At 40.2% G+C, this 72,089-nt stretch overlaps 1 long non-coding RNA gene across 1 annotated transcript; it reads right to left on the reverse strand.

The window, feature by feature from the left end:
- Positions 1-258: 258 nt before the first annotated feature.
- LOC308622639 lies at positions 259-55,342 on the reverse strand. The gene is made up of 4 exons (XR_014016668.1): positions 55,082-55,342; positions 29,868-30,040; positions 4,081-4,214; positions 259-277 (listed from the first exon to the last, which is right to left on the reverse strand). It is a non-coding gene; the product is annotated as an uncharacterized lncRNA (long non-coding RNA).
- Between the last annotated feature and the right edge of the window lie 16,747 nt (positions 55,343-72,089).

A 72,089-nucleotide genomic window follows, 5' to 3' on the forward strand; every position in this document is an offset into this window, starting at 1 on the left:
CAGTTTTCTTTTTCTTTTTTTTTTTTATTGCGGTACGCGGGCCTCTCACTGTTGTGGCCTCTCCCGTTGCGGAGCACAGGCCCCGGACGCGCAGGCTCAGCGGCCATGGCTCACGGGCCCAGCCGCTCCACGGCATGTGGGATCTTCCTGGACCGGGGCACGAACCCGTGTCCCCTGCATCGGCAGGCAGACTCTCAACCACTGCGCCACCAGGGAAGCCCAGAATGCAGTCTTCTGACTTCCAGTTCTGTATAATTTTCATTCCACAAAGCTGCCTCTGTGTGGAAGAGCAAACAGATTTGGATCTCAACAATGAGTTTAAGGTGATTTTAGGATTTTCAAAACTAAGTGTTTTGTAAGCGGGTATAGATATTTGGTTTGCTGTCTAGGGAAACTGTCAAAAGTGGAAGTGAGTCCTTCCCAGCCCAGGTACTTTTTACTCTTTCAAGGTAGAAGACACAGAGCCACAGCCAGATGCTCTCTTCCTTAATGAGAAGCATACTTTGTGAAGTGTGGTACTTTGCATAAACTCTGGAGGCAGACCTGGGATCCAATTCTCAGTTCTGTCACCTCCTAGCTAAGCGACCTTGGACAAGTGAATTCACTCTTCTAGAACTCAGTTTTCTCATCTGCAGAATGTGGATGAACAAAGTACCTATATGAAAATATTTTTTATGAAGGAAAAATGAAATAGTTTAAGTAAGGGACCCAACAAATCACATTAGGTATATTATTAACTACTATCTTAATGCCCCACGTTTGGGGGTTAAAATGCTCCCAAAGAAAATAAATTGAGTGCATGCAATATTTTGATAGTTTACCCATTAAGACATGATCTCAGCAAATTGAACAAGTCCAAGTCCAAATGTGGATGAGCATTGGTCGTGTGACTTCCAAATTTTCTGAGGATTCTAATTCAAATATTTTGTCCCATTATTCCCATAAGTCAACTTTTTTTTGACTCAGTGGATATGGTCACTATAAGTCTCTGAAAGGAAACTCTCCCCTGACACACAGACAAGAAGGTGAACACGTGGCTGGCTTCTGGCTGAAAAGGTGCAGAGAACAAAACATGTAAGTAGTTGGGGGCTGGTGTGAAATTTGAGCAACTTCCAATATTGAGTTTCTGGCCTTAAGCTGGGACTATTTTGAGTAACTTCTGATTTGCTCAAAGTATCATCAGGAGTTTCAGCAAGATTGAGGACAATGGGTTTGTTTTTACTGTGGTTAATTAGCTAAAACAAGTTTTAGTAACTGGATATTATTTGGAAAATGTTGCAATGGGTATTTTTTACTCATTGATTTGCATATATGTATCAATATATTATTTATTAATAGAAGCAATTTGCACTGTTGACTCCTTGGTGGCTTTATTTTTTTTTAGTGTGCTTATTATTTGAATCAAAAGACCCCCTTACAGTTATATCCCTAGATACTGGAGAATATGTGCTTCAGGACAATGAAATGTCCCCAAAAGAGCACTGAATCTCTAGCACTCATTGATCCATTTGGACACAGTTAACCCTGAGCTCAGGTCCTGGGATTCTGGGGTGGAGAGAGCAGCATTTGGAATTCCTGGGTTGATTTGTATTGCTATCATATTGATGAAATGTCTTGATTTTTCTTTTCCAAATAAACTCATTCTTTTGATTGGAGAACTGGCTAAACTGAAAAAGCCTTCCATAGATTGAAATGGTATGAAAGGCAGTTTTTCTTTTAGTTGTTCGGAGTGATTATTCTTTTTTTTTTTTTCCTTTTTTTTTCTTTTTTTTTTTTGCGATACGCGGACCTCTCACTGTTGTGGCCTCTCCCGTTGCGGAGCACAGGCTCCGGACGCGCAGGCTCAGCGGCCATGGCTCACGGGCCCAGCCGCTCCGTGGCATGTGGGATCTTCCTGGACTGGGGCACGAACCCGTGTCCCCTGCATTGGCAGGCATACTCTCAACCACTGTGCCACCAGGGAAGCCCCAGAGTGATTATTCTTTATTCTCTCATCTATAGATAAAATGTTTTCTGGGAAATGGACATATTTTGTATCTGCATACATCCCACTCACTGCTTTGTACTCATTGCTTGTCAGATTCATCTGAAATAACTTCACATTAGACACCACATTTTAGGATCTGGGTGGGATTGGAGGAAAACTATGACATATGGAAAATGGCTGAAAAATTGAGGGTGTTTAACTTGGAAAAGAGAACTGAAGTTATGATCGTTGTTCTTAAATAATTGCAGTGCAACCCTTTACACAAAAGTAGAAAACAAAACTAGAAACAATGAGAAGTTGTCTTTGGGCCCAATGTGTGATTTTATATGATGGGAATTCTCAGGCTGGAGTGGGTCCCTTTGAGGGGTGGAATCTGGACAGTTAGCATTCTGTCACTGCTTAAATGATGTCTTTTCAGAGGCGCTCCCGAACTGGCTTTCGCTTTGGGCAGGACGGATTGGTTTTAAGATGTGTTTTAACTTGTAGAATCTCTGATTTCACAATCTTTAAGAACTAATCTTGAAAAAAGATGCCCTGAGAACTCACTGTGTGACGTGGACAAGTCCTGACTCCTCGCTGGCCTCTAGATCCCTAATCTGAAAAATGAGATGGTTGGACACAGGATCAAGGTACATTCCGTGGCCCTGAAGCTGTGCCCAGCCTGAAATGTTAAGTAGAAAGATTAGAAGCTGCCACCATGTTTTACCCTTCACGTATATTCTCATGTTAATGTTTTACTGGTTCATAAAACAGTACCAATCTTCTCATTCACATGTAAAAAATGTATTAAAGTGGATAATCCAAGTTGTAGGAATGGTTTCCTCCCATAAGAAGTAATGATGTCATTATCATTTGGAAGGAAGACAAAAATGTAATCTCAAAAATCTTGATTTTTCTTGATTTGGTCCTTGTATAAAACCATTTGACGACCGTTGTACTAGATGATGTTTATGATCTCTGCATCTTGAATATTGTTTCTAATTCCCTCACTGCTCTTAGAATAATAGATTCTAAGACTAGAAATTTGAAATTGTTGACACAGGAAGCTTCTACCTCTAGGTCAGTCACTTCCTCTCAGAATCCAGCATTGGCTGGATCTCAGGGGAGGCTATCAAAAGAACGGAGGCAATTTCTCTTCTAGTTGCAGGAGGGAATACATCTCTCAGAGTACAGAGGAGAACAAAATCAAATTGAATATGTACTCCAAGTCTTTTCAAAGTACTTACTTTCTCAGCAACCAGAATCATTCCCTCCCCAAATGAATGTCCTAGTAATAAAAGCTTTTACATAGGAAACAGTGATTATTTCCAGTAGAGGTAGCTAAAAATTAGAAATCAGATTCTAAGTTCCCTGAGAACAAAGGCTTCCCTACTCTATTCCTGGAAAGTAACACAATTTGGCAGTTAGTAGGAGCTCAATGATATTTTGGTGAATGAGCAAATGAATGAATGAATGAACAACGGAGTGAATAATTTTAAATAACGTTTCCCATCTATACTTCTAATGATGAGAGAGCCCCCTGCTGGAAGAATAGATATTCTATACACTATCTATAGCTCTGTGCAGTGTACTAAAAATATTTCAGTTAATCAGTCCTGTTTCTAGACCAGGTCACAGAGAAAGGGTGGCACCTTATCAGACGGAATATTGTAAAAAAGCTCTGTGAAGAATCACTGGATAGAATAGGACTCAATTTGCACTAACTGGATATGTTGTAGGTCAAACAACGGATTTCAAAACTGAACCTCATATACCAAAACTTTTGATATGATGTTACAAACCTATAACCTGTAATATGCATAATACAAGGAACTGTAAGCATCATTGTCAAATGAAATTTATAATCTGATATATACACATATATTTATGCAGCACAAAATTATATATAATATATATAAAATATTCATGCTGCATAATGATTATGCAAATAATAAACAATTCATGAAAATCACTTGGTATTACTTTTTATGGAATCAAGACGAGATGTTACAGTTTTTCTTCCCATTAGTTATTCAAAATGAAAACTGCTAGTACTTTTTACACATGCAGTTTAAAACACACACACACGCACACACGCTCCATCTGGAACCAACCTCTCGATTCTTTTGGGGGCTTAGGCAGCTGTCTTCTTCCTGTGTTTCATTCCATGCCCTCACTTCCACCCTCTGAGTGTTTCTGGTGCTGCTCTGCTCTGGGCGTCTTGGATGTTGGAAGCCTAAAACAGAGACTGGGCCGAGGAAGTGGGAATGACCTTTCCAGAAAGCAAAGCACTGTCGCCACACTTTGGGAGGGGGCTAGGATGGGGTAGAAGAGATTTAGGCAGCAGCTTCTATCATGAAGCAGGGTGAGAGCTCAGTGAGATGGTGGACTGGATCCTGGTAGCTTGGAGGCTCGGGTCCAAAGGAGGACACAGAAGCCCTTGGAGACAGTGACGAGGACAGGGTGCCGTTCACCCGAGAATGGAGGAAAAGTATCTGGAAGTAGGTGGCAGCCAACTGGGAGAGCTGCAGATCCCTTAGCCTATTGGGAACACGTCTTTAATCAAAAACCCACAGGAAGAGGACTTCACTAATCACCGAGTACCTACACCATGGGTTTTCAAACTTGGCTGCATATTGGAGTCACCTGAGGAACATTAAAGAATCCTGATGTTTCCCATGTTCAGAGATTCTGATTTAATTGGCATAGGGTGTGAACTGGTTATTGGGAGGTTTTAAAACTTCTTAGGTGATTGTAATGTGTAGCTAAGTCTGAGAATCACTGGTTTGTCCTCTGGTGAAACAAGGAGTTTCTAACCTCAGATGCATGGAGTTAACAGACACATTGTTATCTCTATTGTTAATTTATCTTTCTCTTGCTCTATTTTATTCTTTCCCCCTTCATCACTATGGTAGGCAATCTAATCGCACCTTCCCAGCTCAAAGATGTCCATGCCCTAATCCTTGGAACCAGAGAATATGTTACCTTATATGGCAAAAGGGATTTTGCAGATGTGATTAAAGGTTTTGAGATGAAGAGGTTATCCTTGATTATCCAGGTAGCCCCAAGTGTAATCTCGAGGGTCCTTATAAATGAAAGGAGGAGGGAGGAGAGTCAGAATCAGAGAAGGGGATGTGATGACAGAAGCAGAGGTCAGGGGTAATGAAACTCCTGGCTTTGGAGATGGAAGGTGAACATGAGCCAAGGAACGCTGACGGATTCTAGAAGCAGGAAAAGACAATGAACGACTTCTCCCTAGAACCTCCAGAAAGAACACAGCCTGGCCAACACCTGGATTTCAGCCAAGAGACCCATTTTGGCCTTCTGACCTCCAGAACTAGAAGAAAATAAACTTGTGCTGTTTTAAGCTACTAAATTTTTGTTAATTTGTTGCAGCAGCAATAGGAAATGAATACAGTCACCAATCCCGTTTCTCTGTACTTACTTCTTCCACCACCTTAAGCAATCACTGTAAGGAATTTACGATATATGCTTGGATACGCATGTGTCCTTAAAGAACGTATACATTTTACCTAAAGGGAACGACCTAGTGTGACTATGGAGGGCTCCCCTAAGCTTCCCAAAGCCCTTACTAAGAAACAAAGACCTTCTCTTCTTTATTTTTATAAAAGTTTAAATGACAAATGCTTGCAATGAGCCTTGAATCATTTTTACTAGTACATACCAGACAGGTGTGAGTGAATGATGCTGAGTGACTTCTGGTTTGAGGCGGAGGGAGTGGGATGGAGGAAGCATGAAGGGCTGTGAGGCAGGGAGTAAGAAAAGGAATAAGAAAAGGGGGCCAGGGAACCCTCAAACAAACTTCCACTGCTTCACAGTTAACTATCTTCAGTTGGATGCTGAAGATAAAGATGCAGTTCCATAATCAGAAGTTGTGTCCAAAAGTCTTGCCCTGAGCACACTTGCACATGCACAGAATTTAGCAGGAATATTGGTTTGTACAGCATAATTACCCTCCTATTCAACATTTCACTTTTCTTTGGTCTGCCTGTTTCACTAAATATAAGATCATTTCAATAAAAATTTTTTGTGCACTTAATGGAGTGGGAAAGTGTTGACTATCTGTGGTAAAAGGGAGTTTAGATTTAGTGCAAAGGACAAGAATTGTTTAAATATAATACTAGTGGGCTTCCCTGGTGGTGCAGTGGTTGAGAGTCCATCTGCTAATGCAGGGGACACGGGTTCGTGCCCCGGTCTGGGAAGATCCCACGTGCCGCAGAGCGGCTGGGGCCGTGAGCCATGGCTGCTGAGCCTGCGCATCCGGAGCCTGTGCTCCACAACGGGAGAGGCCACAACAGTGAGAGGCCCATGTACCGCAAAAAAAAAAAAAAAAAAAATCATAAATATAATACTAGCTATAAATCAATAAGTGACAACAGATTGGGTAAAATAGAGGACTCCTTTAAAATGTCATTTTTTTACATTGAAAAAATTGTATATATAAACACCAGAATCAAAAGAAAATTACTGATTTAGAAATTAAAAGTTAGGGACTTCTCTGGTGGCGCAGTAGTTAAGAATCCGCTTGTGAAGGTGGGGACACAGGTTCGAGCCCTGGTCTGGGAAGATCACACATGCAGCAGAGCAACTAGGCCCGTGCGCCACAACTACTGAACCTGCACCCTAGAGTCTGTGAGCCACAACTACTGAGCCTACACACCACAACTACTGAAGCCCATGTGCCTAGAGCCCATGCTCCGCAACAAGAGAAGCCACCTCAATGAGAAGCCCACGTACTGCAACGAAGAGTAGCCCCTGCTCGCCACAACTAGAGCAAGCACACACACAGCAACAAAGACCAACACAGCCAAAACTAAAATAAATAAATAAAATTTTAAAAAACGAAATTAAAAGTTAATCAGATCCCTGTCCCTCTCTGCCCTTTCTTTTTTTTAATAAATGTAAATACAATAGCCATCTGAAAAAGTTTTGGTGTAAAGAGTTATATAATCTTGGAACCCTCTGTCATTGAAATTTTTATTGACATTACTGTAGATTCACAGGCAGTTGTAATAAATAATATAGACATTCCTTGCTCACTTCACGCATTTCCCCCCAATGGTAACATTTTGAAAGCCTACAGTATGACACTACAACCAGGATATTGATACTCATACAATCCATCAATCTTAATCAGATTTCTGCAGTTTTGCTTACATTTGTGTGTGTGTGTGCTTATTTTTAAATGACTAGTCAATTGACTCAACACCCTGGTTCTTCTTTTACTGAGGGATTTGCAATGTCTTTTCATCAGACAATAAATTCCTTTGTATATTTTGAACTCTGTTTTCCCTCCACTGACCTGTTTTTCCCAATATTTTGTGATACATTTTAATAGCTGGTATATTAGAACTCTGCTCATTACATTCTTCTTTAAGAAATTTACTGACTGTTTATTCTTCCGGATTAGCTTTAAAATAATTTTGTCAAGTTCCATTTTGAATGAGACTACTTAGAACTTAGAGGAAAAATTGGGAAGAATTTATATTTCTCCAGTGTTGTCTTCCTACCAAATATCTAAGTATGTCTCTTTATTTATTTAATGTTACATTTCTACATGTGTTGTTTTTATATGTTAATACTTAGAATCAATTTTTAAAATATAGATTCTTATGTTTATTTTCCATATTTATTTTGTAATTTTACTAAACCCTCATTTTAAAAAATAGACTTTACTTTTTAGAGCAGTTTTAGGTTCACAGCAAAATTGAGTGGAAGGTACAGATTTTCTGTTTACTTCCCTGCTCCCACCATAGTCTCCCCCATTATCAACATCCCCACCAGAATGGTACATTTGTTACAACTGATGAACCTACATTGACACATCACTGTCAGCCAAAGTTCATAATTTACATTAGGATTCACTCTTGGTGTTGTACATTCTATGAGTTTTGACAAATGTAAATAGTTTTACTGCCCTAAAATTCCCCCATGCTCTATTCATTATCCCCTCTCCCCTAACTCCCAGAAACCATGGAATTTTTATTCTCTCCATAGTTTCATCTTTTCTGGAATGTCATATAGTTGGGATCTTATAGTATGTAGCCTTTTCAAATTGGCTTTTCCCAGTTAGTAATATGCATTTAGGTTTCTTCCATGTCGTTTCATGGCTTAATCATCTCTTTTTAGCAGTGAATAATATTTCATTGTCTGGATGTGCTATAATTTATTTATCCATTCACCTACTGAAGGACATCTTGATTGCTTCCAAGGTTTGGCAATTATGAATAAAGCTGCTATAAACATCTATGTGCAGAGTTTTGCATGGACATAAATTTTCAACTCATTTGGATAAATACCAAGGAGTGCAATGGCTGGATTGTAAGGTAAGAGTATGTTTAGTTTTGTAAGGAAATGCCAAACTGTCTTCCAAAGTGGCTGCAGCATTTTGCATTCCCACCAGCAGTGAATGAGAGTTCCTGTTGCTCCACATCGTTGCCAGCATTTCGTGTTGTCTGTGTTCTGGATTTTGGCTGTTCTAATAGGTGTGTAGTGGTATCTCATTGTTGTTTCAATTTGCATTTCCCTAATGACCTGTGACGTAGAGCATCTTTTCATATGCTTATTTGTCATCAGTATATCTTCTTTAGTGAGGTGTCTGTTCAGGTCTCTGGCCCATTTTTAAATGGGGTTGTTCATTTTCTTATTGGAGAGTTTTGAGTTTGCTGTATATTTCGGATAACAGTCCTTTATCAGATGTGTCTTTTGCATATATTGTCTCCCAGTCTGTGGCTTGTCTTCTCATTCTCTTGACAGTGTCTTTTGCTGAGCAGTTTTAAATTTTAATGAAGTCTAGCTTATCAATTATTTCTTTCATACATCATGCTTTTGGAGTCATCACCAAACCCAATGTCATCTAAATTTTCTCCTATATTATTTTCTAGGAGTTTTACAGTTTTGTATTTTGCATTATGGTCTACAATCCATTTTGAGTTAATTTTTGTGAAGGGTGTAATGTCTGTATTTAAATTCTTTTTTTCCTCACATATGAATGTCCAGTTATTACAGTACCATTTGTTGAGAAAACTGTCTTTTCTCCATTGTATTGCCCTGGCTCCTTTGTCAAAGATCAGTTGACTATTTTGTATTCATCTATTTCCAGGCTCTTTATTCTGTTCCAATGATCTATTTACCTAATCATTCACTCTTACCACATTGTCATGTTTACTGTATCTTTATAGTAAGTCTTGAAGCTGGGTTTAGTGTCAGTTCTCCAACTAAATTCCCATTTCTAAAAAGCTTTTAATCTCATTTTTGGGGGCTCTGTAAGTATACAATCATATCATTTGCAAATATTTTTCCCTTACTTTTCTAAATTTATAGCTCTTATTTAATGTTTTTTGTTATTGTAGCTCTGTGATATGTTTTAACATCTAATAAAGCTGTTTTCTTTCAATTACTCTAGTTTCAAAATTATCTTAGCTGTTCTAACTCATTAGCACCCTTTCACACCCACCATTCCTTTGGGATTTCTACAGAAACTAGAGGTGAGTTATTATTATTATTTTCAGTATTCCACAGCAAGATAATTGTCTTGTATTTTTAAAAAATTTTACTGCTTGAAAATATTTTAAAGACCTTTTTATATATTAAGGTAATGAGACTTCTGTGTGTTCCAAATGGTTTTTTTCAGTTTCTTTTGACTTATAAAAATTTTTAGATTTTATATTGGACCATAGTTGATTTACAATGTTGTATAAGTTTCAGATGTACAGCAAAGTGATTTAGTTATACATATACATATATCTATTCTTTTTCAGATTCCTTTCCCATATAGGTTGTTACAGAGTATTGAGTAGAGTTCCCTGTGCTATACAGTAGGACCTTGTTGATTTTATAGCAGTTTTTTCATGTAAATGGGGGATGGAAAGGGGCAGGGAGGATATCTTAGTCCAAGGGAGCAACAAAGGCAAAGGCCTCAGGGCCAGAGGACTGGAAACCTGTGATGGAAAAAAGAGTCTGGTGTGAGTTGAGGTTTGATGAGTGAGTGGGAGTCCTACCAGGGAGGGATTTGTTGGCTGTGGTGAAGAGAAGGGCTTAGACTTTATGCTACTTTCAAAAGGAAGCCATTGGAGGACTTTAAGTAGAGGAGTGACAAGACATGGTTAATGCTTAAAATAATCATTCTGGCCGCTGAGTGGAGAATGGGCTGTGGGGTGGGGGATACAAGTAGAGTGAAAGCAGGGAGGCCTGCCAGGAGGCACCTACAATGGTCCAGGTTAGAAATGATGGTGGCTTGCACTAGGACAGTGGGAGTAGAGATAGGAAGGAACAAATTTCAAAGATATTTTGGGGGTACAATCAAAAGGACTATATGAGAGAAAGGGAAGAATCAAGAATAATTCAGCTTTTGACTTAAACAACTGAGTGGGTTGTTGTTGGTATTTACTGAGACAAAGAGTGTGAGCTGAGTAACAGGTTTGGGGGCAGAGAGAATAAAGAGTTCTATTTTGGACATGGTAGTTTTGAGATGCCTATTTGACAAGCAAGTGGAGATGTCATTAAGGTAGTTGGATATGAGGAAGGAGCTTGGGAAAGAGGACCAGGTGGGCTCTTTTAATTTAGGATTTTTTAGATGGACCAGATGAGTTTACATGAACAAGGGTTTAGATAAAGAGAAACCCTGAGGCATCGCCAATTTGTAGATGTCAGATTAAAGAGGTATAAACAGCAAAGGACCATAGTGAAGGAGAGGCAGGAGTGTATGGTAGTATTAGAAGCCCCGGGAAAAAAGTGGAAAGAGAGATAAACTGCATTGACTGCATTTAATAAGTTCAGTAAAATGAGAATATAGAAGTGTTAAGTTTATTTCATGTAACTAAAAAATTACAGTTTGTGTGTGTTGTATCAACCAATGCTGGCCTAACTCCTAATGATGAAAAGTATTTCAAGTAAAAATAAAAAAGGAGACAATGATGAAACCTCACCATTATTATTTAATTTTTTTCTGAAAGAATTAGCCGATAAAATTATACAAATGGAAAAAAATTGCAATTACACGAGGTTAAAAGCCTTTCCAGTATTTTTACTTGCATCTTACTAAATTTATAGACTAATCTAAATGGAATTGAAATCTTTACAAGTTTAAGCTTTTTATCCCAAGAACAAGGTATGTGATTTATTTAAATCTTCTTTTATGGATCTCAGTAGAGATATAACATTTTCTTCAGGAATGTTCTACTCATTTCTAGTTAAATTTATTCTGAGGTATTTTTAAAATTTTTATTTTGTATTGGAGTAGAGTTGTGTTAGTTTCAGGTGTACAGCAAAGTGATTCACTTATACATATGCATGTATCCGTTCTCTTTCAAATTCTTTTCCCATTTAGGTTAGTACAGAGTATTGAGCAGAGTTCCTGTGCTATACAGTAGGTCCTTGTTTGTTACCTATTTTAAATATAGCAGTGTGTACATGTACAAAGTATTTTTAAAAAACTTTCTGTTGCTACTGTTAACATATCTGTATCTATATATTTATCAATATCTATCTTGATATCAATATACAGATGATCTTTAAAATATATAATATATATTTAAAAGATTATGCACAAAAAGGCTAAACTAGAAATGAGCAGAATCTTCCTGAAGAAAGCACAGGCTCTCTCTCTCCACATGTATATATAAGGTATAATTATCCATATACATTATATAGATATATGGATTATGGTATATATATGCATATACATATACATACTATATATACATACTATATATACACACACACACACACACACACACCCTTTCTGGGCAATATTTAAACCTATCTCTGGGTGAGTTTTTTTTTCCTCTGTCTGGTACTAGAATCTTTGTCTTTTTCCCTTTTCTAACTGTAACATGTTATATCTTAATTTCTTGAGATGCCCACACTCTTAAAGAAGGGGTGAAGACAGTCCTCTCTCATAGTCTCTCCAAATGAAGGGCCTGAGCAGGAGGGAAGCTTGCGATAGGTTGCTGAGGGGAGAAGACTGTGGTCATCAGAATACTCCTATCATATTTTCAGTCATGACTGAAACTTGAGCTGAAGTCTTAAGAATCCTATGAACTGAGACATTAAATTACATTTTAATTTTAACTCAAAGTTCCTTTGAAATTCCATTTCTTCAGTAACATCTTGTTTTCTCCTCTCTCTTTAATAAAACATCATTTCCAGAACAACTAAACTACTATAGCCCTTCAAATGATTCCCTTCAAAAGCCTTGTAGGGAATATTTTTAATAAATACTAAAAAGTATTTTTCTATTTTTAAGCTTTTACCTCAGGTGTCTGAACAGTCACTATGAGCTTTCTACTGCTCTGTTTAGTCTAATTCAATACAAAACAGGAAATCAATTATATAAACCCTTTCCTAAAAAAGTATAAAACAGATGCTTGATTTAAAGTACAGGCAAACATTAACATATTTGATAATATTTGGATAATTTATTAAATAGTCAACATATTAAAATAGCATTTGACATATACATTTTGATAGTGTTATATATTAATATAGTTGGCTGCTTCTTTTCTGTACAAAACCAATTACTGCATGTATTTTGAGTTACAAACAGTGGTGGGATTAAATATTGTCCTCTTCTGGAAATTTGATGTAATAAGTTAATTCTCTGAAAGAATAAACACATAGATAGGAGGCAGGATGAACACAGTATACCAAAACAGGATCAATAGTGAGATTTGATGTCTTCAGAATATTGCTATAAGCGAGTTCGTTAAACTACAGGATTAAAATTATATTGAGAAACTCAATAGCAAATAAATTTATGAATTATGCTTGTTGGAAGACTTAAAAGTTCAAATGATTTATGGAATAACAAATGAGAGAAGAACCCAACTTAACTTGACTAGAGATGCAGTCATTAGGGCTTAATTTCCAAGTGATCACATGCTTGTCAAGAGTTCCCTAAAGGAAGAGGGAGAAGTAGAAATGGGACTAGAGGTTGTAGATTTGATAAACTTCAATGAGGGAGAGCAAAATGAATGTGTCCAGAGACTTTATCCTTCACCTTTGTACTACTTGGTTTGGTTCTTGTGTCTGATATAATTCTCATTAAGTTTCTTAGGCAAATTCAATGTTGGTGTCATAAAGGGGGACTGGGACTGCTTGATTCCATAAGGAAACTCAAGGGAATATTTTCAGTCCTCGAGTAAGGATGGAGTATTTTAGAATATTCCCTTCCTATATTCCAGGTGAATCTTAAATTTTGATAATGTCAGATTTTGCACAAGTAGTTTAAGGCTAAGAAAAATTCTATACCAAGGGATTCTCCCATCAACCTCTAGGAGAACCAAGTGAGAAAATGTGACTCAGTACAACTCATGACTGCAGAGGGAAAGTCATCCCAAAGTGCATTTTCTAATATTGATGAGTGAGTAACGTCCTCCTCATTCAGGCTTCCTCATACCCAAATGTTCGGGATGCTACTTAGGTAATAGTCACTGTAGTACTACAGAAACTTATTTTTACCAGGCTGCACCCTCTTAGGTAGTTCTTTCCATGGGAAAACAAAAATGTGCTAGTCACAGCTCATACAACTCAATAACAACAAAAAAACAACCCAATCAAAAAATGGGCAGAAGACCTAGATACGCATTTCTACAAAGAAGACATACAGATGGCCAACAGGCACACGAAAAGCTGCTCAGCATCGCTAATTATTAGAGAAATGCAAATCAAAACTACAATGAGGTACCACCTCACTCAGGTCAGAATGCTCATCATTTAAAAGTTCACAAATAACAAACACTGGAGAGGGTATGGAGAAAAGGGAACCCTCCTACACTGTTGGTGGGAATGTAGGTTGGTACAGCCACTATGGAAAACAGTAAGCAGGTTCCTCAAAAAACTAAACACAGTGTTGCCATATGATCCAGCAATCCCTCTCCTGGGCATATATTCAGACAAAACTCAAAAAGATACATGCACCCCTATGTTCGTAGCAGCACTATTCACAGTAGCCAAGACATGGAAGCAACCTAAATGTCCATTGACAGATGAATGAATAAAGAAGATGTGGTATATGTATATATATGTATATACACATATACATACAATGCAATACTACTCAGCCATAAAAAGGAATGAAATAATGCCATTTGTAGCAACATGGATGGGCCTAGAGATTACCATACTAAGTGAAGTAAGTCAGAGAAAGACAAATACCATACGATATCAGTTATATGTGGAATCTAAACTATGACACAAGTGAACTTATGAAACAGAAAGACACACAGACATAAAAGACACACAGACATAAAAAACAGCCTTGTGGTTGCCAAGGGGGAGGGGGTGTGGGGAGGGGTGTGTTGGGAAAGTGGGATTAGCAGATGCAAGCTAGTATATATAGAATGGATAAACAATGAGGTTGTTTGTATATATAGAATGGATATATACAGAATAGATAAACAACAAGGTCCTACTGTATAGCACAGGGAAGTATATTCAATAACCTGTGATAAACCATAATGGAAAAGAATACGAAAAATACGAAAATAAAAAATAAAAAATACGAAAAATAATATATATATGTATATATATGTATATATATGTATGTATAACATATATATATGTTATACATATATATATATGTATATATAACATATATATATGTTATACATATATATATGTATAACTGAATCACTTTGCTATACACCAGAAACTAACACAACATTGTAAATCAACTATACTTCAATAAAAAATACATTTAAAAAATGTGCTTGTCGGGCCTCCCTGGTGGCGCAGTGGTTGAGAGTCCGCCTGCCGATGCAGGGGATACGGGTTCGTGCCCCGGTCTGGGAAGATCCCACATGCCGCGGAGCGGCTGGGCCCGTGAGCCATGGCCGCTGGGCCTGCGCGTCCGGAGCCTGTGCTCCGCAACGAGAGAGGCCACAACAGTGAGAGGCCCGCATACCGCAAAAAGAAAAAAAAAAAAAAAAAAAAATGTGCTTGTCAAAGTCTTGGAGTTACTGACCTGAGCCTGAGCAGACCCCAGAACTCACAAACATAACAATGTCTTCCAACCTCAAGTGTGATTTAAATTATTTTGTTAAAATATTGATTAAATACAGGCATACCTCAGAGATATTTCAGGTTTGGTTCCAGACTACTGCAATAAAGCGAATATCACAATAAAGAGAGTCACATGAATTTGGGGGTTTCCCAGTGCATATAAAGGTTATGTTTACACTATACTGTAGTCTACTAAGTGTGCAATAGCATTACATCTAAAAAATGTATATACCTTATTAAAAAACACTTTATTACTATGTTATCATCTGAGACTTCAGTGAGTGTAACCTTTTTGCTGGTGGGGTCTCTTGCCTCCATGTTGATGGCTACTGACTGGTGAGGGCGGTGGTCGCTGAAGGTTGGGGTTAGCTGCAGCAATTTCTTAAAATTAGACATGTGTCACTTTGAAATTGACATCTCACCATCAAGATGGGAAAACTTTAGCAAGTTTGGCCAAAAAATTCCTCTAATTTTATCAGTCAAGTTTCTTGGGCCAACCTGCCTACTTATATGGGCACAATTTGCAATGACCCCAATCAATTACAATAGTAACATCAAAGATCACTGATCACAGATCACTGTAAGAAATACAGTAATGATGAAAATGTTGGAATTTTGAGAATTCCAAAATGTGACACAGAGACATGAAGTGAGCAAATGCTGTTGGGAAAATGGTGCTGATAGACTCTGTCGACCCAGGGTTGTCACAAACCTTTAATTTGTAAACAAAACAAAACAAAAACATGCAGTATCTGCTAAGTGCAATAAAATGAGGTATGCCCATATGAATAAATCTAGAACCAGATAGCAACACTTTATGCTTATAGCTCTTATATAACTATAATAAAAATCAAATTTACAAACTAGTTATATACAACCTATAAGACCAATAGAACCCAAATCTACAACACTGATTTAATGATGGTTTGTTAAATACTAAATTACCTTTCATTATGTGAATGGGTACTTTGCAGCTCTCACCTTTTATTGAAGATAGGTCATTTCATGATCACTATCTGTCTTGCGGTAGGGCTCAAAAATAATCTCACAATGCTAGCCAGAATGAACAGGGAATAGGTCTTATTAGGGGTAACTTCCAACGCAAGAGTGCTTGTCCATGGAGGAAAAGGTGTCAGAGTTAGCAAGCCTTGCTGGACACGCTGCGGATGTATGTTTGAGTGAAGGTTCTTTGCCCCCTACTGCTTTACCTTTTTATAAGTACAACAAAGTAGCCCATGTTAGAAGTGAGACAAATAGACTACTCAACCCCTTGGGATATCTGAATTTTGGATTCCAGTGTTAAAGAAGTTGTCTGGGAAAACCAGCTACTTAGAGGCATTAGGGTCCCATGTGGAGTTGGGTTTGGGTACAGACTTTCCTGCTGGGGGAAGGTAGCCACCTGTCTTGTAATTCAGGTGACCCAGAGTGAGTTCTTAGGACCATTTTCAGAAAATTCTGCTCATTGTGTCTTAGTGCTAGATGCTATGATACAGGCTCATCTGAATTCGGTATATTTAAATCATCATAAGTCAAGTGATGATTCAATTCTCCCACCATTTTTTCCATTTGAACTATTGTAAAATTTTATTTCCTATATTGTGTCATCACTTAATTGTGACACTTATTGTGTCATCACTTAATATTCACATGGAAAAAAGCCTCCTTTGTGTATTTGCTTAGATGGTATTAACTTCATGGCAAATCCGAAAGCAGGCCCTAAAATTTTGGAGCAGTATTCATTTATAAAGTGATAAGATGGCATGCTATATCATTCTGAACATGGTTTCTTTTAGATTATCAGAAAAACAGAACCACAGAACTAGAAAAACAAACTACTGTACAGAGGATTCCAACCCCCGTGAATTTGGGAAACACTGGAAAGATCACGGATGTTGGGACTTGGCAACATTGGACTTGAGTCTTAGCTCTAGTACTTTAGAATGTGGCCTTGGGGTGTCATCAGACCTCTCTGGACCTCAAGTTCTGTATTTGTAAAGTGGATGACCTTCACTCATTCAACATATAGTAACTAAACTGGCACTGTCCTAAGTGCTAAGGAAGTAGCTGTGAGCAAACTAAGTACCTGCCTTTATAGAGCTCATAGTGCAGTCAGGGTGGAGAGTGGAGGGAGAAAACAATACACATAAAGTAATTTCATGTAGTGATAAGTGGTGTGAAGAATACAGGGCAATGGGATAGAAAGGGACTGTGGGTGAAAGGCAGAGTTGGTACTTTAGCCAGGGAAGACTCTCAGATGATAATGTGGCATTTGAGCAGACACCCAAATGATGAGAAGAAATTAGGCATGTGATGAGCCAGCAGATGTGGGAGTGAGCTCGTTGTATCTGAGGGACTCAGAAAACTGGTGTGATTGGAGCACAGAGAGGAAGGAAATGATGGAGTCTATTCTGCAGGTTCTTTTAAGGATTACATGAGCTAAAGACAAAAAGTGCCCAGCACAGAGTATCAAACCAACAAATGGCAAGTATTATTTGTACTATAGATTATAAATTCATACTTTACGGTGTGAAGAGTTAATCTGCTCTAAATGGAAAAGTTTTCCTGATCTCGCTTAAGTTCATTTCCTTTAGAAATAAAGAGAGAAGCTAGCAGGAAGACTATTTTAGTAAGCTGCTTTGTTTACATGCATTCGTTGCAAAGTTTTTCTCAGTGATGTCTACAGTATGTTCTCAACAATCTCAGGATATACATTATTCATAGAGTCATAGAATCTTTACTTATTTATTAAAGCTGGTGATACTTAAGAGATCATCCTGCTTCACTCATTTTTCTGGTAAGCAAGGTACAGCCCAAGGAAATGATGCAATTTAAGTAAACAGAATTAGTGGCAGAGCTTGTATAAGATCCAGGTCCCTGGACTCTTCATTGTCTCTTCTTTTTATTATCCTAACTTATTCCCTTCTTCTACTCTCCCTTCCTAGTCGTACCTTGGCTTTTTGTTGCTATTATGGTTAGAAAAATGATACTTTAGGGATGGTTGATGTTGAACACAAACCAGTGATATGACTAGCAATTTAAAGCCTTTTAGACAGATCACATCACAGATGATTAGGGCATTTTTGTGGACTGAATGCTTATGTCCTCTGAAAATTCCTATGTTAAAGCCCTAACCCCCCATGTGATGGTATCTGGAGGTAGGGACTTTGGGAAGTGATTAGGTTTAGATGATGTCATGAGGGTAGATCCTTCATGATGGAATTAATGCCCTATAAGAAGAGACCAAGGGCTTCCCTGGTGGCGCAGTGGTTGAGAGTCCGCCTGCCGATGCAGGGGACGCAGGTTTGTGCCCCGGTCCGGGAGGATCCCACATGCCGCGGAGCGGCTGGGCCCGTGAGCCATGGCCACTGAGCCTGCGCGTCCGGAGCCTGTGCTCCGCAACGGGAGAGGCCACAACAGTGAGAGGCCCGCGTACCGCAAAAAAAAAAAAAAAAGAAGAGACCAAAGAGCTTGCATGCTCTCTCTCTGCCATGTGAGGACATGGCAAGAAGGTAGCCATCTGTAAGCCAAGAAGAGAGCTCTCACCAGAACCTGACCATGCCAGCACCTGATCTTAGACTTCCCAATGTCTGTTGTTTCAGCTACCCAGTCTATAGTATTTTGTTATAGCAGCCCGAGCAGACTAAGGCACACCTTTATATTGCAACATTTAGGATATGCTATATTGTTGGACATTTACTAGGGTGGGTGAGAATAAAGCAGTAGGCTGGTTGCCCCAGGAAACTTGACTGGTAAAATTAGAGGAATTTTCTTGGCCAAATTTGCCAAAGTTTTCCCACCTTGATGGTGAAGTGTCAGAGTTACACATGCCTTGAAAAATCTGCTTTAGAACTGGTCACTGTTGACTTTATGATATGAAGGCAAAAGCTGAAGACCTAAAAGAAAAATACAACCTAATAATATCATATTAGGGGAACTTGCAAGGTCTTCTAATGACTTGTCCCATACTGATGAAATACATCAATGTCAGAGAACAGTTGTTGAACTAGATGGGCTTGATATATGCTAAAACGTAGGGCTCTTTTGTGCTTGTAATTGAGAATTGGATCTTTGCTAGTAATTTTGTTAGTGATATATGAGCCAGAGGAGAACACTACTCTCTTCTAAAGCTATTTTAAAGATATAGTGCTCACACTAGGAAAAAAGGCTTTGTCAGTAAATAAATACAATACAGACACAAGTAATTGATGTGTATGGTAATAATTGTACTCTCTTACTTTCATAAAATCCTCTGGCCTACAGATGCTTAAGAAAATATACTACTGAATAGCCCCTTAAAAGGGATGAATTAGTTGAGATATTGCTTCTCAAAATTTAGACTCAAGTGCTCTCTTCAGAATAGAAGATGCCTGAGTGCTTAGGACCAAATATCTAACAAATGAAAAAATAAAGGCAATTTCAGTGTATGCATCAGTTGGCAATTGCTCGTATTGTTTTTGTATCCTATTATTCTTGTGAACTTGTTTGCAGAATATTTGTAGTAATTCTTCAATATTGAGGTAATGGGAAGAGCATATGGAGCTGAAGACTCCTACATGCTCCTCTAAGAGTTGATTTTTTAAATCTTCAAAATAGGAGGAGTAATAACACCTACATCTCATCCTAAGAGTTAAATGAGATAATGTATGTGAAATATGGCCTAAAAAACCACTAAACAAGCATTATATACACATAAAATTTTTTCACTTCCAAATCAGAAAATTCAAGCACAAAGGAAATAAAAAATTTCCTTTAACTTTTATTTTTAATAAAAAATAAAAAAGGTTTTATCACCAATAATAAATGAAGAATGGGTGGCTTATAAATGATGGGCTTGTGAGTAGAAGAAAAAGAATCCAGTGACTAAGCTCATTGAAGGAAGCTGGCTTAAGAGGTCTCATCATCCAGAGCCAGGGCAGAATAGCTTAACCAGCAGAGAAGTTAGTTACCTTCCTGGAAGCCAGTTTGGAAGGAGAGCTGGGGACTCTGGACAAGGATGTGGGAAGCAGTGGAATCTTCTTTTCACCTGATTTGTAAGTGAGGGCAGCCTGAAACACTGCCATGCACGGGTCAGGCCTGCAGTAGCTGAGACCATTCAGGTCTAAGCAGAAGGAGGTATTCCCTGTGGGGAGGTTGGCTGGTGCAGTGAGGGTGGGAATCAGCATTCCCAGCTCCATGTGCAGAGATCTTAGGAAGAAGCTAGCTTGCTCTGCACAAAAAGCCTTAAGGCAAGTCTCCGTTCCATCCAGAGCGCCTGTAAGCCCTTCCTATTTAGAACTTCTGGAGCTGTCATTCTTTTCTGCCCTGTTTTAGAAGACAAATGTCTAACTCTCTTTATATTTATTTAGAGTTTATCTTTTTCACCAGACAGTAAGCTCCATGGGACGTGCTTCCTGTCAGTTTTCTTTCCCACTGAGTCCTCAAAGCCCGGCCAAGTGCCTGGCACATAACAGGTACTCATTAAATAGATAAAGAATGAACACTTAACACAATGTAAATAGGAGGAATAAGTAAACAAAAAAGGGAGAGGGGCTTGGAGAAGTAACATTTACTGTCTCATCTGCATTACTTTACTGACAATAACATGTTTGATTCTTTGAACTACCCTGTAGATGGATGTGAATGATGTTTAGTAAATGAGGAAATGGAGACTTGGAGAATTTAGAAAACTTACTTCTGGTTTCACACCTGGTAAGTGATATAGAATTTGGACAAGACTTGACCAATGCCCAAATCCACAATCCTCCAACTGCTGAGGTTCCCCAAGCACAGCAGGGATGATGCCTTAAGGACAGGCAGATCTAGGTTCTATCCTAAAGGTGCCCCAAGGCAACTTAGAAGCTAGTTGCAGTTCTAGGGAAGAGTAGAACTGAATTTTCTGTTTGTTATTAAACAAAGTGTTTGTTTGAACTGATTGCAATGTTCACAGTGAATTAGTACCATAGATATACATACTTAGCAGGACAGGAGATGTGGTAGGGACATGATAAATGTTTGTAGCACAAATAAATGAAAATATAAATGAAAGAAAGAAAAGGATAAATCAACCAGAAGGTGGCCAGTTTTAACCTAAAAGCCACACAGATGAGCATGACTAGCAGCAGGGAAATGGAAACATCAAAGGGGAAGAAACCAGAAAGGTGGGGAATAGAGCAAACCCTGAGCCTGAAAGTAATAGAAGGAAATGAAAAACAAGGCAAACACATTTAAAGCCCGCACATAAAGGTTTCTGTGTCTTCTATTTAGTTCTCTAAACAATAATAATGTATTTCTTCAGTTCATTAGATAATCTATTAAAAAAAGAAAAATCACAGCCTTTGCACCATCTTTGGAAAGTCATTGAGGCTTTCCAGGGTGGTGAAGGAAATCTTATGAACCCTCTGGTGCCCTGAATGAGTTACCATTCTTGGACCGCAAATGTTCCTTGTGCTGTAATTATAACATTAATTGTAAACTTTATTTACTCACTAGGCAAGCTGTTTGCTATTGGCTGTGGCTAGAATAAGGCCCTCCTCACCCAACCCTGGCAGGTCAGGATGAGGAAGCATCACAGTTTCCTGATAAAGGATATAGGCCCCTAGATGATATTAATGTTCCTAAAAAAGGCTGTTGTGCTTGGGTTGTCCTCTGACACTTTGAGGTGAATGACCTCTTGCTGTCCCACGCTCCACCCCTTGGTACCATTCCCAGAGGCAGAATCCTTACGTGAAAGGGGGAGGAGTCTTTTCACACTCATCTTCTCTGTCTCCCTTCCTGTGAAAGTGATGGTGAGGATGGTGCTGTCCTGCTTTGGCCACCTGGACCAGAGGAGGTAAGGAAAGAGCTGAGCGCCTCACAAAACCTTAACTGCAAGTTATTTTCCACTTATTATTATTGTCATTTGAAATGGTTATACGAATTTTAGATGAGAGAACTAAGTACATGTGACTTGTGATTTATCCAACTTGGTACCAGGACTGATATCTACATATACCATAGCTGCTTAGGAGCTCTGTCCACATTTCTCAGAAAAACAGCAATAGCTCAGTTAATTGAATAATATCAAGATAGATTGATTCTTATTATTAATTAATCTTATCTTAATGACTTTTGCTGGCTACTATGCAATTAATTAGGAAGCATTTTGATACACTGATTAAGTTGGATAGGCTGGCCTCAAATCCCAGCTTGATTATTATCTAGCTCAGTGGTCTTTGGGAAATTAATTAATCTTATAACCTCAGTTTCTTCATTTATAAAATGGGCATAAGAGCTGTAGCTTTCTAGATTGTTGTGCAGATTAAATGAATTAAACCATGTGAAGCACTTACTTAAAAAGGTCTATCATGTATTAAGTCTCAATAAAGAATACTAGATATTTGCTTGATAGCAAGACGTACATTTTCCACATTTTGACATTTCTGAAATTGGGACATGTCTTAAAACCTTTCCAAAGAGACTCTCCAGTTCCCGACAAGTTACCATTGCTTGCCTGTGTTCATGTACCAACTTTACCAGATACAGAAGGTAGGTGTTGGCCTCAGTTGAGTTAGAAACATTGGTAGTCCCACAGGTGCTATATCATTTAAATCAAATTTAGAAGTGTAACTTTAAGACTCAACAAAAATATTTTAAAACAAGCTTGTACCATAGTGCAGCATAGAAACAAAAAGTTATTGTCTCAATAGAAGACTGCCTTTTACATGTCAGGCAATGCAATTAAAGGCATCAGAGAAGGCCAAGTTTTTCAGAATACATCATGGAATTTTCAAAGCTAGGAAAAAGGTGTGTATAACCAATTTTGTGAAGGTCTATCACTCAAGCTCAGAACACCAGATAAAAGCTTTTAGCTGACTTTCAAGGAAAGCAGTTTAAATTCCAGTGACATGTAAGTCCATTAAAAAATCCTATAAGGGGACTTCCCTGGTGGTTCAGGGGTTAAGACTCCGTGCTTCCCATACAGGGGGCCCAGGTTCAATCCCTCTTGGGGAGCTAAGATCCCACATGCCGCGTGGCCAAAAAAAAAAATTCCTATAAGTATAATCAAAGCAGAAATGTTGACAAAATTCCAGATTCTTCGATATGCTTTTAAATTATATTACCAATCCAAAAACTGTTACAGCTGTCAAGACAATGGACCTGGGTAATGAAAATTAGAATATCTTTATGACCCCAAAGTGACTCAGAATTATTTTTATATTTTGTAAGTGAAGCTTAGAGTCAAATCAGTATGATGGTCATACTGATTCTGGAGAAGAAAGTGGAATGTGATGATATGAACAAATACAAACTTTTATAGACTCTTAAAATATATATATGTGTATATATATTTAATATGGTGTTTGATTTTTCTGGAAAAGTTGTCAGTAATTGATGCTTTTAACAATGGCTGATGTCTTAGAATCAAGGGACTATAATATAATCAAGGTGACTAAAAGCTTCATGTTGGATATGGTAATATCTTTTTAGAGTGTGTGCCCAGCTCACAGCAATTCCCTGGCAGCTGTTTTACACAAGCGAACATCATTCCTCTGGCCTCGGTTGATCAGACGAGGCATGAACCCCTGGTTCAAGTTGAGCCAGCATCCCTTCCCCAGGAATCTGGAATTGGGACATAGAACAGGAGTCTCTGAACTTGGGAGGGATGACAGCATGCCCTACACTGTTGGTGGGAATGTAAATTGGTGCAGCCACTATGGAAAACAGTATGAAGTTTCCTTAAAAAACTAAAAATAGAGTTACCATGTGATCCAGCAATCCCACTCCTGGGCATATACATGGAGAAAACTCTAATTCAAAGAGATACATGCACCCCAATGTTCACAGCAGCATTATTTACAATAGCCAGCACATGGAACTAACCTAAATGGCCACTGACAGATAAATGTGTAAAGAAGATGTGGTAAATATATACAATGGAATACTACTCAGCCGTAAAAAAGAATGAAATAATGCTATCTGTGGCAACATGGATGGACCTAGAGATTATCATACTAAATGAAGTAAGCCAGACAGAGAAAGACAAATATCATATGATATCACTTATATGTGGAACCTAAAAAAATGATACAAATGAACTAATTTACAAAACAGAAATAGACCCACAGACATAGAAAAAAAACAACTTATGGTTACCAAAGGGGAAAGTGGGGGAAGGAGGGATAAATTAGGAGTTTGGGATTAACATATACACACTACTATATATAAAGTAGATAAACAACAAGGACCTAATGTATAGCACAGGGAACAATATTCAATATCTTGTAATAACCTATAACCCATAATGGCAAAGAATCTAAAAAAGAATATATATATATATATATATATACACATGTATATATACACGAATCATTTGCTGTACACCTGAAACATTGTAAATCAACTATGCTCTAATAAATATGAACAATTCAACAGATGCAGAAAAAAAGCATTCAATAAAATCAACACTCATTAATGATAACAAACAGCAAACTAGGGAAAAAAAGCACTTAAAAAAAAGCAGTGGTAAAATTTTAGTTAAGGAAATAATTGGATACTTTTAAGTAGTAAAGCTAACAGAAGAATATCTGTTAATGTGGTGTTTTAGGGGCCTCTCAAGTCTGAGATGGTTAAAATCAAACTTACGGAGCGGGCCCCATGAAACAATATTTTTATATTGCCACAAAATTTCCCTTATATTATCTTTCGGCTGCTGGTGGCTTATTTCATTAAAAAAAAAAGTTTTCCTTGGAATTTCTTGTGGAACTAACAAAAATCTCTGCTCTTTGATTTTTGCAATTGCTCAGCTTCTTTTTTCCCAATGAATATGGAGAGGAAATAGAAGCTTATTAATTGCTATGACATTTCTTTCTAACGTATTTCAAGCCCAGGTGTTGAAGTGAGCATGTGTCAGGTTTTAATCATTGGTACTTGTTTCTTCATAGGGCATATTTCTATTTTGTTCCTCTGGGTATCAGATCTTCCTCTTCTTTCTCAGTTCTCTGTTTTTTTAAATTATTAATTCTTTGACTTTATGAAGTATGATATTCACCCTAGGTGCAAGGATCTTCCTGGACACTTCAATTCCTGAAGAAAATTCTCTTCAATGATTTTTAGGGAAAAGCAGAACTTACCCTAAGTTTATTCAATAACATGAGTTCTTAATTCTATTATGAGCCCCTGATTCTTTTGAGCATCTAATCAAAGTTGTGTAATCATTGCATAGAAAAATGCATCTACATGCCTAGACGTATGTTTTGGATGCATTTATGAATTAATGAACTAGCTGAAACCCATTCATGACCCCTAAGCTAAAAACCACTGTTTGCCATACTCTTATACAGACCCTGGGAAGTTCCTTTAGTTTCCATCTATAAATCTGACAAATCAAGCAGTTTTGAGGGCAAAGACACATTTAAGGCCAGAGCATGGGGGGTTCAATTTCTCTCACCCCTCAAAGTAAGAGTTAGGGGTCTTCCTTCGTCCTGAGATTAATCCTCTAGTCTTGAGAGTTACATTATACAACATCTACCATTACTGGGGCACTCTCTGAGTGCCAAGAACTGATAGAGCATTTCAAAGTATTTCATTTTTATAATACACTTTGAGATACATAAAACCATTCTTAGAGGAATAAACAAAATAGCAGAACAAAATTCCAGAACCAGAAGAGAATGGGATTAGGCTAGCAGACAGAAGTGCTTCTGCTCTGGGTAGTTCATTTTCCTATTAGTTCATTCAACAAATATTTCCTAAGAGTGTTCAATGGAATTTGTGCTATGCTGGAGTATTTGGCTATCATCAAAACAATCAGACATAGTTCAGCCTTCAAAGAACTCATGGTGCCATTAGGAAGATAAGTCAAAACAGTTTATTAGTCTAGGCACTGGGATCCTTGCTCTGGATCATACCAAAACAAGTAAGACCTATTTTTGTGCTCAAAACACCTATGATCTTCTTAGAGGATATTGCAAGTAAACACATGGCATTGACACAGAGGCAAATAACGTAGGTGTTGGAAGAGTGGAATAAACCCAACAAGATATGCTTGATGGGAAAGTGAGAGATGGAGGGTGGCAGACTGGACCTCTAAGCTCACTCTCTGTTAAGTTCCCTGGGGAAACTCTGGGGACCATGCTGGTAGAAGACATAATGTCTGTAACAATCCACTGTCCCTGAGATCCTTGAATATAGGGCCTGAGCCTTATCTGTTTTTTAAAACATGTTTTCAGGTCTTAGCACAGTATTGCCAAAGAGAATGTGCTCAGTAAATGTTGGTTGCATGGAGTTGGAAATGAAACATAAAAAAATAGCACCCCTAAGACAAAACTCCTGCTACCACCAAGATAAAAACATAAAAGCCGATTTACATGCTTTTGTCCTAAATGCTAACCAAGGAAGTAGTACTTTGGTCCTTGACCACTAGAACTTGACAGCCTAGTATAGACACACTAAGGTAGGCATTGGAAACGCTTTGTATATATTATGGGCCTCCTTACTCTCTGAAGGAATAATCCAACTCATTGGAGGAAACAGTGTAAAAATGAGGACCTCTAATTAATTATTTCTATTTATGTGGCTATGTTTTGTTCTGTGTTTTTCTTCTTTGGTACATGATGATTTGGCTGATCATCATCTAAAAAATGTTGGTTTGCTTGCTAGCTGTTATAAACTACTTTATACCCAGATCATCTTTTATTATAATAGGGAGATACAACACTTCGTTAGATATTGCTGCTTTTATTTGTCCTTTGTCATAATTTCTAGTAATTTTTTAAATTATTGGGAATGCTTACATAATCACATACTAACACCTACAGGAGTGAATCACAGTTCATCTTGCAGATTTATTGCATACCTACCGAAAAAGTGCCTTAGGATGCAAACATTAAAGTTTAACTTATCTCCCGAAAGTCCCACAGACAGGCCATGCGGTTTAGAGGTCAAAATTAAACAGAAATCCATTTAAACTCTTTTTCTTCTTCATTTAAATAATGAGACAAGTTAAAGAACGATTGGGAAATGCTCTTAGCAAGCAGATAAGTCATTTATTCACAGCACAGTTGAAATAGAAAGCTTCCATGCGTGGGAGGATTCACGAATACTTGCAGCAAGCAAACTCTCTCTTCCCTCTAAACTTTGACTAGCAGAAGAACAAAGTCTGCAGGTCTGCGTAGATTCCAGGTAGTTTTTCAAAGCAGCCACTTTGCTTCTTAGCCGTTTCCATGTACCCTTGTACCTGGTTTGCTGTCTAGTTTTCTTCCGTTGATAGCTATCTTCAAAATTCAGCAAGAACTTAGCAAATATTTTTGTAGGAGTCGGGGGGCTATGTAGTTATCTTTATGACTTAATTTTTCTTTTCTTCCTTTTTATTCCTCTTCATGGCTTCTCCTCCCTTTTCTGGTTTCTCTTTCTGTGTCTTTATTCCTATCTCTCTCCTGACTCTGTATGTGTGTGTGTCTCTCTCTGTCTCCTGTCTCTCTTCTTTCTTCCATCTGCCTCTCTTCACATATTTATTAAATGTTACCACATACCAGGCACTGGTTTAGGGGTGGGAGATTATAAAGATTATAAAGAAGGCAGTTTATGCTTTCCAGAATTCTCAGTCTAACAGGGTAGGGGTTGAGAGGAGGGGAATAGCACCGACGGAGTAATGATAGCAATTTATAAAGATAGAAACGAGATGTTTTCGCAGCACAAAGAAGTGTTTAACTCTGTCTGAAAAGGTCAGGATGAAGTGAAATTTGAATTAAGTCTTGAAGCATAGGCAGGAGTTTTTAAAGTGTGGGGCGGGTAGGAGAGAGGCCATTCCAGACGGGATAGCACGTGCAAAGGTGTGCAGGTGAGACAATATCAAACATCGTGGAAATGGCAAACGGGGCATACACTTAGTCCACTCGGAACCAGAAACTGAGGGCAGATCACAGAGCAATGACACCTACAGTCCAATAGCAATCCTTACCTGCATACCTACGTAAGTCCTGTGCAACCAGTGCTTTCGGTTTGTTTTTGGTTTTCTCCCAACAGTCGCTCTGAGACATATGTAATGAGCCATAGTGGGAAGCTGTTCTAACCCACAGTCTGAATCAGTGGTGTCGGGCTGAGGGGAGCTCTCTATGGCTCTGACCAGAGGGGTTTATGCTCTTTCCTAAACTGAAAGTAGAAGCCAAATGTTGGAGATTTGAAGGCAGCCAAGACACTATTCCACTTTCCTTTCTATGGAATTTTGAGCCGACTGAGAACTAGAGAAAGAATATGCCAGATGGAATTCCAAGTATCCCCTTTGTTAGTAATAATGGCTAGTTTGGAGAATGTGGCTTAAACCTCTGGCAATACTGAGCTTCTTGGCTTCTTACTCCAGAATTAGGGAGGTTCACCTACTCAGTTGTAAACCACGGGCTTCCTTGCCACCCTGAGGAGATGGAGGATCAGACCGGAATTCTTTGCAGGCAGGCAGAGGAATGGGAAAATGAGGCTGAAGACCTCAACAGTCCCAGAGATCATTCCACCCACCGTGGCATAAAATGAGTGAGTGTGTGGGAAGAGATCATGAGCTACACTGATGTTCTACGGAAACCTGAAGCCAGGTAATAGAAGATGGTCCCTACCAAGTCCAAGTCTGATATTTGTCATTCCACTTCCTCATCATAAGAAATTGACACGGGTGAGAAGTGTATGTGAAAGGTGGTCCTGTGACTATTTTTATTTGAATGCTTATCATGAACTGGTGTGGCAAGCAGAGATATCTTTTGTAAACAATGTTTGTAGCTGCCTTCTTCTTTAGAGTAGAGGGGTAACATGTTGACCTCCCAGGAATCTCCTAGATCAGGGACTCTAGACTTCTGTGTTCTATTAAAATCAGTGGATTTGAGAAACACTAGCATTAAGGTTCAAAAAGTGTGAGAGGGTTTCCCTGGTGGCGCAGTGGTTGAGAGTCTGCCTGCCGATGCAGGGGACACAGGTTCGTGCCCCAGTCTGGGAAGATCCCACATGCCGCGGAGCGGCTGGGCCCGTGAGCCATGACCACTGAGCCTGTGTGTCCAGAGCCTGTGCTCCGCAATGGGAGAGGCCACAACAGTGAGAGGCCCGTGTACCGAAGGAAAAAAAAAAAGTGTGAGAGACCCAGGTCTTTAGAAGAAATCTAGAATCGAGCACAAGATTGAGGGTGTGTGGCAGTGCGACCTTTTGAGTAGGCTATAAATATGGAAAGAAGGTTCTCAGGTTGTTGCCGAGACTTCAAGTGCCTGTGCAGGACATTTTGTCCTAGTAACATTTAACTGAACTCTATCAAGCTAACAACTCCCCTCTCCAGCTCTCAAGGACTCATTGCTTTCCCTCTGATGTAGATTTTGTTGGGGTGCTGTGTTCTTTCAAGATTAAGACAGTGACTCTATGTTAGATTCAAGATGCCTGCATGTTAGTGTCCTTTGGTTTTTTAGACAGTTGAAACAAGATTTACAATTTAATTGGTAAGGAGCTGTAATCTGTTAGTGCACCTGCCTTTAATAGCTGTAGAGGCATGCCTGGAGGGGAAGGCAGACTGCGGTTTTCCAAAGACATGCTGCTGGGATCCAGAAAATGTATTGAGACCCTAACATTACCTTTCTGGATCTGTGACCTTGACACCTGTGACCCTGCTTTTGCTGCTGGATTTGCCCACAGTCTCTGCTTTACATCCTTGCTCCTACCCAGAGTAGGCATTTTTGGCATATTGACTCCAATTTTCCCTGATCCCACTTTCCCCTGAAGTCAGTAAATCTCTAGTGTTAGTGAACATACCAGTCACTTGGTGCTTGTTCAGAGTGCAGAACTCCTGGGCTGTACCTTAGAGATTCTGATGTGTTAGGTCTGTGATGTGCCCCAGGAATCTCACCTTGAACTAGCATCCCCAGATATTCTGGGAAAGGGGGTCCACAGGCCTTACCTTGGAACACCCTGCCAAGTATGACGCTCCGTGCCCTGCTTAGGCTTATTCCAGTATGCCGAGGTGGCCTCGGTCCACCTCCAATTTCTGTCCTCACAGCTCTCATTCAGCTGCTGAAATCCTGAAGGGACTGGGCTTCTCTAGCTTGAGATGAGGTGCATTCCATGATGTACCTTGAGGAAGAGAATGAAGTTGGTGAAGTGTTTTGAGATTAAAGGGGTAGACTAAGTATGTCATTAACATGCACTTTCCCTAAGGTTAGTAGTTTACGGAATGGGTCAGCTCTGTCCAGTTCAGCTGAGAGCTCCTCTCAGACTCTGTGCTTCATGATGGGGTCCCCACTCTGAGAACTTAGAATTTTAGAGGGGACTCTGTGAGAGCCTTGTTATTCCTCTCTAGGCAGTCTGCCAAGAAGTTGGTTGGCTTCTGTGGTTGTGTTGTTCATGGTGTGATTTTTTTTTTTTTTTTTTTTTTTTTGCGGTACGCGGGCTTCTTACTGTTGTGGCCTCTCCCGTTGCGGAGCATAGGCTCCAGACGCGCAGGCTCCGTGGCATGGGATCTTCCCAGACCAGGGCACAAACCCGCGTCCCCTGCATCGTCAGGCGGACTCTCAACCACTGCGCCACCAGGGAAGCCCCATGATGTGATTTTTTTTGGTTTGATTAGTAGTTGGAAATGTGATCTACAGACCTTACTTTGAGACACTCTCTGGACCACCTGCATCTATTTAGGGATATTTTCCCAGAGGTATCAGGCCTCATGAAACTGCAGCAGTGACTTGCAGTTCAGGGAAAACTACCATTAGTCATCTAATGGTAGTCAAGGGACCCTATTTACTTCTCAATAGGGTATTAATCACAGGACTTCTGAATTTCTAGAAATGTTTGTAATTTTATTTTCTTGTTTTCTGATATTCTTTTAATTGATATTTATTTTTTAACTATTCTTATGCTACTTACATCTTCTAGAATACTTTTACCTAACGTTGTTTTTAAAACAATTTACCATTTTATCTTTTTAATACATCTATTTAATCATGCCTCATTTATACCATTCTTTCTTATTCACTTTTTAAGTTTTAATTTTACCTGTTCAATTTGATCATTTCATAACTATGACTTTTTTTTTGCTATGACTTTTTGTAAACAGTGAAATTGAATTTGGGGTGAATTATTTGCATTTTTGTTTAGTATAGGAAATTAATTTGAAGTTAGACAGATTTGTACCAGTTTTTATGACTTGCTTTATCATCATCTCAGTTCCCTATTTATACTTTCTTTATAAGAAGCGTGTTTCACTCAATAGTTGTTTGAAATTCAAACTGTTCAACGTGTGCTGCCCTCAGGGCAATTTTATGAGAAGCTAGTCCTTTTAGCAGGTGTTGGCATGGTGCCAGCATGTCAGCTATTTTCAGTATAGACTGGACTGCAAGGTGGTGTGACCAGAGGCCGGTAACTTAAAATTCCTGAAATTGTCATTTTTATTTAAAAAACTTGTGCGCCTCAGTAAAAGGCATGCTGTACGTAGTATTAAAAATTATTATTGTTATTGTTTATTGTGGGTGAGGAATGTTTATTAACTTCCTCACTATCCTCTGGAGGAAGCTGTATAGCAAGCTTCATTGTGCAACACTGTGTCACAGACTGAAATGGCCTGGATTAATTTTTAAGGTTGTTTTCCTTAGAACAATTTGGGGCCATGTCCAAAGACCTAGAAAAAAAATCTGTTTCCACGATCCCTAAAATGTTGACACCAATTCTCTCACTTGCAAGGATGCTGGCCATGGTTTAGTAAAAGGATCCTGTTTTCAAGCAAAAGAAACCCAAACAATAATTAGACTTTAAATAGTACAGAGACCAGAACAGTTGAAAGTTCCATGAAGTCTCTGTACAGCCATCCCTGGAAGTCCAGGGTACTTAGGTGTTCCCGAAAAGCCCTCGGCCTGGTTGGAATCTATCAGCTTCATTGGCTTCTGTAGTACCAGCTCTTGCTCTTTGTTGTTTACAGGTCTCTGGTCAACCACAAAGCACTTTTTGGACCCACTTCTGTTCACTTCCTCGTCTGGCAAAGTCTCTAAACTGACTTTATCTTCCATATTTGAAAAAAATTGGAAGCTGGATTTTAAAGACAAATACTTAATTCACTTTGCATAAATCATGTCTTTAGCTTTGCATGGGCATTTGTTACTGAGGATTTATGGACACTCATGTGTTTTGTCCTCCCACTTAAGGTAGAATTGATTGCCTTACTTAAAAAATCTGCCAATCTGCCTTCTGTAACGATCATTAACCTATCAACGAGTAGATATGTTTTTTTGTTTGTTTTTTTTTTGTCTACCTAGCGTCTTTATTTCCTCCTTTAGGTGAAAGTTTCTATGTTAGGTTCTCCAGAGAAACAGAACAAATAGGATATGTCTATCTCTCTCATCTCTATCTTTATCTCGAGAGAAATTTTAAGGAACTGTAATAGTTGTAAGCTCTTGTAATAGTTGGAGGCTGGCAAGTCCAAAAACTGTAAGGTAGGCAGACCCTGGGAAAAATAGATGTTTCAGCTCAAGTCTGAATATGGTCTGCAGGCAGAATTCCCTCTTTCTCAGGAGTGGGGAAAGGAGTGGGTAGAGACAATGTCAGTTTTTTTTTTTCCTCTTAAGGCCTTCAACTGATTGGATGAGGCTCACCCATATTATGGAGGATAACTTGCTTTACTCAAAGTATACTGATTAAAACGTTAATCTTATCTAAAATAATATCTTAATAGCAACATCTAGACTAGTGTTTGACCAAATATCTGGGTACCATGGCCTAGCGAAGTTGACACATAAAATTAACCATCATGGGACTTCCCTGGTGGTCCAGTGGTTAAGAATCCACCTTCCAGTGCAAGGGATGAGGGTTCGATCCCCAGTCCAGGAACTAAGATCCCACATGCATGGGGCAACTAAGCCCACATGCCATAACTACTAAACACATGAGCCACAAGTACTGAGCACATGAGCCACAATTACAGAGCCCACATACTCTGGAGCTTGCACACCATAACTACAGAGCCCACGTGCTCTGGAGCCCATGCGCCACAACTAGAGAGAAGACTGTGTGCCTCAAAGAAGAGCCCTGCATGCTTCAACTAAGACCTGCCGCAGCCAAAAATAAAATAAATAAATAAATAAATATTTTTTAAAAATGTTAACCCATGGCAAGTTGGGTCATCCTCTTAAAAACAAAAAATTAACTGTCACATACCCCACCTTACTTTCGGAGAACTGCTCTCCTGACCCTTAGTCCATGTGCCTCAGACGGCGCTGCCTTCATTTTTGGTTCCAAGCGTGAGCATGTGACACAGGCTCATACAATCATAGCATAAAATTACCCTGGCCAAAGGGACTGCTTCAAGGATGGACAACAACCAAACCCAGGTCAATGAGAGCCCTTCCTAGGATTTCTGCTAGAACCACCAGGAACAAGTCATTGTCTCGTTCTCAGAGTCTGGGTGCTAAGGCCTAGTAAGCTTAGAGCTGCAGGGGCCATCTTTGCTCCCACATGGGGAAAAGTTGCTTGAAAATTAAGCCAACCTAGGGGAAAGAAGGCACGGCTGAGAGATGGAGAACAGAGATTACTTCTTATAGACATTATATGGACATTATTTGAAAATCTGACTTCAGCTACCTTGATCCATGGATTTATTATTTTTAAGTTATATAAGCTAACATATCCCTCTTCTTGCTAAAGCTAGTTTAATCTGAGTTTCTGTCACTTGCAACTGCAATAGTTCTGATTAATACACAGTCTGCTGGGCAATGTTCTAGGTGCTTCCCAGAGACAGCCACTTTCAACAAACTTAGCTGTTTTTTTTCATATTTATCTCTACATAGCTAAACAATATGCCTTTACCACTACTTCTTGATTGGTTGATTTTAGTCAGTAGTGATTGATTTCCTGTTACAGTGATGAATTCCCTCCTCCCTCTCCATTTCTCCCTCCCTACTCCCAACCCCTCTACAGTTACAATGTTTAGTTAAGTCACTAGTTAGGAGTTACATTATTCTGACTTTGGCCAAAATCAATTTACTCTGTATAATATAAAGAATCAAAATTTTCTAACAAGGCAAAGGATTAATAAATAATTTATGAAGAATTTTGCATAGATTCTTTACAACGTTTCAGGTAAACTTGAAGAGAACAGAGAATGTATGTAAAATTCTAATTGTTAAATTTTCTGTAGGCCAGGAAGTAAGGAAATATTTACTGGTGCCTGCTCTGTGCCAAACCCCATGTTGGTAATTTTATTGGTTATCTTTTTGATGCTTACAATAACCTATGAATTTGTGTTACTTTCTCCTTTTCATAGATGAGAAAACTGAGGGTCAGAGAAGATCATTATCCATGTGAAGAAGAAAAAAGTTGTCATCATCCTTTTGAATAATATGGGAGTAATCCATGTACTCATGGAAGAAAGGCAAATCCTTTTTGGGAAAATTTATTTACTTATGGAATAAAGGCAGAGGGACTCAGTTTAACAGGGGCTCAACTTGCTCAACTCTGTGCCTTTATTCTGAATAAGCATAGCTGATGACCCTGGTGGATATTATGGGATTTGGGCTGGTAGATCCCATTTTAGAAGCCATAAGAATTCAGCCTTGGAGCATCAGTGACTGTTATGAGGGGCAGAACTGCGGGTTTGACGATTGGTTCCGTAAAAACCAAAGTGAAAACTAAAACTTTCATTTAGAAATCAGTAGAACTTCAAGAGATTCAAGATGTTTCAAGTGTGGGGAAGAGTTGGGGAAGCAGCTAGATGCACAGATGGTAGAGGGACCTTGATATATTAGAAAGAGCTCTAGAGCTGTTGTCTAGAGGCCTGAATTGAAATCCAGCTCCAGCAGTAACTTGACTGTGTGATCTTAGGCAATTCATTTGATCATTTTTCTATTTCCTTATATACAGAATAGTTGTAGAAATTGCCATCTTGCTTCTACTTCACTATTGCTATGAGAAGCAAATGAAATATACGTGAGTAATTTGGAAGTTGCCATGTCAACATAAGCATACGCTGTGTTCATCTCAGAGTAACCAAGGACTAGTAGGGCATATCTATCAATGATTTATTTGTACGCTTGACCACCCAGCACCTTGAAAAATGGCTTATTTAAAAAAAGAGAAAGCTAAAATACATAAGTTTGGTTCAAGAGTAATGGCCACAGGGAGGGTAACCTGATTCAGAGCAAAAGATAACTTGTCTATTCTGGGGAGGGATGGGTTGAGGGTAGTTTCCAATACATAAGCAAGCCAATACTACAAACCATGGCTTCTCTCAAATGTCTGGCAAATGTTGAAACCACAAAGACGTTCTCAGCAGGTTGGTGGTAGCAGTTTCAGCAGTGATGGGAAATGACCTTTGGTGTCATTCAGAGCACCTGAATGCCCCCTTCGGCAGGTGAGATCTGGCAGCTGCATCACAGAGAAGATGAGAGCTACTGAGGAGGAGCCACCCCATGGGGCCTCACCAGCGGTGGCTTTGGTGGGCTCTTGTTAGCAGCAGCAACTGGAGATTTTACCAGAGTGAAGAAAAGTGGGAAAGGAGGGAAATGTTTCCATGTGACTGAAAAGGAGGTTAGTTCATGTAGCATGTGGAGGACAACCCCAGGGAATAACTTCTGTGACAGATATGAACGTGGGTGGGAAGTTTGGTCAGACAGCCCTCGCAGAGAAACTGGGAGCAGAGTCCTCCACATGTCTACCATTTTACGGCTTTTACTGTGAATCCTAATTTCACCCCAGCAGGAATGACCAGAAACTTGAGTGTTATTTGTTAGGTAGCTATGCAAATGTAAGGGATCATTTTGAAGGCATTTTACAAGTTTCTTTGTGCTTCTATCTGCTAGGTAGACCCCAGAATGTGTAGAAAGTCGGGACCCAGAGCCAGCAAGCTTTTATTTTATTGCTCAAAGTGAAGCTGCATTGCATACTCTTGGATCTTAGATTTTTATCTTAACGTTTTGCTAGGTTTTCATTTATGTATGTCAAATTAATGCTTTGAAATCAGAATGTTCAAATACTGAAGATAACTGTGTCATCAAACTGAATAGAAAAGGCAGAAAGTTGTAATTTAAAAACAAATTACTGTGCATTCATTCCACAAATATTTGCTGAAAGCACACCAGGCAAAGTGCCAGGAAGTCACTCATTCATACGTTTATTTAATGAACATTTAGTGAGCACCTTGTTCTTGTCATTGGGAGACAGTGGAGACAAGAAAAACAATGTCACTGCTCTCATGAAGCTTAATTTAAATCAAAAAAAGTAGTCAATCAACAAAGAAGCAAATAAATATCATATAGCAGGGGTAATTAGGTGGTTGCTGTAGATAGAACATCAGAGGAGGTGACTTTGCCGATATTTGAATGCTGAGAAGGAATCAGCCATGTGAAGGAAGATTGGGGGCAGTGCACTTGAGGCAGAGAACATGAGGGCAAAGGCCCTAAGGCTGGGATGAACTTGACCTATTGCGTGAGCAGAAAGGCCTTAAAATGAGGTTGGCATGGCATGAGGTAGGAAAAGAAGGCGTGGGTCAGATTTTGCAGCACTTTGGAAATCAGGTTAAAGGGTCTGGGTTTTATTGTAATTGTGATCAGTTGCTGTTGTGCAGAGAAGCACTTTGGCTTGCAGAAGGAGCAGCAGGGTGCTGTGGCAATAACCCAGATGAGAGGTGATGAAGGGTTGGCCACTGATGATAGCAAAAAGATGGTGTAGCAGAGGGATTCAGGATATAAGTTAGTAGCTAGAGTTGATTGGATTTGCTGATTAAGATCCTCTGTGGGGGGTTTAGGAGAGACAGAACTCAAGGATGACTCCTTGAGGATAGAATGTGAACCAAGATAGACATGATCCCTAACTTCATGGAGGCTGGGGAGACATTTATTTAAATAACCCCCAAAATACAATGAAAAGTGTAACAGTCACAATGTTTCAAAGGAGGGACTTTCCGAGCTGTGAGATGGTTGAAAGACAGGTGTGATTGGGGGAGGGGGATCTGGGAAGGCCTGTTTGGACTAAAAATCTAAATGTGAAGTGACTCAGAGGGAACATCCCATTTCCTCCAGCCCGGGATCCTCTCCTGTATCTGGGGGAGGCTGTTTAGCAAAGGAAAGGGTCAGACTTGTACCCAGAGCAACCTCACTCCCATACTCCCCTCCCCTTATTCCCACAGCCTACAAAAAGATGTTGTTTTGTTTTTAAGAAGATGCAAGAAGAAAAGGGAAAAACTGTGTGTGAGAGAGTTCCCAGAAGTTGCCTGCTTGCCAGGCTCCAGCAAAGAGGCTGTTCTTTTTATTGGTTAGGAGGTCCACTAAAAAGGGCAACAGCCTTTCTTTCCCAGGAGTCTGCCAGCCCGGGGGTGGCAATGCCATTTCTTTTTCTCTTCCTATCATTATTACCTTGTGAGCCTGCCTTCACCCACAGCTGAGAAAGGTTTGAAGTGATTATTGCATGGGATTTGGCGTGAGCATCCTGAGTTTGATACCTGGCTCCACCACTTAGCAGCTGTGTGTGCGTGACCTTAGGTAACTTTCCTAGGGCTCAGTTTCTTTACCTATAAAATGGGGTTAATACCAGCTGGTGTTCCCCTGCCCCTGGTCCCCTGGAGTGATCAACATCCTGACTTCTAACACCATCGTCTAGTGCTGCCTGTTCTAGAACCTCATAAAAATGGACTCTGTGTCCGGCTTCTTTCATTCAACTTTATGGTACATGGAGCTGTGGTTTATTCATTCCTTTGTATGAATTCATCACAATTTCTTTCTTTATTCTTTTGTCAGTGGGCGTTTGGCTTGGTTCCAGTTACAAATAATGCTTCCAACACACAGCTTTTGGCTTTTGGTGACCACGTTTGTGTCTTTCTGTGGAGTATGTATCCCAGAGTGCTGGGTCATAAGACCTACATAGGTTCCAGTTTAGTAGATTCTTTGAATTGGTTTTCCAAAGCCGTTTTACCAATTTATGCTCCCATCAGCAAAGTATGAGCGCTCCAACTGCACCACATACTGACTTCGTATTGTCAGTACTTTTTATGTCAGCCATTCTAATGATATTTATTGTGATATTTATTGCAGTTTTAATTGCATTTCTATGATGACTAATGATGTTGAATATCTTTTCATGGGCTTATTAATCGTTTATCTACTTTTTGTACTTTAAATACCTTGCCTCATAAATAAAAAAATAAAATGGGGTAACAGTAGTAACTGCCCCATAGAGCTGTGGGGTGACAGAGTGAAGTAGTGAGAGTTCAGCTTTTAGTGTAGCGTCTGCCTCATTGTAATGTGCTGCTCATTAGGATGTGCTGCTATAACAAATTACCACAAACTGGGGGATTAAAACACTACATTATTATCCATGTTCTGGAGGCCAGAGTCTGAAATGGGTCAAGGTGTCAGCAGAGCTTCCTTCCGGAGGCTCTAGGGGAGATTCCATCTCCTTGCCTTTCCAGCTCCTAGAGGCTGCCTGGATTCCCTGGCTGTGGGCCCCTTTCATCTTCAAAACCAGCAATTGCACCACTTTGACCTCTAACCCGGACAATGGGAGAAGCATTGGGAAAGTTGGGGATCACTCCTGGAGGGAAGCAGTCCAGACCTACAGTGGGAATGTAGGGGTCTCTGGCCCATTTGGGGAGTGAATAGTAAGGGATACAATGGTGGTTGGATTGACATTCGATTTTGGCAGATCTGAAGCATTTGGACATTCTCTCCAAGGTAAGAAAGAACTAATACAGACTTGAAACAGATTAATGGCATGTTTCGAGAGATAGTGTTTTGAGAAGGTTAATTTGACTAAAGGGCAGGACTGATAATAAAGGTGGATGAGACTGAGAACTGGGAGTTCAGTGGGAAGGCTGTTGCTCTAGTGATGGTGTGAGGTCAACAGATCAGTAGCTGGGGTGAGGGAAGTGGGCATAACAGGAAGGGGCTAATCCTTAAGAATTGACAGTGACTGGATGTGGGTGGTGGAGAGAGAGAGAGGATTAAGGAAGGCACTGTTTCAGATGGCAGGTGTTAATATGAGGGGCAGGATCCAACACTTGGTGCTTGGCAGTGATGGAGTGAGTGTTAGCAGTAAAGATTTCATGGCAGTTTGCATTATGTCAGCAAACCTGTTTTTATACAGTAATATTTGGTAACTTTGCAATAGAAAAGAAACTTGGCAGGTAGACGGCATGAGTTGGTTCTTTCAAATGAGATAAAACTCTAATACTTTTTTTTTTTAATTAATTAATTTATTTATTTTGGCTGAATTGGGTCTTCGTTGCTGCACACAGGCTTTCTCTAGTTACGGCGAGTGGGAGCTACTCTTCGTCGTGGTGCGCGGGCTTCTCATTGTGGTGGCTTCTCTTGTTGCGGAGCACGGGCTCTAGGCGTGCGGGCTTCAGTAGTTGTGGCTCGCGGGCTCTAGAGCGCAGGCTCAGTAGTTGTGGCGCACAGGCTTAGTTGCTCCACGGCATGTGGGATCTTCCCGGACCAGGGCTCAAACCAGGGCTCGAACCCGTGTCCCCTGCACTGGCAGGCGGATTCTTAACCACTGCGCCACCAGGGAAGCCCCAAACTCTAATACTTTAATACTTATTGAGCCCCTATAAGATCTTCCCACTGTCCTCTGTGGTGTAAGCATTCACTTAGGGCAGGAGAGGGCATTTTCTCCTCCCATGAAGTGCCTAGGTGAAGTTCTATAATAATCAAAAGGGGGCTTCCCTGGTGGCACAGTGGTTAAGAATCCGCCTGCCAATGCAGGGGACACGGGTTTGAGCCCTGGTCTGGGAAGATCCCACATGCCGCAGAGCAACTAAGCCCATGCGCCACAACTACTGAGACTGCGTGCCACAACTACTGAAGCCCACGCGCCTAGAGCCCGAGCTCCACAATAAGAGAAGCCACGCAATGAGAAGCCTGCGCACTGCAACAAAAGATTAGCCCCCGCACGCCGCAACTAGAGAAAGCCCTCACACAGCAACGAAGATCCAATGCAGCCAAAAATAAATAAATAAATAAATTTAAAAAAAATAAAAATAGAAATAAAAACCATCAAAAGGAAGACTAAAATTCGAATCCCTCTCTTGTCTTGAAAGGGAGAGAGGTGTAAAACCACAGTGCAGACTTCTTTGTTGTCTGAACCCCTGAGGCCAACGCACAAGGGCTGAGGGTAGGCTCTGGGGATAATTAACAGAGCTACTTCTGGGCATGTGATGTCAAGAGCTGACCCCAGGAAGACACAGATGAATGTGGCCAGATCATTCCAAAGGTGCATGGAAGGAATCCCTGGTATGAACAGGGAGATAAAAATACTGGAAAGACCCCCATGTCTGACATGGGGAGGGTGGTCAGGATTCTTGAGAATTCCCAGAGGACATTTTAGTGTTTGAGCACTTTTGCCAAACCACCAGTTCGGCCCCACTGAACATTTGTGTTAGATGTGAACACGCATCCTTCTTTCTCCCCTAGTGGCTGACGTTGTGAGTAGAGTAGAAGGACCACGGCTAGAAGAACCTCCCATATATTTTCCTGACTCTCCCCAAAGTCACAGGAATAGGCCCTGAGTGGCCCCGGGGGCTGCTGTCAACTACTTGAAGCTGAGTCTATATTTTGTGTGGCTTATGACAGTCCTGCTGGGATGCTGGGTGCTGAAAGAGGCCCTGTGACAGAGCTGCCCCCTGCTCTGTAATTGCTTGGTCTGATCAGCATGTCTCACAAGGCTAGAAAAAAAATTCCCCCTAAGTCATCAGATAAATTATTAGCTCTCTCATATAGACATTTCTCAAACTGGGGGCAGCTCTGGTTTATGCCTCTGGTTTATTTCCTGACATAATTAAACATATCCTGGTTTGGATGATAAACGATACACTCTCCAGCGAGTGCCATCCTATCTCACTGTGCAGTTAATGTGTTTAGCTGAACCCAGAGTTCCCTTATGCCTGGAACTTCCCTTTTGCTCTGCCTGCAAAAGAGTCATCCTCATGGATTCCATATTTAGAGAGGATGACTCAAACCTCAGTCCTGCCTTGGAGAGGTGTTCCTCCAGAGGGGCCCAGAGAGAGCTGCACTGTGACTGGCAAGAAACTGACTTGTTCTTCTGTTTAGACACACAGGAGAGGGAGACTTAGTCATTTGTCTCAGCTGTTGCCCTGAGTCCTGAGGGCCTGGTCGCATTACTTAGAGGAAGTGTGTGAGTCTTGCTTAAGCTGATTGCGGTTACTCTTATGTGTGCTGGGGAGAGGACTGTCCCCACCATCCTAGTCCTCTCAGGAGCCTCCTAGAAGGCTGACTCTCAAGCCTTGATTCTTCATCCTAATTATACACAGAGTCTAACAAGATGTCAGAAGTACGTAGCAGTTGAATAAGAAATAAATGCAATTACAAGAGCCTAAGAATTATTTCAATCTCGCAGCTATGCCCCAAGACTTTCTGGATTTTATTGAGCAGACCAAATTTTGTTCAGCAGCCAGAAATGCTGCTTGCAATTTACCAAATCCAAGGCACTGTTTTCCTCTCTGAGGTTATTTATAATTTTTTTGTTACTTTATTAGGAAAGTTTTTTTTATAAAGCAGAGTCTTATAAAGCCATGTTTATAAGGAACTTTATAAAGGTAATGATTACCAAAATTAAGATGAGTAATTATGACCTATAATCAACTTAGAAAAACGGTTTGCTTTCATGACGCAGCAGCAGTTATTGTTATCTTCCTTCTCTAGTCTTCAGGCTTGCAATTAATTGGCCTTTGGTGGAAGGAAGAGGCAACTTAGCTTAAAACAATTCCCTGGATTGATTATACTTACATTTCTAGACAGAATCTTGAAGAATGTGTTTGTGTGAATATCTGTATTTAGGAGTATAGGCATCCATTTCAGTGATCAGTATGACTACAACAACAATGGTAAAAAATGGTGTTAACACACCTAAACAATTTAGTATAACAAATATATTTTTGGATTTTTAAAAACCTCTTCTTTATCTTCTTCCAACAAAAGTTTCTAGCTTTGATCAAAGATAAAAGCTATACTTTTTGCCTCCTCAGCTTACTTAGTAAGTGAAACTTAGGGATTACCTTGCGTCCTGTGAGAGTCAGCCTGTCTTTCAATCACCTAGCAAGCTACCCAGCCAGGCAAATCCCACCACTCACTTCGGTGGTCCGCAGACAACTTTTTTTTAACATCTTTATTGGAGTATAATTTCTTTACAATGGTGTATTAATTTCTGCTGTGTCACAAAGTGAATCAGCTATATGTATACACATATTCCCATATCCCCTCCCCTTGCTTCTCCCCCCCACCCTCCCTATCCCACCCCTCTAGGTGGTCACAAAGCACTGAGCTGATCACCCTCTCGGCTGCTTCCCACTAGCTATTTTACATTGGTAGTGTATATATGTCAGTGTTACTCTCTCACTTAGTCCCACCTTACCCTTCCCCCTCCCCATGTCCTCAGGTCCATTCTCCACGTCTGTGTCTTTATTCTGTCCTGCCCCTAGGTTCCTCAGAACCATTTTTTTTTAAGATTCCATATATATGTGTTAGCATACGGTATTTGTTTTTTCTCTTTCTGACTTACTTCACTCTGTATGACAGACTCTAGGTCCATCCACCTCACTACAAATAACTCAATTTTGTCTCTCTTTATGGCTGAGTAATATTCCATTGTATATATTTGCCACATCTTCTTTACCTATTCATCTGTCGATGGACACTTAGGTTGCTTCCCCATCCTGGCTATTGTAAATAGAGCTGCAATGAACATTGTGGTACATGACTCTTTTTGAATTATGGTTTTCTCAGGGTATATGCCCAGTAGTGGGATTGCTGGGTCGTATGGTAGTTCTATTTTTAGTTTTTTAAGGAACCTCCATACTGTTCTCCAGAGTGGTTGTATACATTTACATTCCCACCAACAGTGCAAGAGGGTTCCCTTTTCTCCACACCCTCTCCAGCATTTATTGTTTGTAGACTTCTTCATGATGGCCACTCTGACCGGTGTGAGGTGATACCTCACTGTAGTTTTGATTTGCATTTCTCTAATGATGAGTGATGTGGAGCATCCATTCATGTGTTTGTTGGCAATCTGTATATCTTCTTTGGAGAAATGTCTATTTAGGTCTTCTGCCCATTTTTGGATAGGGTTTTGTGTTTCCTTGATATTGAGCTGCATGAATTGCTTGTATTTTTTGGAGATTAATCCTTTGTCCATTGATTCATATGCAAATATTTTCTCCCATTCTGAGGGTTGTCTTTTCGTCTTGTTTATGGTTCCCTTTGCTGTGCAAAAGCTTTTAAGTTTCATTAGGTCCCATTTGTTTATTTTTGTTTTTACTTCCCTTTCTCTAGGAGGTGGGTCAAAAAGGGTCTTGCTGTGATTTAGGTCATAGAGTGTTCTGCCTGTGTTTTCCTCTAAGAGTTTGATAGTGTCTGGCCTTACATTTAGGTCTTTAATCCATTTTGAGTTTATTTTTGTGTATGGTGTTAGGGAGTGTTCTAATTTCATTCTTTTACATGCAGCTGTCCAGTTTTCCCAGCACCACTTATTGAAGAGGCTGTCTTTTCTCCATTGTATATTCTTGCCTCTCTAATCAAAGATAAGGTGACCATAGGTGCTTGGGTTTATCTCTGGGCTTTCTATCCTGTTCCATTGATCTATATTTCTGTTTTTGTGCCAGTACCATACTGTCTTGATTACTGTAGCTTTGTAGTAGAGTCTGAAGTCAGGGAGCCTGATTCCTCCAGCTCCATTTTTCTTTCTCAAGATTGCTTTGGCTATTTAGGGTCTTTTGTGTTTCCATACAAATTGTGAAATTTTTTGCTCTAGTTCTGTGAAAAATGCCATTGGTAGTTTGATAGGGATTGCATTGAATCTGTAGATTGCTTTGGGTAGTAGAGTCATTTTCACAATGTTGATTCTTCCAGTCCAGGAACATGGTATATCTCTCCATCTGTTGGTATCATCTTTAATTCTTTCATCAGTGTCTTATAGTTTTTTGCACACAGGTGTTTTGTCTCCTTAGGTAGGTTTATTCCTAGGTATTTTATTCTTTTTGTTGCAATGGTAAATGGGAGTGTTTCCTTAATTTCTCTTTCAAATTTTTCATCATTAGTATATAGGAATGCAAGAGATTTCTGTGCATTAATTTTGTGTCCTGCTACTTTACCAAATTCATTGATTAGCTCTATTAGTTTTCTGGTAGCATCTTTAGGATTCTCTGTGTATAGTATCATGTCATCTGCAAACAGTTTTACTTCTTTTCCAATTTGGATTCCTTTTATTTCTTTTTCTTCTCTGATGGCTGTGGCTAAAACTTCCAAAACTTTGTTGAACAGTAGTAGTGAGAGTGAGCAACCTTGTCTTGTTCTTGGTCTTAGTGGAAACGGTTTCAGTTTTTCACCATTGAGAATGATGTTGGCTGTGGGTTTGTCATATATGGCCTTTATTATGTTGAGGAAAGTTCCCTCTATGTCTACTTTCTGTAGGTTTTTATCATAAATGAGGGTTGAATTTGGTCAAAAGCTTTTTCTGCATCTATTGAGATGATTGTAGGGTTTTTCTCCTTCAATTTGTTAATATGGTGTATCACATTGATTGATTTGCATATATTGAAGAATCCTTGCATTCCTGGGATAAACCCCACTTGATCATGGGGTATGATCCTTTTAATGTGCTGTTGAATTCTGTTTGCTAGTATTTTATTGAGGATTTTTGCATCTATGTTCATCAGTGATATTGGCCTGTAGTTTTTTTTTGTGACATCTTTGTCTGGTTTTGGTATCAGGGTGATGATAGCCTCGTAGAATGAGTTTGGGAGTGTTTCTTCCTCTGCTATATTTTGGAAGAGTTTGAAAAGGATAGGCTTTAGCTCTTCTCTAAATGTTTGATAGAATTCACCTATGAAGCCACCTGGTCCTGGACTTTGGTTTGTTGGAAGATTTTTAATAACAGCTTCAATTTCAGTGCTTGTGATTGGTCTGTTTTTATTTTCTATTTTTTCCTGGTTCAGTCTCGGAAGGTTTTGTTTTTCTAAGAATTTGTCCATTTCTTCCAGGTTGTCCATTTTATTGGCATATAGTTGCTTGTAGTAATCTCTCATGATCCTTTGTATTTCCTCAGTGTCAGCTGTTACTTCTCCTTTTTCACTTCTAGTTCTATTGATTTGAGTCTTCGCCCTTTTATCTTGATGAGTCTGGCTAATGGTTTATCAATTTTGTTTATCTTTTCAAAGAACCAGCTTTTAGTTTTATTGATCTCTGCTATCATTTCCTTCATTTCTTTTTCATTTATTTCTGATCTGATCATTATGATTTCTTTCCTTCTGCTAACTTTGGGGGTTTTTTTGTTCTTCTTTCTCTTATTGCTTTAGGTGTTAGGTTAGGTTGTTTATTTGAGATTTTTCTTGTTTCTTGAGGTAGGATTGTATTGCTATAAACTTCCCTGTTAGAAATGCTTTTGCTGCATCCAATAGGTTTTGGGTTGTCGTTTTTTTGTTGTCATTTGTTTCTAGGTATTTTTTGATTTCCTCTTTGATTTCTTCAGTGATCTCTTGGTTATTTAGTAGTGTATTGTTTAACCTCCATGTGTTTGTATTTTTTTACAGTTTTTTTTCCCTGTAATTGATATCTAGTCTCATAGCGTTGTGGTCAGAAAAGATACTTGATACAATTTCAGTTTTCTTAAATTTGCCAAGGCTTGATTTGTGACCCAAGATATGATCTATCCTGGAGAATGTTCCATGAGCACTTGAGAAGAAAGTGTATTCTGTTGTTTTTGGATGGAATGTCCTATAAATATCAATTAAGTCCATCTTGTTTAATGTGTTATTTAAAGCTTGTGTTTCCTTATTTTCATTTTGGAAGATCTGTCCATTGGTGAAAGTGGGGTGTTAAAGTTCCCTACTATTACCGTGTTACTATCCATTTCCCCTTTTATGGCTGTTAGCATTTGCCTTATGTATTGAGGTGCTCCTATGTTGGGTGCATAAATATTTATAATTGTTATATCTTCTTCTTGGATTGATCCCTTGATCATTATGTAGTGTCCTTTTTCTCTTGTAACATTATTTTAAATTCTATTTTGTCTGATATGAGAATTGCTGCTCCAGCTTTCTTTTGATTTCCATTTGCATGGAATATCTTTTTCCATCCCCTCACTTTCAGTCTGTACGTGTCCCTAGGTCTGAAGTGGGTCCCTTGTAGGCAGCATATATATGGGTCTTGTTTTTGTATACATTCAGCCAGTCTATGTCTTTTGGTTGGAGCATTTAACCCATTTACATTTAAGGTAATTATCGATATGTATGTTCCTATTCCCATTTTCCTAATTGTTTTTGGTTTGTTATTGTAGGTCTTTTCCTTCTCTTATGTTTCCTGCCTAGAGAAGTTCCTTTAGCATTTGTTGTAAAGCTGGTTTGGTGGTGCTGAATTCTCTTAGCTTTTGCTTGTCTGTAAAGGTTTTAATTCCTCTGTCAAATTTGAACGAGATCCTTGCTGGGTAGAGTAATTTTGATTATAAGTTTTTCCCTTTCATCACTTTAAATATGTCCTGCCACACGCTTCTGGCTTGCAGAGTTTCTGCTGAAAGATTAGCTGTTAACCTTATGGGGATTCCCTTGTATGTTATTTGTTGCTTTTCCCTTGCTGCTTTTAATATTTTTTTCTTTGTATTTAATTTTTGATAGCTTAATTAATAGGTTTCTTGGTGTGTTTCTCCTTGCATTTATCCTGTATGGGACTTTCTGTGCTTCCTGGACTTGATTGACTGTTTCCTTTACCATATTAGGGAAGTTTTCAACTATAATCTCTTCCAATATTTTCTCAGTCCCTCTCTTTTTCTCTTCTTCTTCTGGGACCCTTATAATTCGAATGTTTGTGCATTTAGTGTTGTCCTAGAGGTCTCTGAGACTGTCCTCAATTCTTTCCATTCTTTTTTCTTTATTTTGCTCTGTGGTAGTTATTTCCACTGTTTTATCTTTCAGGTCACTTATCCTTTCTCCCGCCTCAGTTATTCTGCTATTGATTCCTTCTAGAGAATTTTTAATTTCATGTATTGTGCTGTTCATCATTGTTTGTTTGCTCTTTAGTTCTTTTACATCCTCGTTAAACATTTCTTGTATTTTTTCCATTCCATTTCCAAGATTTTGGATCATCTTTACTGTCATTATTCTGAATTCTTTTTCAGGTAAACTGCCTATTTCCTCTTCATTTGTTCCATCTGGTGGGGTTTTACCTTGCTCTTTCATCTGCTGTGTATTTCTGTCTTCTCATTTTGCTTAACTTACTGTGTTTCTGGTCTCATTTCATGGGCCGCAGGTTCATAGTTCCCATTGTTTTTGGTGTCTGCCCCCAGTGGGTAAGGTTGGTGCAGTGTTTGTGTAGGCTTCCTGGTGGAGGGGACTGGTGCCTGTGGTCTGATGGATGAGGCTGGATCTTGTCTTTCTGGTGGGCAGGACTGCGTCTGGTGGTGTGTTTTAGGGTGTCTGTGAACTTATTATGATTTTAGGCAGCTTCTCTGCTAATGGGTGTGGTTGTGTTCCTGTCTTGCTAGTTGTTTGGCATGGGGTGTCCAGCACTGAAGCTTGCTGGTCATTGAGTGGAATTTGGTCTTAGCGTTGAGATGGAGATCTCTGGGAGAGCTCTCGCCGATTGACATTATGAGGGGCCCGGAGGTCTCCTGTGGACCAATGTCCTGAACTCAGCTCCCCAACCTCAGAGACTCAGGCCTGACACCTGGCCAGAGCACCAAGACCCTGTCAGCAACACAGCCAGGTATGTGGGGAGTTTCTTTCCTTTTGGGAAGTCTGAGGTCTTCTGCCAGTATTCAGTAGGTGTTCTGTAGGAGTTGTTCCACATGTAGATGTATTTTTTATGTATTTGTGGGGAGAAAGGTGATCTCCATGTCTTACTCTCTGCCATCTTCAGATGGATGAATCTCATTCAAAGATTCAAGGCTTACAACTTTACATCCTCCAAATCCAGCAAAAGTCACTTTCAATGGAAACCTACTGCACAGTTGCTTAGGATTATTTTCTGTTGTCTGAAACTCTTCTTGTGCAAGTCTTCTGGGACTGCTGCACAGAGCCTACTTCCATCTCAGCAGAAAGCCCATTCTAGACTCTCTCATGACTCACATCTCAGGCCTCTGACTTCTCAACCATCTCTGCCCTCCAAGTCCTTCTCTACAGACCTCACGTCGGCCAGGCACTCCCCAGAACTAAATAAGGGACAAGGCTCAGCTTGAGGGCCAACAGCCTAGTTGACCAGCTGCCTGGACCGTGGGGAGGAGGGAAGAGGCAGTATTGACAGCAGCTCCACTCCTCGCCACTCCCCCAGACATCTTATGGAAGGAAGCCTCTCATTTATTTAAGGCAGAGTCTCTGGTAGATTGCAAAAATGGCCACAAATTCCTGCACTGCCTATATCCACAAGCTTGCAATATCACTTCATAGCTCCTCCCATTAAGAACTAGAATCTTTCCCTACTCCTAGCATCTGGGCTAGACTATGGGACTTGCTTTGGCCAAAGACACAGTAGCATAGCAAAAATGACACAAGCAGAGACTTGCAAGACACCTGTGCATTAGGCCTTGACATCTTGCTGCTCTTGGGGATTTGAGCTGCCATGTGAAGCCTGGGCTACCCTTCTAGGAGATAGGAGACAAATAGCTCAGTCAATCTGGTCATCCCAGCAGCTAGTTGACTCCCAGGAGCACAAGCACCCAGTTGACTGGCTGTTGCTTATGTTTGTGTGAGTGAACCCCACTCAGATCAACAGATGAACCATCCAACTGAGCTCAACCCCTATTGCTGACCCTCAGGATTGTGAGCTGAATAACATTGGTGTTCTAGGCCACTCAGTTGCGGGTGGTTTGTTACACAGCAAATCCAAATGATACAGCTCTTAGCTGGTTTGAAATCTCTTGCAGGAAGAGCCAAACTAAAGAGGGAGAAGTTCACTTATTAGGCAAATGCTATGTGTCAGACTCAATGCTTCATATACAGTATTTCATTTAAACCTACAACATAGGTATTAACAATTTCCATTTAAAAATAGATAAACTGTGACTGAGGGAGATGATTAACTTGCCTAACCTTGTAAGTGGTAGAACAAGGATTCCAAACCAGGTCTGTTTGTCCTGTCTAATTTGGCTTTGCCTAGAAACAGACCTTGAATTAAGGATTCAAGTACAATTAGTTTATTTAGGATGTGAAGAACAAGTGAGAAAATGAGAGGAAGATAGAAAATACAGGGAACTTAATTAGTAAGTTACTAGTGTGGGCAACTGGCCTTTCTTCATTCTGTGTAGTACATGTCTCAGCTATTCCCACCGAAGGGGCAAGGGAGCTGGACTATTTATGCACCAACTCCTGTAGTCATTGGTTGAAGGTAGCCAGGGGGTGGTGTGCCTGTGTGGGGCATTAGTTATCCAGCACTGAATAGACATGGGGACCTTGCTGTGGCAGTCATAAGAATCACCTGAGCAGTGAGTTACACATGCTGCTAGCTGGAATTCTTGATGTGTGCTGAAGTGCTGGGCCCAAAGGTATATGGACTGGTCACTGAAAGGATCTGCTACAGCCTCCCAAGATTAGCCTCTTTTTGTTTCACTTGTTACCATTTCTTCATCTGCCATAAAATTATTCTGCTATAAGAGTAGAGACAGGTAAAGAAAAGAGGCACAGAGAGAGACACAGAGAAAGATAATTGCTACCTAAAATATCTAGTGGTTTAAGGTCAGCAAATTGCTTTTTGGTAAAAGTTGGAATCTTTGTGCTCTGAGTAAGGTGGCTGAAAGCTAGTCAACCATGTGAAGGGGAGATGAGCCCCAAAATATGCCTCCTTGGCATAAGGATTATCTTGAGCTGATTATTTCAAGAAACTTCAGACACAGGAGAAATTCTGAAAACCCAAGTAAAAGTTACCCTTTTGTAAAAGACATTTACATTATAAGGGAAACCTCCATTTGTAAGGGTGTCCTCTCTGTACAAAAAGAGAAGGATGACTAAAACAACATGAAACTTTTCAATGGAGAAGGTATCTATTGAAGATAGATCTGCATGACCACCTTACCCTTATCTCCTGTGCTTTTCCTGGTCACCTCCCATAACTGCGCCTCTCTTTGTCTTTAGCTGGACATGGTATTTAAGGTGGTAGCTTGGGCCATTTCAGGGAGTTACTCAGTTTTGCTGGGTCTCTCCTATGTGTACAGAAGGAATACATATTAAACTTTTTCCTCCTGTTATTCTGTATTACAGGGGTGTCTCAGCCAAGAACCTAGAAGGCAGAGGGAAAATTATGTTTCCTCCCCTACATTTATAACATTAATAATGAGGAATACCAAACAACCAGCAAAAGAAAAACTTGTATTTCCTGCTCTCCTTCACTACTTAACTTTCAGGCAGACAACACTTTAAATATGCTTGATACCAGTAGCTTGTTTACTTATTTGTTCCTCTATCATATCATTTAGGCAACTAGAGGCTCACTATGAGTTAGCACTACCGGGTACTGAGTTACTCCCCTGAACCCAACACACACGGTTATCTGTAATTTCGGAAGAAGGCAAATGCAGTATCATTTCACATATAAGTGGGATCCTTGTTGGATTAGTCTGCTCGGGCTGCCATAACAAGATACCATACTGGGTAGCTTAAATGACAGAGATTTATTTTCTCACATTTCTGGAGGCTGGCAGTCCATGATCCATGTGTTGGCAGGTTCGGTTTCTCCCGAGGCCTCTCTCCTTGCCTTGCTGACAGCAGCATTCTCGCTGTGTCCTTATACAGCCTTTTCTCTTATTTACATGCATCCCTGGTGTTTCTTCCTCTTCTTGAAAGGGCCCAATCCAATTGGCCTCACTGTACCTTTATCACTTCTTTGAAAGGCCCTCTCTCCAAATACAGTCACATGGATTAGAAGCCACCCATATGACCTCACTTAATGACCTGTTTAAAGATCCTATTTCCAAATACAGTTACATTCTAAGTTAATAGGGGTTGGGACTCCAATATATGCATATTGTGGAGGACACAAGTCAGCCCATCCTACTTGTACATAAATCCGCTTTTATTGGGAAGTCTCCAATACATCAGTTTAAGTACTTACTTCATTTACTCATTTATTCAATAGATCTTCCATATCAGAATACTATGCTCCTCTTTTCATTCCATCCTCCATAGCAATAAAAAAGTGCTAATGATAGATATTGAGTTAATGTGTTACCACTTCTGTAACTCAGAGAATTTTAGAGAGATTCAGCCTTAGGGGGAAAAGTGAATAAAAGTTTCAGCTTCTGTGACAGTTGGGAAAGGAAAATATTTTGTCAGGAGAATAAGTCAAAGCCCCCCAGATGACATCATATATGAGAGAATTCACTCCACTCGTCTGGACCAGACACCACACCTTGGTTTTCCATACTCTGGAAAACTGAATAAAGGAAAAGGAGCTTATAGTACAACCCAGATAACCAGCTGTATTCCAGAGGCATTTTCTGATTAAAGTTTGTTGATTACTGAGTGCTGCGTGTTAACCAGCGATGTTATTGTTGAAGTTCCCGTGGATAACCTTGAACTTCAGAGCTTCTAGACAATTCCTTATTCATTAACCTTTGGTTTTCGTAGTCTTGGTCAGGGCCTGTCCAGGCTTATTGAGGAAGGAGGTAGGAGTCTTGTCCCTGGAGTACTCAGGGCTGTTACTGTTTGCATTGATTTTCTTAAACAAGGAGCATTAGAAGGGCAGTAGGCGGTCACCAAGTGTCAACTTGAGCTGTTAAACATGTTTCTTTTTTGTAAAATTAAAATTCCAAGCTAAAGATGCCTTATCTTTAAGCAGTCATTAAATGCAAAATAAGATCAGAATTTTGTGAAAATCTTGCCATAGAAAGAGACTATTGTCCTCAATTCTACCTTAACTAATTATCAATGGAAAACTATAGGGTGTGTTTTGGGGTACAACATGCACACTCTTACTTAAGGATTTCCTCTATGTGCCTGTTATTCTACCTGAAATCTGTTATGCTTGAGATACGGCTTCAGGTTAAGGCACTACAGGGATACGAATGGGAAGGGTCACTTCGTGGCCAAAATCTGTCAGCTCTTGGTGCATCTTACTCTATTAGATTTGCTTTAGAATGAAGTTCTGAGGAAATGAGACATGGAACAGGTAAGTTTTGATGAGAGGGGAGTCGGAAGAATGGGATACTATATAGGAAGACAGACTTACAACGATCATCAGGGTGGGTTTAGCTGGCATCTAATGTCTGAGACCAGGTTATAACAGGAGAGGGAGTTAGCAATGGAAGGAAATTATAAATTAATCTCTGGGCACTTCACAATTGTGTTTGGCTGGGTATGTCTAAGACTCCTTTCCCAGGTAAAGATGAAGGTCAAAGTGGAGGTGTTCTTCACTCATCCTGAGCTTCATCCTCAATCATCTCGAGGCATTGCCTGCCTCCAGAAATTCACCCTAATAAATGGGTGGTTGGTGACAGCTTCTATTCTGTCCAAATGATCTCTTCAGACTTTTCCTTACATCTCTACTCAAGTGTAAGATATAAGTCTTCATCTGTTTGCAACTTTCCAACATAATCAGCATCAGGACATATTAGATAGCCAGTGATGAATATGTGTCTCAGAGTAAGAATTTTCAGAGAGAGCATCCAGCCAAATTAGTTCTCCGTGGAGCTGGCAGTTGTCCTCAGTGATTTTCAAGATGCCATTGAAACGACCCTGTACCCAAACTCTCCCTTCCCCTCCCACAGAGCCTCAAATCCCAGTCATTAGAGATTAGTTCCCCTAGATTAAAGATGAGGTTTCTAGGAGTTCTTTTTGAAAATTAAATCCCTGTGGGTAGGACGTGAGGTAAGATGGGGAGGTGGCATTTCAGCACAAATCAATTCATCAACCACCAACAATTCAGTTCCATAAAAGGACAAAGGCAGTGATAGATACAGAGTGCAGGTTGATGAGCAAAGAAGGGATGAGTCCAGAGCATGTGGTACGCTGTTAGAGAGGAAAGGGAGAGTGCACCACAGTGGGGGCCCAGTTAGCTAGGGCTTATATGGGATACTCAGGAGGGAGGCATCTGATCTGTGTTTTGACAAGCCTAGAAAAAAGTCAAAGAAATTGAAGAACAATCTCACTTAGTTCGTTTGGCTTAGGGTTTTTCCTGCCCATACTAATTTAAATAAGCTCTGACATCTACGGGCCCAAGTACTATGTTAGAAGTTTTCATGATTTTTAATAACACGCAGTGGGCACCATTCTAAATGCTTTACATGTATTAACAAACTTGATTTTCAAACAGCCCTTTGTGGTTGGTACTATTAGTTTCCCGTTTTACAGATGAGGAGACTGCAACACAAAGAAGTAACCCAAGGTCAAGTTCACATAGATGCTAAATGGCAGAGCTTGGAGCTGAACCCAGGCTATCTGGCTCCACAGTCATGTGCTTAACAACAACCCCATTCTATCCTTCATACATGTTATTTCTTTTAAGCATGACATTTGCTACTCCTATGGCTATTCCCTCATTCAAAACCTGTTTATTGAATTGGGTGCTAGAGGGTGGGGATCAACTATCCTGGTTTGCCTGCACCCTATGCATTTCCTGGGATGCAGGACCTTTAGTGCTAAAACTGGGACAGTCCCAAGCAACCTGGAATTATACATCACCCTAAGCTAGGAGTATGATGTGATAAAAATAAATATAGGACTTGCTCTCATAAAGCTTACAGTCTAGTGGCAAATAATTACATGTGTGGTTATAAATTTAGATGTGTCTGGGCTTCCCTGGTGGCACAGTGGTTGGGAGTCCGCCTGCTGATGCAGGGGACACGGGTTTGTGCCCCGGTCCGGGAGGATCCCACATGCCGCGGAGCGGCTGGGCCCGTGAGCCATGGCCGCTGGGCCTGCGCGTCCAGAGCCTGTGCTCCACAGCAGGAGAGACCACAACAGTGAGAGGCTCACGTACCACAAAAAAAAAAAAAGAAAAAATTTAGATGTGTCTGAAAGAAAAGACAATGTTCTCTGAGTGCAAGTAATGGAGGAATCATGGGAATAATGAAGATGGTGACTATTGTAACAGAAGCAGAAGGGTTCCTCATGTTTGTTATCTGTCTCTATCTCTGGGCCCAAGAAGAGAAAGATATGGGTTAATTTTTCCCATTGGAGTGATTTTTATTATTACTACATTATAAAACCAGAGAAGAGCAACCAATAATCAAGAGTTATACCTCTAATGCCTCATTATCCCAAGGATACATTCTTATTACATACTTTTTAAACCTGATGTGTTGCATTTTAAATAATTATTCACCACACATGTGTATTTTTTAATCCTGCTTTTGTTTTTATAATTTACAGCTGCAGAGAGCCCCAGGCACTGTTTTTAAAGAGGATTAAGGTACTGCATCAAGAAGCCTCCATTTCTAATCAGCAAAATCCATTGTAGCGTGGAATTAAAATTAAATATCATTACATGTTTCACAAGATGTTTAGGAGAATGTGAAGTTTAAAAAAACAGAAAGGTTAAAGGTAGCAGGAATGTCATACGTGGGTAAAAACTCCAAGGGCAAATCTCTCCTGGTTTTCTGTGGTTGGAAACAAGGATGTGGATATTCCAGAGCCTGGAGAACTACTGGGGAAGGATGGCCACTCTACCATGACATAGTCCTCTATCAGCTTATTCATTTTCTGAACAGCACTGGTTAGTCATGTGTTACTGAGAAAAACTGAACCAGGAGGCACCTTAACTGCAGGTCAAGTGAAATGGAGAATTAATTTTTTAAAAAGTTATGTGCTCATGTGTTAGGCCGCTCAGGCTGCCATAACAAAATGTCACAGACTAGGTGGCTTAATCAATAAGAAATTATATCTTACTGGGCTTCCCTGGTGGTGCAGTGGTTGAGAATCTGCCTGCCAATGCAGGGGACACTGGTTCGAGCCCTGGTCTGGGAAGATCCCACATGCCGCGGAGCAGCTATGCCTGTGAGCCACAACTACTGAGCCTGCGCGTCTGGAGCCTGTGCTCCGCAACAAGAGAGGCCGCGATAGTGAGAGGCCCGTGCACTGTGATGAAGAGTGGCCCCCACTTGCTGCAACTAGAGAAAGCCCTCACACAGAAACGAAGACCCAACACAGCACCCCCAAAAAATAAATAAATAATTAATTAACACCACATATTAAAAAAAAAAAGTATATCTTACTGTTCTGGAGACTAGAAGTCCAAGGTCAGGGAGCCAGCAGCGTCAGTGTCTGGTGAGGCTTCCCCTTTGGGTTGCAGATGGTCTTTCTCCACCGCATGCAAGTGAGGAATGAGGGGAGAGAGAGGAAGCACGCTCTCTGCTGTCTTTTATAGAGGCACTAATCCCATCATGAAATCCCCACCCTCACACCCTCATTTGAACCTAATTATCTCCCAAAGACCCAGCCTCCAAATTGAGGGTTTGGGCTTCAACATATGAATTTGGGGGAACACAATTCAGCCCATAGCAACTCGTATTTTCATTTAGAGGCAAAATTAGAAGGAAAAGTCTTAGTTTCAAGAAATCAATAAAGAGGCAAGAGGTCTTTTCACCTGGTTTGGAGAAAATGGTTTAAGCTCTGAATTGAAGATACAGTATATCCCTCACCTGGAGAGGGTTCTGTCACAGACGCAGTGAAGTGTGGTAGGTGGGAGGCTGGATTCTGAGCTGGCCCACCTTGGTTTCAGCCTCTGTGCTGCCACTTAGCAGCCAGATTAATGGGAATCACCTTGTTTCAGGTTAATGGCAATAGTGGTAGTATTTAACACCCAGTGTTGCTGGATGATTAAACGGTCAATGGAAAGTAAGGGATTCAGAGAGGCTTTACAGCAAACTCGAGTGAAGGGGTCCCTAGGGGGAGACTGGGAGATCCACAAGCTAGGGATCTAACCAGCTGTTGAGGCTGCACTGGACAGGGCACAGGCTCTACATTCAATCTGCTGAGATTGTGTTTTAATCAATATACAGGAAGAAAATCTGGCCTCACACTGATATGTCGTTGAAAACGAGAGAAGTATGTTCCGAGTTTTTTCAGATGATTGTGGATATTTTTCTCTGATATGATGCCAAAACTTGACAAGTTGTACTTCCTTAAAAGTTATTTGCTATGTGGAATCTGAAACCACATTAATAAACTTTCCTACTCTATTACATTAAAATCTATTGGTCTGTCTTGTACTTTGAATGGATCTTTTACACATGCATGATTTTATAACACTCTGTATTCGTGATTTGGAAAAAATTGATTCATAGAATTATATTGACCTTCCAAACATCTGGACATTTAATTATATAATATAAAAGAAACATATTCATTAATATCACCACTGATCTTACCAAAATAATCTTAAGAATTGGGACATGTCCAGCTTAGGTAGTGGATTCAAGTCTTCTGAAATTCTAATTTTCGCCTGAGAGCTCAAATGTTATTATTGGCAACAAACACTGTCAATCGTTTTCCTTGAAGTGATAGATTCCCTTTGTTCATTTTTAAGAAAATACCTGCCATGTCTGAGTAACTATAGTTTATCTCTCAGTTGTTCCAAGTCAAAATGATGTTCCATGGAAAAAGCAGCTATTTCAGCTCACAACTCTCAAACATTTCTACAAGTGCCTTTCCTTGAGACAACATGGCACTCCTGGATGTAACAGAAGGGCTTTATGTGTACTTGGCACCATGGCCTTGGTTTGTATTATACTAAGCAGCAGTCTCATCCACTATTGCTTTTGCAAATATCAACAGTGAAAAAGTCCTTAATATTATTAGGGATCTAGCTTTGACCTTGCCGACTCTCTGAAACAGTGCCCTAATGTGTTAATGCCAAGCCTCTCCATGTGGTGAAGTGCAGTCTGCTGAAAATCCTTCAGCTCCAGTCCTACCAGAGGGAGAACTGTGGAAAGCCTGGTTCTGCAGGAGGAGGACCATAGCAGGATCAGCTTGAGGTCAGAGGCGGGATTGCAGACGCGAGTTTCACTGCAAAGAATTCAAGCTCACAAATGGCAAAAGACAAAACCAGAAGCAGCAGGCGGCATGCGAATCATACCTAAAACTAAAACAAAACAAAACACCATTGACAAATCCACTTAGTAAAGAGAGGTATGAAAATGTCAGCAGGAGGCAGAGAAAGATTATTACAAAGTATCTAGCAAGTAGTATTGCCAGAATGTAATTTTTGGGATTTTTTTCAAGCAACCAAGTTCATATCGTTTTTTGGCTTAAGATCTCAAAGCCCATTATCAACATGGTTTTTCCTAGTGGGGTTAAAGGTAAGAGTACCTTCTGCTTCCTCTGGTTAATTGGCATTAGTATGATTGTTATACTTGAGTTCAGTATAACCAACATGTTCCTTTATTAATTGTCTGTATCAGAGTGATGAAATGCCAGGAATGGCTGGTGAACGTTCTTTTTCTTTGTTTTTTCTTTTTGTGGAGAGCTGTGTTTTTATTTATTTATTTTTAATATTTTTTTACACCTTTATTGGAGTATAATTGCTTTACAATGGTGTGTTAGTTTCTGCTTTATAACAAAGTGAATCAGTTATACATATACATATGTTCCCATATCTCTTCTCTCTTGCATCTCCCTCCCTCCCACCCTCCCTATCCCACCCCTCTAGGTGAATTTTCTTGAGGAATAACCCCATGTCTTTTGCTCCCGGTGGTTGAAGCTTGACTCTTGCTGAATTCCCAAGAACACTGCTGTGCATAGTGAAATAAGACCTACTGCTTCCTAAGGAGTGGGGCTGGATGGTCCTTGTGATTTAAAACATTTTTCACTAATGGTCTCCTTTTGGCAGCTGGGGAACACAACTGACATTCATTCTCTTGGTCTACTAGATTGCCTAGTCATTGTCAACAAGATCTAAGAGAATTAGAACTACATTTGAGAGTTGTTTGTACTCAAATCCCGAGGTGGTCTTCATGACTATAAGAGCTTCAAGTGTGAAAGAGAAGGAAAGATGTTGACCGTTTGGGACGGCTATTAAGAGGGTCTGCTGTCTCTAATAGAGAATTTTTGTATATCTTCTGCTTTATATGGTATATCTTATATGGTATTTAAGTTATATATTGTATATCTTCTGTTTTAATCCCTTCTTGACTTTTTCTGTTTATCACCATCTCCCCCATGACATCCTCCTTTCTTTTCCTTGAAGTGATGGCCTATGTGCAGCTAGGAGAAGAAAATAAGGAATAGATAATTTCTGCTTTCTTTCCCCCCTTCTTTCACACTTCTCATACTATTTGTTATATACATATTTTCTCATATACTGAACCACTTATCACTGCTTGCCTACCACTTACAGTGTTTGTATCTTTATTGGTTAGTTGTTGTGATGCTTAGAGTCAGTCATTCTTTTTAGAACTAGAAGTGGCCTAGGAGATCACCTAATCTAAACTTTCTTATTTTTATAAGAGAGGAAATTGAGGACCAGAGTGATGAAGTGATTTACACAAGTTCATAAAGTAAGTGGCAAACCAGGTGCCCTCGGTGCAGGAGTGAGGCACTAATGTCTACTGTGTGACGTCTGTGTTTCAGGTGCTGTCCAATTGCTATCTCATTTCATCATAGTAACCACTCCCACCTTTATAAATGATGAAATTGAGGCTCAAAATACTTAAGACATCTTCCCACCCCAAACTGTAGAATGCCAGTCAGCCTGACTGCTCATTCTACATTTCATCTCCCATCTCTTAGCTTCTTCCCTTGTCCCCCCAACTAGACCAAGTAGTAATATGTCCCATCAGTTTACGGGCTTACACTGGTAAGAGATGTGGTTAAAAATAGTGTTGAAGGGCTTCCCTGGTGGCGCAGTGGTTGGGAGTCCGCCTGCCGATGCGGGGGACACGGGTTCGTGCCCCGGTCTGGGAGGATCCCACATGCCGCGGAGCGGCTGGGCCCGTGAGCCATGGCCGCTGGGCCTGTGCGTCCGGAGCCTGTGCTCCGCAGCGGGAGAGGCCACGGCAGTGGGAGGCCCGCGTACCGCAAAAAAAAAAAAAAAGAAAAAAAAAATAGTGTTGAAAAACTAGCAGGCCTCTGTTCCTTTAAGACTTAGAAAACTGATCTATGAAAACAAACTTTCTTGGAGACCTCAATCATGTCCCACAAGTTCATTAAAAACATCTCTTCAATACCACCCCACTGTAGAAAGAAACCATTAAGTATAAAATGTATGCATCGGTATTTTAATCAAGTCAGAAACCTCCTTCTTGGCTGCCCAATATGGGAGTTAAAACTCTGCATTTAAATTATGGTTCTAAAATATAAATCCCAAGGACCCAAGAGGCTCTTCCCCAGAGGAACGGTATACAGAGAGTATGGACTTTTTGCTTATCTTTGATTCTGCCGGCTCTCAGAAAGTTCAGGGATGAGCCGGAAGGAGGAACAGCTTTAGGAAATAACAAGAAAATGCTTAGGGATTTGGTATAGAACTTCATTTAATGATAAGATTTTCCCACTCATTCATAAGGGCTGAATCTGCATAATCTGACATGAATTATGGTGTGAGACTGCTAATAGGCAATTTATTCAACAGCTGAGGAAGGGTTATTGCTTTCTGTCAACAGTCACACTTATTTGTTTTGTGGTGATGCCTGGCAGCTGCTGGAGAAAGATTAGGGTCCCTTAACAGATGTACCCATGGGCTTCTCAAATGCTCAGGCTTTGCTTAGCCTCTGCATGTAGGAGCATCAAAAAGTAAAGGAAACCTCAGCTTAGGAATTGCTTTGGTCATAAAGGAAACCATGGGTATATAGTGTGTAACAGAGAAACTTTTATTTGTTACCCCATAAACCTTTCCCCAAAGTGTCTTCCTGGTCTCAGGCTTTTCCACTTGTGTACAACTCACACATCATGTTCCGATTAGTTTCCCTAAAGCCAGTTCTGAAGGCATGCAATTAGCCTGCACATATATACTCATCACTGACTTCACATTGACCATGGAATCAAAACACAGGTCTCTGCCTGGCCTTTGAGTCAGTCCTCCACAATCTGGGCCTCAATACCTTTCCATCCTGACCTCCTCCTTCTCTAGGTAATTGATCCACATCCAAACCAAACACCTCTTCTCAAGTGTACCTTGTACTCTTTGGCTTCTGCCACTGCCCACGAAGGCTCCTCTCTCCCTCTCTCCCTCCCTTCCTTCCCTCTTCCTTTCCATCGGCACCTCCAGCACTACCTAGAGCAGACCTGCAAAACATGAATCACTCAATAGTGGTTGTGAATGAAGTGAAACTCTTTGGGACTCAGTTCCTCGCTGGAATTGTTATTAGCATCAAAAGTTATATGTGGAAATGCTTTTAAACTGTAGGGACTTCCCTGGTGGTGCAGGGGTTAAGAATCCGCCTGCCAATACAGGGGACACGAGTTCGAGCCCTGGTCCGGGAAGCTCCCACATGCCGTGGATCAACTAGGTCCGAGTGCCACAACTGCTGAGGCTGTGCTCCAGAGACCGTGAACCACAACTACTGAGCCTGTGTGCCACAACTACTGAAGCCTAGAGCCCGTGCTCCACAACAAAAGAAGCCTGTGCACCGCAAGGGAGAGTAGCCCCTGCTCACCGCAACTAGAGAAAGCCCGCACGCAGCAATGAAGACCCAATGCAGCCAAATAAATTAATAAATAAACTGTAATAAAAGTATGGGTTTTGTCTTGAGCTTTCTGATGATGGAGGTAGCGGATAAGAAACCTCCACATTCCGCATGGACTGAGTTGGCAATGTGCTCAGTCAGTAGGAGGGGGACTTTCCAAGTCACTGGCAAATGTTGACATAACTTCTGGGGCCACTCAGGTCTCTGGGGAAGGGGGCAGCTGGCTGATTAATCAGACAGGATCAGCCAATCTCCTCTCTTTCTGGTTAATTACTGTCATCACGTGGCTCCTGTTCCTCATCAGCACCACCCTTTCCCAAACTCCATTCCGTCTACTCCTGCACACCCTGTGTTCCTTTTTAATACTACATGGAGCTCCTACCACAGAACCTTCCTTCCTGTACTTATTCAGAAGACTCCAGATTTTGCTTTGCAAATAAATATATGAATTTCATCTTGCTGCACAACTGTGCCCTTTAATCCAGGAGTCACGTGATTTTGGTATTTATTATACCTGCTTAGGGATAACAAGCAGCTCTTTGCCTTGTCAGTTAAGTTTTAGTGGCACTCCTTCCCCTGTCCTTGCCATCATCTCCTGCGGAAACTAAGAAGTCCTTTGAAGCTGACCTGGTTACAATGCCTTGATTAATTCCATGCTGCAGCCCTGCCTACTTGTAACTGTGGCATGCCAAAGCAAAAATCTTAATGATTTACACCAAAATCAGATGCTGGAAAACTGCTTTCGAGGTTGCTATTGAGGATGATTTCTCAGGGGCTAGGTTGGTGGTAAACATTACTTAAAGGTAGCAGAGCTGTGTCATCCGGGTTTAGGAAAGTCAAAACGTTACAAGTGGAAAAATTGGCTGAACAATTCAAGGGAGTAGGGTTATATTTTTTGTTTTGTGTGGTTGTGTGTGTGTATGTTGTGCTTACATATATTTCTTTTAATATATCCGTTTGGATTAGGTTTTGCTTCACATAACATTAAAATCTGATATGAAAGTCTTGAGCATTATAGAAATTATTTCTTTTTTAAAACAAAACAAGTCGTAGGTAGTGCAGGCTTGGTATGTGGCCCTATGAACTCCTCAGGGACCAAGGCTTCTTCAAGGACTCACCAACCTTAGGTTATGTATTTCATCCTCATGGTCCAAGATGACTGCTAAGGTTTCAGTCTACACAAATGAGCGTTAGGTACGTAATGAAGAAGAGAAGGGTGTACCCCTGTAGGTTTTATAGAGCCATGTTGGAAGTCCCACACGACACTTCAGGTAACACTCCATCGGTCAAAACATAGTTGTATGGAGACACCTAACTTCTAGAAAGGATGGGAATGGAATCTCTTAGTGAGGCAGCAAGAGGGGACCAGCTAAAATCAGAGTTCTGTTGTTAAGGTAGAAGGGGTTGATAGATATTGGGAAATATTGAACTCTTTCTTTCACACCAATCACTATTTCCCATAATCCTTCAGTTTCAACTCACTTTTTTAGTCACCTTGTCTCCTGAACACATTTGCTTTTCCCCACTTTTCCTTTGTTCCTGTGGGGTTTCTCTGCTTGAAATGCATGTCCTCTGCTGCCTCCAGCTAGTGACAATCACCTTTTCCCTCAGTCTTTCCCTGAGTGCTCCCCTAAAAGGAAGCTCTCCCCTCTTGGAACTCCTATAACACTTATTTTCTCTGCCACTTAAATCATACTTATCACACCTTACCTTATAGGACAATCATTTGCATATATATGTTTATATGTTTTATTAATATATGTTTATCACAGTCTAGAGACTAGACTCCAGAGAGCTGAGGGCCAGTTTTAGGCATGATTGTACCCTCAAATATATAATACTTTGCGTTGATCATATTCACACATTCAACAAAAATTTACTGTACAACTATCATGTGCCAGGATACTGTGGCAGGCGTGACATGTCTTTTAGGGGAGATAGACTAATATGTAATTACAATGTAGTGTGGTAAGTGCTTAGTAGGGAACTTGCTACAGAAATAAATGAATATTATCCCTTGCTTCACTTATTTTATAGTTCTAAACTGAGAAATGTAAGAATAGTCTTATTTGTCTTATTTACTAGAACAGATAAACACATTTTTAGAAAACCACAGCAATGAACTATGAATATCTTGAAGTAATATGATACCCATATTCTTAAGAATATCATCTGTAACAAGTAAATAATACAAAACGCTTAGTGAAGAGGGAGAATTTGGGTTCCAGCTGCTCTAGAGTACTCTCTCCCACTTTCTCCCCTTCCCTTCTAATTTTTTTCTTTCTCTTTCCTTGCTCCTCCAAAGGATGTGGGGCAACTTATAAAAATATATAGCATGTAACAAAATAAAATACAATTAAATATAAGAGAGTCAAGCAAGTGGATTAAAAGAAAAGTTGGGGGACTTCCCTGGTGGTACAGTGGTTAAGAATCTGGCTGCCAATTCAGGGGTAATGGGTTTGAGCCCTGGTCCGGGAAGATCCCACATGCTGCGGAGCAATTAAGCCCATGCACCACAACTACTGAGCCTGCGTACCACAACTACTGAGCCTGTGCGCCTAGAGCCCACGCTCTGCAACAAGAGAAGCCACCGCAATGAGAAGCCCGCACACCTCAACGAAGAGTAGCCCCTGCTCGCCGCAACTAGAGAAAACCTGTGTGTGGCAATGAAGACCCAATGCAGCCAAAAATAAATAAATAAATAAATAAATATTTTTTAAAATGTGGAACGATAAGATGATGCTAGAAGTGAGGTTAGTAAACAGAACCAACTGATGAATGTTCTAAGGACTTTTAAAATTTCGCTAGGCATGCACTCAATTTAGATTTAAAATTTTTAGCAGCCAACACAGAGAGGGTGGCATGATCAGTTACTTGACGCAGTGTCCATTCTTAGGTGATAAGTAGGAGTAGAAGAAAAATCTGACGGATGCACGTCTAAAAGTCATTTCATAACTAATTATCTGTAGGGGTTGCGTGAGGGTCAGTGCTAGTTACAGGGGTTCTTCCGTCGCTCTGGCTTTGGTGTGTTAGATATGCAGATGGCTACGAGCATTTGCTGGTAGAGGCACATTCTCCCGAGCTGCCTCTGGACCCGGACTCCTGTTCACTGTCCCCCACCGCAAGCTGTCTACACCAAGTTGCAGGGCTTCAGGCTGGCATTCAGGGCAACTCTGCCTCCTTGCAATTGCAGAAATTCCTATTATCGTTATTTCTAAGCCAGGGAATTTGTTTTTTAATGAGCCTTGCCTCAACGATAAGCATGACAGAAGGTGGAAGAGGATGGTCCTCTCTCCCAACCTGGCTTTTCAGAGAGAGGAAAAATCATAGTTCTTAAAAATGTGAAGAATTATGGCTATGAAATCTGAAAAACATTTATTAAAACGTATAACTTAGCCTATTACTACCGTATCCAGTAAATCTCGAACCCCCCTCATTTGATAGTTGCTTTATGAGAGTAATTGATATGTTGAGTTCACTGTGCTCAAGAGAAGGGGTTTGCAGCCTTAAGTTTGCATCAGCAGTCCCTTTAGAGCTTTATAAAAAGTACATTTACCCAGGCTGCATACCTAGAGGTTCTAATTTAGTAGGTCTAGGACCAGGTCTGGGAATCTGAGTTTTAATAGGCCTGTGAATCTGAATTTTAATAACACTCAACAAAAGATTCTATAAACTTCCAGGGCAGAGATTTGCTATTTTAGACCTCACTGGATAACCCTGACATACCACTTAGGATGCCAAGGAGACTGATAAACCAAAGGTGATCCTTCAGTAGCCACATCTAGACAACGGGCTAATGGTGGTATTCTGGCTTCACTGAGTTCTTCCTGGTCTGTAGTGCTGTGTCATATCTGGTCTGCAAGCATCCCTGGTGGTATGTGCTGGGCTTCCAGATTTGATTTTCTTGTTTTCTGATATGACAGGCACTGTGGCACCTTGAAAAGCACACTCAACCTTGGAATCTGGAGTCTTGGGTTCAAGTTCTGGCTCTGTTACATATTAACCCTACAATTGTAAAAAGGTCATTTAGCTTTTCTGAGTCTCTGTCTCCTTTTAAAATGGAGATAAAATTATCTTCCCATCTTATAAGATTATTGTGAGGATTCTGTCATATAACCTATGAAAATAATTTGTGGACTGTCCAGTGCTCCGTATATGTAAAGAATTATTTTTAAGGAGATCCCTTTCCATCAACCCATTGACAATCTCTTGTTGATAAAACAGCTGTAGCCATTTTTGAGTTTTCTGGCTTGTCACTTCACAACACTGTAGTGTTTGGGGTACCAGGACTGCACTAGGCATACCTAAGAGGCCATGAGGTGAGTGTCAGTGCCAGAACAGCTAGATGCACTGAGAAATCTCAAAGACTGAGGCAGACACTTACTGACTACTCCCAACTTATAACTCCTCCTTCTCTAAGCAAAGCAAGAGGGCACCTGTATACATACCCCTGTGGTCTATCTAGGGATAGACCATGACTCAACAGGACCAAGCAGATTCTTAGAGCAGAAACTAGTCCCAGGCCATTAAGAGCATTGAGCTGAGAATCTACATGGGATTCTTTGTGTTTGGAAGAAAAAGTTAGGGGTTCAATGTTGAGAATCATTCCTTGACAAAGGCTGCTCAAAGGACATATCTATTCAGAATCTTTTTTGGTGTAAACTGTGGGTAGGCACACCTATTTGCAGTGGTTGGGAAATCTAAAATCTATTAGTATGTTTTCCAGCTGAGAGAAAAAAATCTGTACTTGTGTTTGCCATTTCCAGTAGTTTCTAGAAATGATGGTATTGAAAGAAAGGGATCGCTGATTTCTGTGGCTAGTTTTACAAAAGTTCCAGGCTTTGTCACCTTAGGAAGGTATAGGTTGAACAAGTGCCAGGGTTGAAAAGGGCCTAGAAGTAGATACTTGATAGCTGTTACTTTCATTCCCTTCTACATGGAGGAGAATTTGCATCAATTATAATTCAGTTTGAAAAATGGAAAGAAAACCAAGTACAACTAAGTGTTTAACCTTGAGGATGAAGTTTGGTAAGTGGTGGTGGGGCTCTTCTCGTATTCTTCATATAAGCACTGCTAGGAAATAACTCTCAAATTAAACTTCAGGAAAGGGAGGCAGGTGGGTATGGAACAGAAGGAAGATCTGGGAACATTCCATGTGGAACCAGCCCCAGGAAGAGTTTTGGGGAAGCTAATCTTTACTACCTACCTTCTTCCTGACCCTCAGCACCCACTGTTCCCATGATGCCGTCTGGCTGCCAAGTCCTTCCTTTCCTGCTCCTTCCCCATTGTGACTGACCTCCCTTTCAACACTTAGAATCACCCCTGTCAAATCCCATTTCTACTGTGCCTTATTTCAGGTTGGTTTTGGGAAGGAATAAAGTAACCTGATGAAATTGATTTGAGGTCACCTTACATTTGGTCTAATAATCTATGCAGGATATTAAGACCTTCTCTATCCATTCCATTGTAATCAACTCGAATGTAAATGGAGACTGAACACAGGAAAATACCCAATGTCTCTGCTGATGTATGCCCTGTATAAAATTAGTGGATTCTAAATATCAGTTTGGTCTGACACTACTTCAAGGACTTCTCCCTCTCACATTGTTTTATTTTATAAATTGATTTGAAGTTATCCTCATTGTTTTGACTTATTATGTAAGTTGCAATTTTGTTGCTTGCTGCAAAATGCCTTTCATTAGCTAATGAGATGGAATTTATTTCATTCTCTCAGTTAATGATTCCCCTTAAAATATAATTAAGATCTGAAAGAGATCATTTTATAACATCAACGCTATTTGGTTTCAAAATCTTACTTCTGTTTTAGTCCAGGAAACAATGTCCAAAGATATCTGGACCACTGATTTAAATCCCTCAATCTTCTTGGAGAATCACTGCACCCAGTGGGACTTAGTACCTTCATTTATGGGAAGGCTTTGGCTTCATGACCCTGTGCAAAGTTGTGTATAGGAAAGAGGTAGATGAGCTTTCTGCTCAGGCAGAGAGTAGAACCCAAGGGACTTTAGTTTGGCAAAATAATTATTATTTGATATCTTTCATGATATTTTATTGAAAATATCTTGACTTTAGTCACTTTTCGCACTGGAAGAATTCACTGATTACTAATTTAGAGGAGTCAACCTTATTGATTTATGTCTCCTTAAATTTGCATACTCAGATTCTGTGTTGACAAGTTAGACTTGGAACTTGTGCTTTGCCACTAGTTGAACTTTTCAGCAGATTTAAAAATTAATGAACCAAAGCCTCTTCTTCTGGAATTTATGTAAAAAGAGCCATGTCCGTAGAATAAGAGCTTGTGTTCCTCCCCTGCATTTCCACCCTAAGGAAACCATATAATTCATTGAGTGTTTGTAATGTTTACTGGCTGATCAGTAAAAATGAGGTGGAATAGTGGGTCTGAGTGCTGCCACCCATCTGCTTGTCTGGTTGGCATTAAAGGCATTCTTTATTTAAAAAGGGATTTTACTAATGAGCTCACTTGATCGTATCTCAGGGACAGGTCAGAATGAAAGGAGGTTGATCAACGTAGTAAGAATTCCTGAACATTATTTACATTCATTTGTGTTTTTGGATCCTCAGGGAGCCTTGGGGTACAACATTAAAGAGGTTTTCTAGCTGCTATTAAAAGCTGAATATTTGGGAAGTGGCTTACATAAACGTTCTCTTTTCTTGAATCTGGCCCTATAAATCAGTGGTTCCCAACCTTTTTGGCACCAGGGACTGGTTTTGTGGAAGACAATTTTTCCACGGAAGCAGGAGGGGGATGGTTCAGGCGGTAATGCGAGCGATGGGGAGTGGCAGATGAAACTTTGCTCACTTGCCCGCTGCTCACCTCCTGGGAGTTGGGGACCTCTGCTCAAAATGGAATATGATTTTTTTTTCAGTCTGTTTATAAGGAACCTGCTGTTTTGATGCCAGGGTTAACTGAAAGAGAAGAGATGAGAGAAATATGTACAGCTGATAGAACTCAGGATCAGCAATGGAGAATGCTCTTGGGAAGGTTTTTCCAGGATTGACTTTGGTTTATGCCTAAATTCTTTCTCACAGTCAGTGAGATAGGTAGCTATAACTAGAGTTCAGTGCCTGTTCATGGAACAGAGAGAAGGTAAATCTGCCTGGTACTCTTAACTTCATTATTAACATGCCCAAAACCCAGCTTATGTATCTATTGGCAGGATAATTTCCACACCGAAAACAAAACTAAACAAAAACAAAAGAAGGACAAAAAAAAAAAAACAAAACCCATGGGTCCATAATATACAACCTTTGAGAATATCAAAAAACAAAACAAAACAAAACAAAAAGCTTTGAGCATATAAACTGAGGGGAGAGCGGTTTTCTATAGGTCCCTGTGCAAGCTGGTCACTAATCTTATTGCTGTTAGTGGTTCCACCACTGGCTGACCTTATGATCGGAGGAAGGTAGGGCTGGAGCTAGCAGTAGGATAGGGTCAGAGGTCACAGCCACAGAGAGTGTAAGGGAAGACAGGCAAAACCCGATTCCTGGCCAAGGCCAAGGCCAGGACACAGTGTCATAACAACTGCATCCCTTCTTGTGTTGTAGGAATTGTAGAATTTGGGTTTGAAGGAATCTTACAGACCAGAGTCTAATCCCCTCACTTTTCAGCTGAGGAATCTGAGATCCAGACATTTAAGTGACTTTCCCCAAATCAGACAACTAGTTGTTGCAGAGCTGTGACCAGAACAGAGGTCTCCAGCCACCCATTTGCCAACCCCTTTCCCACTGATATTCTCATCCCCGGACGCTGTCTTTGCGTGGCAGGTTGCTCATGGCTCTAGTGAAAAACTGTTCAGTAGATAACAAAGAGCCCCCCCCCATTCGACAAATATCTACTGAGTGTGGACTGCCTGCCAGGCCCTGCCCTAGGCACTGCTGTCTTTAGAGCAACCTATTTATGTTCTTCATTTTCCCCTGTGACTTTCCTTTCTTCTCTTTTATCAGCACCTCTCTGAGACTCATTTTCACTGTTTACATTAGTTTCCAGTTAGTTCTTGAAGGCGTGGTGGTGGTAGCAGTGCCACTGACAGTTTCAGAGGAGAGGGTGTCTGATGTCTATTGGAAGTGATTATTCATAACTTTATATTAAAAATGTCTAAAAGGCCCACAAAGATTTGTTTTCTGAGGTCTTTTAGAAAATCAGATGGGCACAATAGATTTTCACAGAGGAAGGAGAACCAATAAATCTTGGTTGCATTTAGTTTCAAAAGCTGCCTCCTGCATAAGAATTTGCATATAGATTTCTCAAGAAATTTGAAAAAGGCATAGAGTTTGGAAGTGAGCTTAGAACAATATCCTTTATATCATGAAAAGTAGATAGATGATTATTTTCCCCCATAAAGTAAATATGATGCTATTTATTTTTCTAGGACTCTCATGATATCCCAAGTGGAAGATTATCTTAACAATATGCAAATAATCAGAGGTAAGCATTCTTTGTTTCTATTTGCTGCAGAAGAAGGATGTACCTCTAGTATTTCCACTTAATGAGGAATATAAATATTGCATTGATAGGACTATGACAGAAATTTATTTCATATAGAAATAAGTCACTTCCATAGTTCCGAGTTTGAAATTATAATTATCTCAAGAATTTTCTTATATATGAGACAATTACCTACCATTCAGATCAACACAGGACTCATTTCACAGTCCATGAACACTCTTTATTTTTCACCTTCAGGAAAATTCTACAAGTATTAAAATAATTTGTTAATTCTACATAGACTTAGCCTTCTTAGAAGAACTGTTAGGATGCAGAATTAGTTGTTGCATTGTTAGAAGTTGCATTAACTGACACAAAATTTGGGGGATGGGTTTCTGCAAGGAGAGGTTATATCTTGGTCATCGAACCAACATCTTTTCATGGGGAATCCTGTAGAGAAGGGGAAGCTTGGTGTGGCTCACTGTAACTTTGTTTATTTTTTCCTATCTGATATACTTGTATTTAATTTATTTTTTAAAATCTCCAAATATTTTTGAGTCTGTTTTAATGACTTACCGTAGGATGAGGATGAGAATAAGCAAGTATATTTTGTTATGGGCAGATGTGATATATAGAAAAATTCCTCCTCCACCCCCTGCTCCCAATTCCCAGAGCCTGTGAATATATTACCATACTTGGCAAACAGGATTTTGTGGATGTCATTAAGTTAATGACCTTGAGATGAAGATATTATTCTGGGTTATCTGGGGGGGGGATGCAATCTAATCACACAGGTCCTTAAAAGAGCCTTCCTGGACTGTGATCAGAAAGAGATGTGATGATGGAACAAGTCAGAGAGTTGCTATGGAGGAAATGGGCCACTAACCAAGAGACGCGGGCATCCTCTAGATCTGGAAGAGGCAAGGAAATGGGTTATCACTTAGAGCCCCTGGAAGGGAACGTCACGGTCCTGCTGACACCTTGATCCTAGCCCAGTGAGACCCATGTGGCAGTCCTGACCTCCAGAACTGCAAAGTCATCCAGGTGTGTTGTTTTAAAGTCACTACATTTGTGATAATTTGTTACAGCAGCAAAAGAAAAATGATGCAATAGAGATTTGATTTCACAAGAGAAAATGTGGGACGGGGATGAATGGGCTTTTCTTTAGATGGAGAAGTGGTAACATTTGAGACCTGAGAGCATAAGTAATAAATCTGGAATTTTAAATGAAGATTTTTATAGATAATTTGGAATTAGGATTGTACAGTGAAATTCCAGGTTTCCACATAATCGTGCTCTTTTCTTCGTAGTGAAATGTCAAACTTCACAAACTTCTGTGTGGGCAAGTGGCAGACAGTACATTGAGGGGAAATTGACCCAAGTTATGGGGTAATAATACCACCCAATTATATGTTTTATGGGCTGTTTCAGCTTCTGATCTGATATCTTTAAACATAATTTTTGAATCTAGTTGCTAGGGCAACCTAGACAAAAGACATACATTAACCTCAGGCACTGTGTGCCCATTAAACAAGTCTGGAGTTGGTGTAGAAAAGCAATGGTGAGTTAGGATGCCCTGTCATGGTACAATGTTTTCTTCTCACGAGCAGAAACTTTTAGCCAGGAGAAAGCTAGAGGGAGAAAGAGATCCTGAACTCAAGAGAGGCTGACATGTGGGCCCTAAACCAGTATGATTGGTGTCCTTATAAAAAGAGGGGATTCGGACACAGACATGCATGTGCACTGAGGAAAGACCATGTGAGGATACAGAGAAAAGGTGGCCCTCTGCAAGCTGGGAAGTGAGCTGTCACCACGAACCAACACTCCTAAAACCTTGATCTTCGACTACTAGCATCCAGAACTGAGAAAATAAATGTCTGTTGTTTAAAAAAAAAAAAAAAAAAAAAGAAGCTGACATGACTTTCCTTAGATTAAACCCTGAAGGCAAGAAGAGAAACAAATCCTTTAAAGGCTGTGCCACACAATCTGGGATACAAATGCCCTTAGGGGTGAGTGGCTGATTCTGTGAGGTGTGTGAAGCTACAGGACATAGGGGAACATCTTCCGGGAAGTCAATTAATGGAATAATTTCAGGAAAAACATTTTTAAAAATGCAAAGTAATGACTTATGAAACCAAAGTCATGATTTATACCAGTATTTGATGGAAAGACCTCAAAGGAATTTCATGCCACCGCAGACCATGGAGGTTTACCCTGTCCTGGTGGAAAGGTGTAGGAAGCACTGATCAGAGACAAGTAAATAACCCCTCACCATTCTACCTTCTCTTCTTCAGCCTCTCCACGGGAAGTGACAAACTACTGGGATTTTCCAGATACTACTTCTAAATTATAACACTCAGTGTGTTTTATGAACTAGTCCGTCTTGCAACATTTAACTACAGTGTGTGTACGCTTCATAACTTGACCTGAATCTTTCTCTTCAGACCACCTCCCACCTCTCATATCATTCACCTTGTGATTCAGTCAAAAGGCTTTTTATCCATTCTTAGGCCCTGTCCCAAGTTGAGTTTTCAGGGAAGCAGACTCTAGGAGGGAGATTAGTGCACATGAAGTTTATTACGGAGTGCTCTTTGGGATTCATGACTGATGTAGACAAAGAAGTAGGACTGGGCAGAGGGAGAAGCTGGGCTGAGATACAGCCTCAATGAAAGACCTCCGTTGACCCCAGCGGGAGCTCTTAAGCTGGGGTGACTCCTCAGAATTATACCAAGTTGGGATAAGGGGCTGGGCCTTTATCCTTCTGTGTAGAATAGTTATGGAGTTCTGGCTGCCTGGGAATAAGGGTGCTAGATTTAGCAAATAAAAATACACAATGCTGGGCTTCCCTGGTAGCGCAGTGGTTGGGAGTCCGCCTGCCGATGCAGGGGACACGGGTTCGTGCCTCGGTCCGGGAGGATCCCACATGCCGCGGAGTGGCTGGGCCTGCGCGTCTGGAGCCTGTGCTCCGCAATGGGAGAGGCTGCAACAGTGACGGGCCCGCGTAGTGCAAAAAAAAAAAAAAAAAAAATACACAATGCTTAGTTAAATTTGAATGTCAGATCATCACTGATTAGTTTCTCAGTACAAGTGTATCCCATACTATATTTGAGACATAACTACACTAAAAATTATTTGCTA

This window comes from Mesoplodon bidens (assembly GCF_964165515.1).
Source record: "Mesoplodon bidens genome assembly, chromosome: 9".
NCBI classification, from domain to species: Eukaryota; Metazoa; Chordata; class Mammalia; order Artiodactyla; family Ziphiidae; genus Mesoplodon; species Mesoplodon bidens.